The 63,838-nt window shown below is 45.3% G+C and overlaps 1 protein-coding gene across 1 annotated transcript; it reads left to right on the forward strand.

Moving 5' to 3' along the window:
* Positions 1-36,373: 36,373 nt before the first annotated feature.
* Positions 36,374-41,783, forward strand: LOC123074017 (wall-associated receptor kinase 4). The gene is made up of 3 exons (XM_044496975.1): positions 36,374-37,544; positions 37,673-37,839; positions 40,563-41,783. The coding sequence occupies exons 1-3, from the start codon at positions 36,436-36,438 to the stop codon at positions 41,543-41,545; spliced, it is 2,259 nt and encodes a 752-aa protein (XP_044352910.1). The 5' UTR covers positions 36,374-36,435; the 3' UTR covers positions 41,546-41,783.
* Positions 41,784-63,838: the final 22,055 nt, after the last annotated feature.

A 63,838-nucleotide genomic window follows, 5' to 3' on the forward strand; every position in this document is an offset into this window, starting at 1 on the left:
GTCTCATCATAATCATCATCCAATACAAAGTGGTATCTCGTCATCATCTGGAAAATAGCGATACATGCAAGTTCCGAATACTTGCAACTACAACGCCATCCATCTAAACAATGGTATATGCGAGAAGAGCTATCATTATGAGTGAGAGCGGAACTATGCAGTGCATGAGACGGCGGTTACTAGTCCTCTCTCGCGCTAGCGTGAACCTCAAGCAACTAGCTTCTCCTTCTTGTCTGCTTTTGAAGCCTTTATGGCTGGCGCCCGAGACCCCATTCACTTGCGCCTGACACTCAGGCCACTCGTTGTACACCCCCGGAACCTTCCCTTTGTACACGATATAGCACCGCCATCTCGCCATCAAGAAACTAGGTACCTGTTAGAGATGCATGTTCATCAAGAGGATGTACAATCATATGCAACAAAATATATTAGAGCAACACGAAAAAGAAAGGGTTAATTAGCAAATAGATGCAACATACAGTACGCAAACTAATTAACTAGAGGTACGCAGGTCATCGTACCCAAACAAACAAAGTAGCGTTACGCAAGTTCGGCAGGGACCGTGGACATCACAAAGTTTCATCGCTACAGAAAGTATACAAGTTCAACCGACACATATCATCATCATCGGCATCGTAAATCACTAGAAGTTCCATCCTTCCATATCATCGAGGATGGACCCTAGCTTCTTGAACGGCGTGAGGTCTTGACGTTGCATGCCTGTGCGAGTTCGGACGTCAGCTCGCGATATAGGGCCGTGGTGGAACATCCCCTTCTCATCGACGACTTCTTTCATGATGGTCGTCGCAATGTCCCTTTGGATGCGAAAGAAGTCATCTCTAAGTTTATAATCTGCTTCTCCATGAGAGTCTAGCCACTTGTGGATATGTTCATCATTTCTGCTTGTCATGCAAAGCTTTTGGTGATCCGTGTTGAACTCAATCATGAGATGGAGGATGTAGAATCCATCCTTCTTGCTTGGTTTTGGGACATGGATGCAACAGAAGTTAGTTTTATGCGCGAAACCCATCTTCTTGTTCCTTTGTTTCCTGATCTGCATGTGGCCACCTCTAATGCTGAAGCCTTGGAGAGCATCATCCAGAATATTCATTATGTGGGTGTAGTCCTTCTTCTCGTATTCTCTGGAAGGGTCGAAATACACGGCGTGGGAGACTCGCGGGTAAAGAACGATAAGGACCGCGCCCGTTGCTGCGGGGAAAAGATACATCAAATTTTTCTTCATATGAGCGAGAAGGAATGATTGAAATGTACGAAAGGGTTGTCCGGAACTGACTTACTTTGGATGATAAGGCAGGAGGACAATTTCCTGGTCCTTATTCTGTACCATGAAGTTTTGGAGGTAGTCCCTAGCAGTTTCACGCTCAAAGTCGCCGAGACTCAAGAAAGACTCGTGCATGTAGTACGGATCCGCCACACAGATTTGCGAGACTTCTTCTCTCTTCATGACGGAGCTCAGATGTAGCGCAAAAAGGCGGACGATTGTAAAATCGAGCCGCCTTGTCAGAAACATCTCAAAGATATGGTCAAACCGCAGGAAGAACACCTCCGCGGGCCGTGTGTCGACGTAGCACTTCCCCTCAGGCACATGAGCCGCGTATGTCGGATATCCTGGATCCTTCGAGGCTAGTAGGCTTTTCTCAGTCGACAGCACATGGTCGTGCAGTCTCCTGAGATCCCTTGATAGTGCCTCCAGCGGTTTCGATGGTAGCATCAGCTCGCCCGTGAGATGGAACATGGCCGCACCTTTCACGGGTACACGCTCTTCAGAATCCATCATCTGGCTGCTATGTGCTCTGGCTTGTTGGGAGGCAGCTATCTTCCCCGATCTCTTCCTCTCCTTTTTCTTGGGCACACCTTCCAGGCCCTTCCTTAACTCCTGCCCCAGTGGTCCCGGGCTAAGCACTGTACGACCCTCGGCTAGTTGAGCCTGTGTTGAGGCGGCATTTTCAGGCGTGTCCTGTGAGGATTTCATGAAGAGAGACTTTTTGCAATCCCTGCTACGACCTTCCTGCTCGGGCAGATCATCCATATCCTCATTAGCATGCTGATAGCCCGATTCGTCATATGGTTGACTCATCATATCTATGTCATAGTCATACGCGTTTGTATTAAGGAAACCCATTGGGTCAACCTCCGTCTCATCATCCATTATATGTTCTACAGGACCGATTACATTAGCCAGTACTATCGCACCCCCTTCATCACGTCGTCCGCCGCTCTCACCCGACAATACAGGAGCTGGTAATTGCGTAGGCGGGGAGGTGGTCTCCGCACATGGTTGTTGATGTGTGGTTATTGGTGTGCTCTCGGCCGACTCTAGACGAATAAGATTCTTCGGCCATAGCAGCACCCAACCCTTGCAGTTTCCAATCCGCGGCGGGGTCTCGTCGTCCTCTCCCACAGGATGTACTGGAGGAGGCAAATGCTCGTGCCCCAATTTCACACTAGACAAGTTAACTCTGATGTGCCCAGCGGGGATCGGGTGGTTGTGGAACGTGGGTTGCAAGGGGTTCATTATCATCCCCTTTCCCACGTCCACCTTCTGGCCTTTGATCAAGTAGAGTATGGTGCACGGGGTTTCTTTGGCCTGCAAACACATGTCTGTGGCGTAAAACATCCGAAAGGCAACGAAAATGGAATATTCTATGTTGGTGCGACATGTAATTACCATGATGGTGTCGAGCTCAGCCAAAGACGAAGGCCCACCTAGCACACCAGAGACTGAGGACGAGCTGCTATGAGCGGGAGCGACTGCGAGAGGAGGCCCGGTTGCGTGAGCAAGTGATGGTGCGGTGGTGTTGTTGTTCACGGAGTTGCTCCCGACGAAACTGGGCAACGGGAAATTATGCACTGTCTTGTCTGGATTTTCCTTCATCCAGTTGATGATAGCTGGAACCAAGTTAGTAGCAAAATCATTTCTGCAGGCAGTTACAGCTGCATTGACTGCTTGCAGTAGCAACTCATTTTTCTCCTCGGCTGTTTTTTTCGCGTCCTCAGCTGCTTTTTTCTCGACCGCAAGCTTCACCTTCTCGTCGATGTTCGCCTGACTAAACTTCTTTTTCTGCTTCTTGGCCTCCAGGCCCTCGTTGTAAAACACCTTCCACGTGGCGCCGTCTCCAGCGTCGTGCACACGACCATATTGCGGCCGCTGGCCCAAAGGGAGTCCCTTAAGTTCATTCAAGGCCCGGTTGAGAGGGGTGTCCCACTTGGGCCTCATCAGAGAAGTAGGGCTTTCGGCTGCAAGCTGGTGTTGCTTCTCCTGCAGAAGGAGCGTGAATCGTTTAGGAATGTGTAGTCGACTAGATCTGGAGCTAAATGTAAGGTGGTAAAAGAATAATTACCAGTAGTCTAATCAATTTCCTCGTGATCTGGTCCGTGTAAAAAACCTTCTTTTCCTTGTCCCACTTGTAGCGGGCCCTGATGAATTCACGCTCCAAGGGGTTAGTGAACTTCCCGAAGGGGTCTGGGAGACCTACGGCTTCACGTTCCGCGTCCTCCTTATCCCATTTGGGCCTTTTACGGAGGTAGCCACGGCTTCCGAGGCGATGCTTCCCCGTGTTCCTTTGCTGAAGGCTCTTGTATTTCGCAGCCTTAGACTTGGCTGCCTTGGTAGCGCAAGTGTCCTTGAACTTTTCGAACTCCTCTACCGTAAGTGTCGGATTTTCCTCCAGAATCTTGGACAGGGGTTCCTCAGCCTCAATAGCTCGTTTCACCCTCCCTTTCCAGGAGGCCAAATCATTGCTGAACATGCCCATGGCGTGATTGTTAATCTTTTTCATCTTCGGATCATCCCATGGTTCTTCTATGTTATCATCCCGATCGGGGAACTTGAATCTCTTGTGCAACTTCGTCAGGAGCAACTGCGTCAAATGTTCTTTACTCCTTAAGTCATCGTCGTTGATGCTCGCGCATTCCCGTAGGATGCATCCTACTTGGTTCCCATAGCACTTGCAAGGTTCTTCCGGCTCTAATGGCTCAAACTTGCCAGGTGCCATCTTTGCGATCACCAGTCGTCCAATGCCTAGTTTGTTAGGTTTTCGAATCCTTTGCTTCTTCTGCTTCTTCTTTTCGGTAGCGGCATCAGTACCTTCCCCGCCGGTATCTTCCTCGCCGGTACCTTCCCCGCCGGTCTCGGCGCTGCCATCGGTGCCGGCGCCGTCGGTGTCGATGTCGGCGTCAGTACCATCATCGAGGCCGACCTGCAAACCTTGACTTTGCATTTTCTTAGCAGTCAAATAGTCGAGGTACTCTTGTTCACCCTCATAATCCATCTTGTTGGGGATATAACTACTAGTGTAACCCGCCCAGGAGGGGCCGGGTTACACTATGGCGATTCATCATATGAAGCCCAATATCAAGCTTGAAGATGGCGCTTCAGTTAAGGGCCCGAAGCCCAAAGGCGACTTAAGGCCTGTAGTGATAAACCGCCATAAGAGCATAACTTTTATTGTAAGGCAAGATTAAGTAGTCACCGAGCCGGACACTGTTTATGAGCCGGCCGGGACTCTATGAGCTACTGGGCGTCGACCTCTGTATATAAAGTGACGACCCGGCGGCAGTTTAGGGCAAGTAACATCAAATAGAGAGCCGGGCATAGCGGATTTGCTCCCTTGTCATCGAAAACCCTAGTAATTCCACCTCAACTGGATTAGGCTTTTACCTTCACCGCAAGGGGCCGAACCAGTATAAACCCTCGTGTCCTTTGTCCCGTTTTAACCCCTTTAAGCTTCCTAGTTGCGATGGCTCCACGACTAAGTCCTTTCACGAGGACATCTACCGTGACAATTCCACGACAGTTGGCGCCCACCGTGGGGCCAGCGCACGATGGATTTGAGTTCTTGAAGGGCGGCTTCGAAGGGCTTAAGGGATACGCTATGGCCCGGATGACCAGGAGTCGTCGCGGCAAGCTCTACATCGACAACGCCGGCTCAATTGAGTACGGGTACCGGGTCCCCTTTGGTGGAATCCACGTCTTTATCAGCCGGATTGGCGAGCCGGGCCCTAAGCCGGACATCTGCACCGACATCATCGAGATGGCTCAGCGTGCGAGACCCGCCCGGGCTCAGCCTGCCATGAAGCGTGCCTTCGTGGGTTGCATCCATGGAGGAGAATTTTTTGAAGGATCCGTGGACGGTGGTGAGACGGCCGTCTATTCTGACGGTGAGTCGTCCACAGGTGAGACGGATTCATTATATCAACTACAAGACGGCGGGCTTGGGGGCTGTTCTGATGGCAGCAGTATTCCGGACCCCTTTGAGCCGCCGAGCAGGGTAGGGATCTTCATGGCTGGTACTCAACCCGGTCAAAACTCTAGGCTGCGGCAGCAATAACCTCCGGGTCAGGAGCGGTCGGGGAAGGTGGCCCTGTGCGCCCGCCGGCTCAGGTGCTGATTGATCTCATGGACAAATTGATGGCCCTGTTAACCGCCACAGTTATTCCGGCGGATCAAGCTGAGCATGATGCAGAGGTAGCACAGGCACGTGAGGAGATAGCCTGAGCCAAAGAAGCCCTAGCAGCTGAGGACACCAGATTGGCCACGGAACGGGCGGCTTTGGATGCTCGAGCTCAGTAGATCAAGTTAGAGGCTTTCCAGCTTACGATGAATCTGAACGCGTCTAATGAGGTGATGAGGAGGAGGCACCAGAAGGCTCAATCCCGTCTGCCTCCAGTTTATGATCCTCGGAATCTCTTCTGCACACCCGGAGCTGGCCCTAGTAACCCGTGGGAGGCAAACCGGTTTATAACACCCGGAGCGGGGGCGCCGGTTCAGCCCCGAGTGATGGAACCTCCTCACGTGAATACTGCCCCGCCTCGCTATGTACCAACTCCACTGGTCACTTTTCCAACCCTTTGGAGAACCTCATCGCTGCATCGGCGCGTCTGGCGGCTCTCCCAGTAGATGGTGACTCTCCAACAGCAGTTGAGACGCGAAGGGTCAGAGAGCTTCTTCAAACGGCTCTGGCGCAGCAGGAGGCTTATTCCTACAGTCGAGACAGGATTCATTCGACTCCTCGCCCAAGCCGGAGCCCGAGTTACAGCAGACATATGGATTCGGAAGCCTTGTCAAGCAATGCCCAGCACCGTAACCAACCAGGTGGGTATAATCCAATCCAGGACAGGATACGTCGAGAGAATGAGCGGGTGGCTCAGCAGGCGGTTCACCAAACCTTCCCGGATTATCCAATGACTTCTATTGAGGTAGGTGTGGCCACGAGAACCGGCGGTGTTCCTTGTTTGATACCGGCTCTGCGTAATGAGCGTCTGCCCAAGGATTTCAAGGGACCTCGAAAGGTGCCGAATTACGCAGCCGATTTACAGCCTGGGGTGTGGATTGAAAGCTATGAGATGGCCATGGAATTGTTGGAGGTCAGTGATGCCGCAATGGCTAAGTACTTCACCATGATGTTGGATGGAACGGCCCGCACTTGGCTGAAGGGGCTTCCGCCTAACTCCATTGGTTCATGGGGGGAGTTAAAAGCCCGGTTTATTCAGAATTTCAAGGACACATGCAAGCAGCCCATGTCGATTGTGGATTTAACTAATTGCAAGCAAGAAGAAGGTGAGTCCACGACCCATTGGGTGCGCCGGATCAAGGAGATAATATATTCATCTGATAAGATGGATGCCGGCTCCGCGGTCGTAATGTTGGAGAAAAATTGCCGATTTGAACCTCTGAAACAGAAGCTGGGGCGGCTCAAGCGTGATTGTAATGACATGGGCCAGCTGATGGCGGCTCTAGTTAAATACGCCGATTCTGATAGTACCAAGGATCCCGCGTTTGATGAAGAGAAGACAGGGAAGGGAAAGAAGAACGGCAATGGAAAGGGTCATCAACATAGCCCGGCGAGTCAGGGAGGCAATAAACGTAAGGCCGACGGTAACCCGGAGTTTGTGGCTAACACCAATTCATAGGGTAACAATCAACGACGCAAGGGGAGGCCGCCCCCTCGGTCTGGCGGGTCAGGTCCTACTCTTGAGCAACTGCTCAATGAACCATGTCCAAGGCACGGCACTCAGGAAAGGCCAGCCACTCACCTATGGAAAGATTGCGCGATCATGAAGGCTTTCAAAAATTCCAACATGTTCGACGACAACCATGGGCCTGGCGGCGGCTCAGGTGGAGGCGGTTTTCATGGCTCGGGCGGTGGCTCAAGTTCCGGCTTTCACGGAAATCAAGGTGGTTATAATCAACAGTTCGGCCAGGGAGGTCAGCAACAGCAGCAATCGGGTTATCAGAGCAATCCAAAGCAGCTGAATAGTGGACAGTATCATGTGTTCACCACTAGTCTGTGCAAACGAGACCAGAAGCTTCACAAAAGGGCTGTGAACGCTGTTGAGCCGGCAGTCCCTCGTTATTTGAGGTGGTCGGAGCAGCCCATTGTATGGAGCAGAGAAGATCACCCTCTAAGAGTTGACAATCCGGGTCAGTTGGCTTTGGTGGTGGCACCTCAAGTTGGTGGATATAAATTCACTAAGGTACTCATGGATGGAGGCAGCAGCATCAACATCCTCTATTATGAGACCTTTCGTCGTATGGGGTTGACTGATAAAAATCTTAAAACATCCAACACTGTTTTCCATGGAGTGGTGCCTGGTAAGTCGGCATACCCAGTTGGTAAGATTGAGCTGGAGGTAGCCTTCGGAGATGAGCATGATTCTAGGGCTGAGAAATTAACCTTTGAAGTGGTCAAGATCAAGAGCCCGTATCACGCTCTATTTGGACGGCCGGCTTATGCCAAGTTCATGGCGCGGCCGTGTTATGTTTACTTGCAGCTCAAGATGCCGGGTCACAAGAGCACCATCACGGTACATGGGAGTCGGAAGGTAGCCCTAGAATGTGAAGAAGGCGATGCTGCTTATACTGAATATGTCTGTGTAGTAGAGGATTTGAAATTTTATAAAGATAATGTTGACCCGGCAGACATGACGTCTCTGAAGAAGCCAACCACGGAACACGAGCCGGTGATGAAATTCAAGTCGGCCGATGAGACTAAGCTTGTTGATTTTGTTCCAGGCGACTCATCTAAGCAACTCAGCATCAGTGCCAATCTGGATCCCAAATAGGAAAGCGTGCTCATCGAGTTCATCCGTGAGAACCGGGACATCTTTGCATGGAAACCTTCTGACATGCCGGGTGTACCGAGAGAACTTGCTGAGCACACTATGAATATCGATCCAAAGTTTAAGCTGGTCAGACAGTTTCTTCGGCGGTTTAACGAGGAAAGGCGCAAAGCTATTGGTGAGGAGGTGGCTCGGCTCTTGGCGGCCGGGTTTATTGTTGAAGTTTTTCACCCGGAGTGGTTGGCTAACCCGGTCCTTGTACTTAAAAAGAATGGCACCTGGCGTATGTGTGTGGATTACACTGACTTAAACAAGGCTTGTCCGGTTGATCCTTTCGCTCTCCCCCGTATAGATCAGATCATTGATACTACGGTGGGTTGTGAGCGTTTGAGTTTCTTGGATGCTTATTCTGGTTATCATCATATCAAGATGGCAGTTAAGGACCAGGAGAAGACGACTTTCATCACTCCGTTTGGAGCCTTCTGTTATGTGTCTATGCCTCTTGGGCTTAAGAGTGCCCAGGCGACTTATCAACGATGTGTGCAGAACTGCCTCCATAATTAGATTGGACGAAATGTTCATGCTTATGTGGATGACATTGTGGTGAAGTCCAGAGAGAAGGAGACCTTGATAGATGATCTGAAGGAAACCTTTGATAATCTCCGGGTCTACAAAATGATGCTTAACCCGGCCAAATGTGTGTTTGGCGTGCCAGCATTCAAGCTGTTGGGTTTTCTGGTTTCTAACAGAGGCATTGAAGCTAACTCGGAGAAGATCAAGGCAATCACTTCTTTGGCTAAGCCGGCGTGCATCAATGATGTTCAGCGACTGGCGGGCCGTATCGCTGCTTTAAGCCGGTTCATAAGCCGGTTAGGTGAGAAGGCCATACCGCTGTATCAGATGATGAAGAAAATAGACAAGTTTGTCTGGAGTGATGCCGCTAACGCTGCCTTTGAAGATTTAAAGAGACAGTTATCTGAGTCGCCGGTCCTTGCAGCTCCCATTGATAAGGAGCCCTTAATATTGTATGTGGCTGCTAACTCACATGATGTCAGTGTTGCAATTGTGGTGGAGCGCAAGGAGGCTGGCAAGGAACATCCGGTTCAACGGCCGGTTTACTACATCAGTGAGGTGCTCATTGAGTCTAAGCAAAGATATCCACATCGGCAGAAGCTCGTTTATGGGATGTTCATGGCGAGCCGGAAGCTTAAGCAATATTTCCAGGGTCACCCATCACTGTGGTAAGTTCTGCTCCTTTGGGAGACATCATTCAGAATAGAGATGTCACAGGACGAGTCGCCAAGTGGGCCATTGAGCTTGGGCCTCATGGCTTAAAGTATATGCCACGTACTGCTATTAAGTCTCAGGCATTGGTGGACTTCATCAACGATTGGACAGAGCTGCAGACGCCTGAAGAAAAGCCGGACAACACATACTGGACTATTCACTTTGATGGGTCCAGGCAATTGGAGGGCTCGGGGGCTAGAGTTGTTTTAGCTTCCCCTCGAGGTGACAAATTTTGTTATGTGCTCCGGTTGATGTTTCCCTGTACTAACAATGCAGCTGAATATGAGGCCTTGCTCCATGGTCTTCGGATGGCTAAGGAGATGAACTTAAGCCGGGTAAGGTGCTTTGGCGACTCAGATTTAGTGGCTCAACAGGTGTCAGGCAAGTGGGATTCTAAGGATCCTCTTATGGCGGCTTATCGCCGTGAAGTTGATGCTATCGCTGGACACTTCAAAGGTTATCAAGTGGAGCACATTGATCGAAGAAAGAATGAGGCGGCTGATGCTTTAAGCCGGCTGGGATCTCAGCGTAAGCCGGTGCCGCCTAACACCTTCTTGGATGTTCTGCATAACCCTTCTGTTCAATTACCCACAGAGGAAGACTTAGTTGTTCCAGACCCAGAAGCACAATTGGTGGCGGCTCTTCACGTCATCCCAGATTGGACAGTGCCGTATTTGGCTTACATGACCCGGGGCGAGTTGCCTGAGGACGAGACCTTGGCTAGACAAATCGTTCGGCGGTCTAAGTCAATGACAATTGTTCATGGTGAGTTGCATCATCGAAGTGTTACTGGGGCGTTTCAACGTTGTGTGTCGCCTAAGGAAGGTCAAGAAATCCTTCGTGAGATCCATGAAGGTGATTGTGGTCATCATGCCGGCTCAAAATCTCTTGTGGCCAAAGCTTTCCGTCATGGTTTTTATTGGCTGACGGCTCATGCTGATGTGGAGGATCTGGTCAGTAAATGTGATGGTTGTCAAAAGTTCTCACGACGAGCTCATGTGCCGGCTCCAGAATTGAGGATGATTCCAATCACTTGGCCGTTTGCAGTCTGGGGGCTTGACATGGTTGGGCCTTTCAAAAGGTCCAAGGATAAAAAGACACACCTCCTGGTGGCAGTTGATAAATTCACGAAGTGGGCTGAGGCAGAGCCGGTTACTAAGTGTGATGCAACCACGGTGGTTCAATTCATGAAAAAGGTGATATTTCGTTTTGGTTTTCCACATAGCATCATAACTGACAATGGTACTAATCTATCCAAAGGTGCCATGGAAGAATTCTGTCAACGTGAGCATATTCGGCTCGATGTTTCCTCAGTAGCTCACCCTTGGTCCAATGGTCAAGCTGAAACAGCCAATCAGGAGATCTTGAAAGGTATTAAGCCCCGGCTCATGATCCCTTTACAACGGACGCCGGGTTTTTGGGTGGAGGAGTTGCCTTCTGTGATATGGAGCATCAATACTACACCTAATAGGTCTACAGGCTATACGCCTTTCTTCATGGTTTATGGAGCAGAGGCGGTTCTACCAAGTGACATCCGTCATGACTCGCCCCGTGTGGCGGCTTACTTTGAAGCTAATAACGAGCAAGCCCGTCAGGATGCACTTGATTTGTTGGATGAGAAGCGTGCCTTAGCAGCAGCCCGCTCGGCGATTTACCAACATGACCTGCGTCGCTATCGCAGCCGCCGGGTTAAGTCCAGAACCTTTCAAGAAGGCGACTTAGTGCTCCGGCTTATCCAGGATCAGTCTGATGCGCACAAGTTATCCCCACCTTGGGAAGGGCCCTTTGTGGTCAGTAAGAATTTACACAACGCGTCATATTACCTCATCGATGTTCGAGAGCGCAAAGACTCACATAAGTCGGAGGAAGAGACCCGCCGGCCATGGAATATCGCTCATCTTTGGCCTTACTATACTTGAGCCGCCGGCTCTCCTGGTGTACATATTTTGACGATGTATATATTATGAAAAATAATAAAGTAGGACCTCTATCATTTTTCATCCTCAAAGTTTATATGTCTTCATTATTATATCTTTGAAACAACCAACAGGGAGCTGATCATATTTGAATCCGATTTTCCCTTTGGTCCGGCTCATGATCGTATTCGAATCTAGCCGTTAGATGTCATGATCACTGGGGGGCTTCCTGTTCAAACATAGGTCGTATGCGAACCAAAGAGAACATAGCTGTCGATACCCTTTTGATTGGCACACTGCCAAACCTACTAGGGGGCTTCTTGATCGTATCCGAATAATAGCTTAACCCCTTTTTGGGTCTGACGTGGATCCTATTTGGGTCAGCGTCATTAAACAACTCTCAAGGTCATTTGGGGGCTTCCTGTTCAAACATAGGTCGTATTCGAACCAAAGAGAACATAGCTGTCGATACCCTCTTGATTGGCAACGCCAAAGCCACTGGGGGCTATATGATCGTATTCGAATATTAGCTTAACCCCTTTGGAACGGTTTCCTGATCGTATTCGAATCAGAAGCCTCAAAACTTTGTTTATTTCTTATAAAGTTCTTTGCAATCACAATTTTTTGATTTTGTCTTGCGACTTTTGATCATATTTGGAAGCATCCAATGAGTGGCTTCTATTTAACCCGGCTTGGCCTTGGTAAATAAATTGCCAGTATATAACAATAATCATATGAGTGGAAGTACCAGCTTATACAAGATTGGGTTGTCACCCTTACTGTTCGGATCACACAATCCGGCAGCATAAATCAAAGGATCACAGGTATGATGTTATGGTTATATTTCAAAGATATAATTCATAGCCGGTTTATCTATGATTCTTGTTCATATTCCGGGTTACATGTAAGATGTATGACCCGCCATGCGGTAAACCGCCAAGGGACTTGTGATTTGTTTCTCTATGCAGGGCAGTTAAAAAGCTCTTTTAAACATAAGGAAAACAGATGATCAGCACAACATGGAGGGATATAAGATGGCGGCTTAAACAGTGTTGAGCGTCAGACACGTGCACGATGGCACGACAAAACCAAGTGTTTTTTCTACCCTATTACATGACTCCCCGAGTCCAAATGATGAAACATTGTTTTTCAAGCAAAGCATAAATATTAGCCGCCTGATGGATCAATTGAGTTGTTGGCCTTAAGCTTCCGGATCATCCCTCTCCGCTCCTCCATCTTGTTCCCTGTCCTGGAAGGTTGACGATGACTAGTCAATGCCACTCAAAGCTTCAAATTCAGCTTCATCATCAATTAATCCGGCCGAGTCAACTTCAGGGGCGAAGGTATGCTTACGAATTGGAGGGATCAGGCTGGTCTCTTCATAATGTGGCGTTGGAATCCTCCGGTTTTCAGCGTCATAACCCGGATGATACTTGGTAAGATCCGTGTCATTAGCAATCATGGTGGCCACAGGGCGGATTTCCTTAACACAAGTGGTGAAGTCTTCCTGTCCAAACGATATGTCGTCCTCTTTTAAGCTTGGATACCCGATGGCGAGGTCAGCCGGGTCTAGCTCCGGTAGCCACGCCTTAGCCCGGCTTAATGCAGGTACGGCTCCGGATCTTGCAGAAGATCGCCTTAGTTCATTGAACCGCTGAGGTAACACAGCAAGCCGCTTTAATACGTCTGACAGGAGGGTGGGAACTTCATTTGACAGGGCCACTGCGGCTAAAGCACACTGAGACACGGTGTAAAGTTGTTCCACCAGTGTGTAAACCACCTTCAGTTTTATCAGCATGCTCTGGTTAAGGTTTGAGCTCCTGGGGCCTCTATTACAATGTTAGGTGAGTTGATGACAATTCCACGACACATCTCGTCTGCATCTTGGTCAGAAGGCCCAGTCTCTTCATTGTTCGACATGTTTCCTATGATCAAGTCTCCTCGTTTAATTCTAAAACTATGGAAATATGAGAAATGACATAAAAAAGAAATCTATGTTTGCCGGAATGTCGTTTCCGAGCACTCGATATGCCTACTATCTAGCACAAATCATGCCAAAATTCACGGAAATTTTTGGCATGTCCTTTGCTAAAAATGGACATATCGAGCACCTGAAATTCACCAGAACGGAAATGAATCAACATTCCGGCATAACATAGGCCACTCGGATCATTTACCCTGCACATAATCATCATGTCCAAATGACATGTCCAAATTTCAAAATATGACATGTCCAAAACATCACATGTCCACATATATAACCTAATTAACCATCTGCCCTACCTAAAACCTAACTAAATTAACCAAAAAACCTAGCTACCAGAGAGAGGAGGAGAGGTGGGGGGCTTACAGAGGGTGCAGGCCCGACGACGGCCGAGGTTGGGAGGGGTCGGGGTCGGGGTCGAGCGCCGGGGCCGGAGCCGGGGTCGGGGCCGGGGCCGTGGGCGAGAGCCGGGGTCGGGGCCGGGGCCGTGGGCGAGCGCCGGGGTCGGGGTCGGGGACCGGATCCGGCCCCGGGGTCGGTCGGCGTCGGGGTCGGGGGCGAGCGCAGAGGCGCGGCGAGGGCTCCGGTGGCGCGACGGGGGAAGAGAGAGTGTGGGGATTTGGGGGAAAAGAGGCGGGATGAAGAGAGGATTGGGGATTTTCGGGGTTAGGTGGGCATAGTAGTAGCGCGTTTAGGGAAAACGCGCTATAGCTACTCGAGGTAGCTATAGCGGTTTTCCGTAGAAACCGCTACTGCTACCTTGACTAGCTGTAGCTCTTTTCTGAAAAACGCGTTGCTGCTATAACCAGTACCTATATAACAGTTTTCCCGTTTGTTTCCTTCTATTTTCTTTTCCTTTATTTTCTCTCACTTTTTTTTTCTGAGAGCAGTTAACTAAGGGAATTGAAGGTGGTATATATGTATACAAAATAGGAAAATATATATTACACCATTGGACCCATGCATAATAATGGCTAAGTGTGTATACAAAATAGGAACATATGTATTACATCATTTGACCGATAACATACGCTTCCTCAGCGTTGACGTTTTCGTTTTTGAGTTAGCTTCTTTCCCTTCTTGTTCGTTGAAGGATAATTGAGCCCCTCATTGTGACTTTGCCTTTTCCATGGAGTACAATTTTTCTTAGGTAATGTAGTATTGATTCTTCTTTTGACATATACTTCATCATCATCATCATCTTCCCACATTGGGTTGCCGTACTGATCGTAGTCTTCCTCGTTGGCGACTCCATCCATTCCAATGATGTTCCTTTTGCCTCTCCTCACGACAACACGGCTGGGATTGCGCGGGTCGGTTATGAAGAAGCATTGTGTCACGTGCTTAGCGTGTACCCATGGCTCATTTTTTGCGATAGCGTTCACGGTAGCGCTCTTGGCGTCCCGTATAGTCATGGTAGTGAAATTCCGGTTTTCTCTTTCGACATTCTTAGCTCATCTGACACGGAACATCGTCGTGTTGTGCAGTCCAGAGTAGTCACGCTCCCAGATCTCCTCGACCCTTCCGTAAAATCTTTCAGTTGCGCCGTTGTCGCTGCCGGTCATGCATTCCATCGTCACCCCTGAGTTCTGATCATCACTGTCCATATCTTTGGCCTCCGTGTAGAACGTGTATCCGTTGATATCGTATGCCTAATAGGTTAGGAGGTTGGGTGAGGGGCCATGTGCTAAGGCGTATATGAGCAATCTGTCCTTAGAGCCCTCCGCCGGGGGATTAGCAATAATATGCTCATTGAACCAATGCAGGAAAGTGGAGTTGTGCTCTCTAGTAACTTCGGCGTCCGTCCTGCATACCCCTCGGTCACGATACTTCTTTGTGATAATTTCTTTGTGCAGTGCCACGAAAGGATCTACCTCGTCTAGGTGTTGTAGCACTACCAAGTTTGCTATGTCAAAGTCGCTGCGTCGATCTGAGTATGCCACGTGCAGTTCCCTGTGACCGTTGGAGTGACCTTCTCCTTCGATCCTCCCATCGTGCTTGTTAACGGGCAAACCAACACTAACATCAGGCGGCTGGTCTGCGCCATATAGAAAATTCTCGCAGAAAGAGATGCACTCTTGTGTCAGATAGCCCTGGACGATGCTTCCATCCGGACGGGACATGTTACGAACTAATCCTTTGATGATCCCATTCATCCTCTCAAACGACATCATGTTGTGCAGAAATGACGGCCCCAAGTCTATTATGTCGTCCACAATATGCACCATCACGTCAAAGAACACGGGCGGGAAGTACATCTCAAGCTCATTCAGTATCACAACAATCTCTTCCTGTAGCCTTCGGAGCTGCTTCAGACTGATCCACTTTCGAGAGATGACGTCAAAAAAGTTGCAGAGACCAATAAGCGTGTCACGGACGTGCTTGTCCATTATCCCTCTAAGGGCAATAGGTAGTATCTGCGTCATCATCACATGACAGTCATGGGACTTCATCCCACTGAACCTTTTCTTGTCTGTGTCTAGATATCTTTTTATCTTGCCACAGTAACCGGAACTAACTTTGACTCTGGTAAGGCACTTAAAGAATTGATCGATCTCAGCCTAACTTAAGGTGAAGCAAGAAGGGGGGCTATAATCCTCTTTCTTTATTTTCTTGCCCTTCTTCTCCCGCGCCTTTGTCTCCATCTCTGTCTCGTCTGACTGTTTACGGGGCGGCATGTGCAGATCTTCCCTGTTTTACAAATCTTGCAAGTCTTTTCTTGCCTTCGGCCCATCCTTGGTCTTATCCGGCATGTTCATCAGTGTCGCGAGCAAACTCTCAAGGACATTCTTACAGATGTGCATTTGATCAAGGCAATGAGGTGTATCGAGTTTGTGCCAGTACTCCAAGTCCCAGAACACAGACCTCGTCTTCCATACCTTCAGCATCGGCTCCGGCGCCTTTTTCATCGTCTTTCCCGGCGCGGGGCACTCCTTCCAGTTTTTCAACAACTCATCAATTTTGGCACCGCTCCGCTTACGTGGAGGTCCTCGATGCTCAGCGTGACCATTGAATAGATCTCCACGGTTTCTCCACGGGTCGTCCTGTTCGAGCCATCTTCGATGCCCCATGTACACGATTTTCCTAGACCCGCCATCTTTCCTTGACGCTAGCTGCTGAGACGTCGTATCATCCATACACCGCGTGCATCCGCAATATCCATGGCACACCTGGCCTGCGACATATCCGTAACCGAGATAATCGTGCACCGTAGTGATCAGCGCGGCTCTCATGTAGAAATATTCACCTTTGCTGGCGTCCCATGTCTTGGCCGGTGTTTTCCATAAAGTGTCTAACTCCTCTTGAAGTAGTCCCAGATACAAACTAATATCATTTCCTGGTTGTTTTGTCCCTTGAATAAGCATGCTCATGTGAATGTACTTCGACTTCATGCACAACCAGGGGGGAGGTTGTACATCCATACAAACACGGGCCATGTGCTATGGTTGGTGCTCTGGTTGCCAAACGGATTCATGCCATCGGTACACGCACCGAGCACGATGTTCCTAGCATCACATTCAAAATACCGATTGAAGCTGTTCAACGCTCTCCACTGGCTTCCATCCTTGACGTGTCTCAGCTTCGGATCATCTCCATCGTCGGGTTCTTCCTCTTCGCGTGCCAGCGCATTAGCTTTGCTTCCTTGGGATCTATGAAATACCGCTGGAGACGGGGAGTGATCGATAAGTACCATACAACTTTCTGGGGACATTTCTTCCCGGCCTTCTTGTATCGAGAAGCGTTGCACACCGGACAGCTTGTTTTTTTCGTGTGCTCCTTCCGATAAATTATGCAATCGTTGATGCATGCATGGTATCTAACATGCGGTAGATCAAGAGGGCACACCATCTTCTTGGCCTCATCAACACTAGTAGGACATAGATTCCCCGCGGGAAGAACATCCTTTAGGTACTTGAGATGCTCATCGAGGGTAGTGTCGGTCCATTTGTTTTTAGCCTTCGTCTTCAGGAGTTGGAGCGTGAAACTCAAGCGGGTCACCTCAGGATTGCAACCATCATACAATGGAGTGTTCGAGTCTACTATCAGTTGCTCCAGCTTAGCCTCCTCTCTAGAAGCAGCTCTCTCAGTACTCGTCTCCTTGCGAAGTAGTGCTTGAACATGAGGGTCCCGCATGATTGAACTTAGTACCGACGAGCTCTGCAACGTGGAGTCCACGTTCTCTCCACCGACATGTCCAGCCCCTTCTCCTCCGCCATGTCCGGCCCCTTCTCTGCCGCCATGTCCGGCCTCTTCCCCGCCGCCATTATCGATCATCTCTTCGTCTTGCCCAGTGTCGTCATTGGCTGCCCTGTCGGCGTCCTCAACATCATCATCCTCATCTTCAATTATCCACCGAGTATAGCCATCCATGAAACCAGTCATGAGCAGGTGCGCTTCGACATGACCTTCATCATAGGGGTCGAGCCAAACTATTCCTTTGCATCTTCGACACGGACATAAAACCTCTGTCAGGTTATTTTCTTTCATGTCCTGCACCGCCGACCGCAACCACCTGTCCACCATCGTTCCACTGACCATCATGAACACCTGCACGGTAGTAATAAACAAATTGATTATAAAAATGCGTGCATGCATGAAAGTCATACAAAAATTCGGCATGACCTTCCTTAAAAATAGGACATATATAGATCTAGAGTTTGCCCAGAATTCGTCGAAACGGAAATAAATCGACATTTCGGCAAAACATAGGCAACTCAAAAGCACAATATGGCGTCAACTCATGCCACACACACAATTTCCATCATATTTCCCAATTATCATATCACACATATTTCCATTTTGCAAAAGCATGAAATTTTAATCACCTCTAGCTATCTCGAGATCGAGCACACGGTGTGGATGATGATGTAGGGAGATCAAAAGTGCAAAAAGATCTTCTTGACAAAGAAAGATCTAGTTAGGGGGCAAATAGGTCACTTAACTAAATGCTACATCTACCTAGCTAGCTAATTTGGGAGGAGACAACTTCAACTAGTGGAGGGGGAAGGAAAAAAAAGAAAGGAGATGCATTAATGGAGGAGGTGTAGTTAGCTAGGAGTAATGAAGAGAGAGAAAGGTAGGTAGAAGAGGGAGAGTAATGGGGGGAGAAGTATTGAGGAAGAAGAAGAGTGAGAGAGGGAGGATGTGGGAGGTAGGGGAAAGGGAGGGGAGGAGATGGAAAAAGGTGGTGGGTGCTGCGTCTTAGCAGCAGCGCGGGAGCAAAAACGCGCTACTGCTAAGAGCGTAGCAGCAGCACGCTTTCCTATCACGCGCTACTGCTAAACGAGCCAAACGTGTGGACAATTTCAAAATTAGCAGCAGCGACGTGACTAAAAAGCGCGCTACTACTATGGCATTAGTAGTAGCGCGCTTCTTGACGCCGCGCTGCTGGTAAAGTTAGGTCGTTGTGTACTGTCGGTGGATTTTTGTAGCAGCGCGGTTTAAACATCACACGCTACTGCTAAATTTACATCAGTAGCGTGCTTTCCCAAACCGCGCTGCTACTAATTAGCAGCAGCGCCTCTTTTTGTGCCTCGCTGCTGCTAAGATTCTGTGTATAAGGTTTTCCCTAGTAGTGCTAGCTAGTTAGTATGTCCAATGTTTGTGCTATGCATCAGAGAGAGAGAGAGAGAGAGAGAGAGAGAGGAGGTGTGCTTACAGACGATGGCTCCGGTGGTGGCGAGGGAGGCAGTGGTGGTGAGGGAGGCAGGGGCGTCTCCGGTGACGGCGAGGGAGGCAGGGGCGTCGAGGGTGGCTCCGGTGGCACCGAGGGCGGCTCCAGTGGCGTTGGGGGCGGCTCTGGTGGCGTCGACGGCGCGCAGCTCCGGTGGCTCCGGGGGCGTCGACGTCGGCAGAAGACGGCGGCGAAGTGGGGCGACGGCGAATTGGGGACACAGCGGCGAAGTGGGGGCGAGGGATTTGGGGGAGAAGTGGTGGCCGGGTGGAGGGAAAACCGCTGGTTAAGTGAAACATAGCGGTAACGCGTTAAAGGAAACGCGCTATAGCTAAGTTAGCTATAGCGCGTTTCACAAAACGCGCTACTGCTAAGCCTGTCTCTTTTTTCCCTTTCTCATCTATTTTTCTTTACATTTTATTTTTTCCTTTTCCCTCTTTCTATTTCTTTCATTTTCATTTACTTTTCTATTTGTTGTTCAATTTATTTTCTTTTCGTTAGCAGTAGCGCCTTTCTACGTAAACGCACTGCTACAATAGACATAGCGGTAGTGCGGTTTAAATAAGAACGCTACTACTATGTGTAGCTTATCGGCTTAGTCGTGAGAATTTTAGTTGTAGCGTGTTTATAGTCAGGCGCGCTACTGCTACGTTTGTATCTCTAGCGCCCTTATCCTACACGCGCTACTGCTATTTAGCACTAGCGCGCTTTTTTAACAAGCGCTACTGCTAAAGTTCTGTGTATAAGGTTTTCCCTAGTAGTGTATGCTACCGTTATGATTGAGTTTTTGTGTTTTAATTAGTGTTTGTGCCAAGTAAAGCCTTTAGGATCTTCTTGGGTAATAGTTGTTTGATCTTGCTGAAAAAACAAAAACTTATGCGCTCACGAAAACAATTTTAGTAAATCACAGAAACGTGATTCTGTGAGTTTTTTTACAGAAGATCAATATACAAATTGCCTAGGACGTCCTAATTTTTCAGAATTTTTAGAGTTTTTCCAGAAGTTTTCGAACAATTCAAATTACTACATAATGTTTTGTTTTTGACAGATTCTGTTTTCTTTGTGTTGTGTGCTTGTTTTGATGGCTCTATGGTTTTCTTTGATGAGTTTTTGCCATAGAAAAGTTGGAATACAGTAGATATAATACAAAAACAAAATAAGAATCGGTTTGACACAATACTTATAGTAGTGGTTTGTTTTCTTACACTAACGGATCTCACGAAGATTTTGTTGTGTTTTGTGTGATTGAAGTTTTCAAGTTTTGGGTTATCTTACGATGGATGAAAGAAGGATAGAAGAGCCTAAGCTTGGGGATGCCCCGACATCCCAAGCTATTATCCAAGAATGAGCAACCAACTAAGCTTGGGGATGCCCCCGAGTGGCATCCCCTCTTTCTTCTAATGACCATCGGTATTTTACTCGAGGCTATATTTTTATTCGTCACATGATATGTGTTTTGCTTGGAGCGTGTTGTATGATATGAGTCTTTGCTTGTTTTATTTTGTGTTTTAAGTCATCAATCCTTGCTGGACATACCTATTTGAGAGAGCCAAAATTATATCATGACTTGTTAGAATTGCTCTCTATGCTTTACTTAAATCTTTTATGAGCTAGGACTTGCTCTAGTGCTTCACTTATATCTTTTTGAGCATGGTGTGCTTAGTTATTTTGAATAAATACTCTCTTGCTTCACTTAGATATATTTGAGAGTTAGTAAATTTTTGAAGAAATTCTCTCTTGCTTCACTTAAATTATTTTGAGAGAAAGAAAATTTGTTATGCTCATGATCTTCACTTATATTTGTTTGAGCTTATGAAAAGCAACACATGAAAACTAGTCCCAAAGTGATAGATATCCAAGAAGGATAAAGTAAAGAAAAAAAGTCATGAATATCATTGGACAAAATAAACTTGATTCTTAATAATAGTTTTGAGATATGATGATGCGATATGTGAGTTATGTTGATGAGTAATTGTGCTCTAGTAAGGATATTGGTGTTAAGGTTTGTGATTCCCTATGCATGCACGAAAGTCAACAATCATGCAATGAAAATTATGTCCTACTTGTGGTGCATTATTCGGTGTTAATTATGCTTAATGCTTGCTTATGAGATTATTCGTTTCTTGGTTGGTCGCTTCCCAGTCCTTTGCTAGCCTTCATTTTGCACTAAGTATGAGCTCTACTTGTGCATCCAAAATCCTTAAACCCAGTTTTTGCCACATGAGTCCACTATACCTACCTATATGCGGTATTTCCGTGCCGTTCTAAGAAAATTTGTATGTGCCATCTCTAATTTTCAAAATAAACTTCTCTTTTGTGTGTTCGTTTCGCTCGTGGAACGGTGAGGGGTGGCTAATATTTTCCATGATGGATGTGTTATTCTCACGATGAGTGTTTATTCACTTGTCATTGCACGAGAGTAAGGCAAAGGTTTTAGGGATGCCCAGTCCTGAATTGAAAAAGAAAAAAAATTACTTTATGTTGTCCAATAATAAATTCCTTGGAAAGTGTTGGTATAGAGGGCACCATGGATACGGTTAGCCATGGAAAGTGAAAGTATGGTGGAAAAGGAATAAACTTTATTTTCTGTTTGGGAACCGCCTATGATATATCTAGCATGAAAAGTGGTGGGAACTCTAAGTCGTTTTCGTTGGTGGGATGGATACACCTCCCAAAATGTTTTTTATCTCTAATTTTTCTTTGAGCTCTGGCACCTCTACAAATCCCTACTTCCCTCTGCGAAGGGCCTTTCTTTTACTTTATGCAATTTTTATTTTGAATTTGAGTCTCCATCCTCTCTTATAGAAAGCACCAACCAGGGGGCAATATGATCGTACTTAAATATTGGGTATAGCTAATATTCAAGTGTGTTTCATGAATGGATCAATGTTTGAGCATGATGGCTAGGGATAACTTATTTTAGCGTTGATATTCTGAAAAACATGGTTGCTTGTTGATATGCTTGAGTATCTAAATTATCATGTGAAAACTAGACTATTACTTTGAATCACATAAAAGTCCAAATGTCCATGCTATAAAGAAAAAAGAATATGATATGACATCATAGGCAGCATTCCACATAAAAAATTCTGTTTTTATCACTTACCTACTCGAGGACGAGCAGGAGTTAAGCTTGGGGATGCTGATACGTCTCCAACGTATCTATAGTTTTTGATTGTTCCATGCTGTTTTATTATCAATCTTGGATGTTTTATAATCATTTTATAGTCATTTTATATCATTTTTGGTACTAACCTATTGACATAGTGCCAAGTGCCAGTTGCTGTTTTTGCATGTTTTTTACATCGCAGGAAATCAATATCAGACGGAGTCCAAATGCCACGAAACTTTACGATGATTTTTATGGACCAGAAGGAAGAAGTTGGGCCCTGGTTGCACCTGGGGGGAGTCCTAAGGAGGGGACAACCCACCAGGGCGCGCCAGGAGGCCCAGGCACGCCCTGGTGGGTTGTGCCCACCTCGGGTGCCCCCGGACCGCCTCTTTGCTCTATAAATACCCCAAAAATCCAGAAACCCTAGGGGAGTCGACAAAATATTCATCCAGCCGCCGCAGAGTCCAGAACCACCAGATCCAATCTAGACACCATCACAGAGGGGTTCACCACTTCCATTAGTGCCTCTCCGATGATGCGTGAGTAGTTCTTTATAGACCTTCGGGTCCGTAGTTAGTAGCTAGATGGCTTCATCTCTCTCTCTCTCTCTCTTGATTCTCAATACAATGATCTCTCGGAGATCCATATGATGCAAGTCTTTTACGGTGTGTTTGTTGGGATCCAATGAACTTCGAGTTTATGATCAGTCATATCTTTTTATATCCATGAAAGTTATTTGAGTTTCTTTGATCTCTTATGTGCATGATCTCTTATAGCCTCGTATTTCTTCTCCGATATTTGGGTTTTGTTTGGCCAACTTGATCTATTTATCTTGCAATGGGAAGAGGTGCCCGGTAGTGGGTTTGATCTTACGGTGCTTGATCCCAGGGACAGAAAAGGAACTGACACGTATGTATCATTGCTACTAAGGATAAAAAGATGGGATCTATATCTACACAATAGATAAACGGATCTCATCTACATCATGTCATCGTTCTTATTGCATTACTTCGTTTTTCCATGAACTTAATACACTAGATGCATGTTGGATAGCGGTCGATGTGTGGAGTAATAGTAGTAGATGCAGGCAGGAGTCAGTCTACTAATCTTGGACGTCATGCCTATGTAATGATCATTGCCTGGATATCGTCATAATTATTTGAAGTTCTATCAATTGCCCAACAGTAATTTGTTTACCCACTGTTGCTATTTTTCTCGAGAGAAGCCACTAGCAAAACCTACGGCCCCTGGGTCTTCTTTCTCATATATTTGCCTTTGCAATCTATTTTTGCTTGCTTTTATTTCCAGATCTATTAAACCAAAAACCCAAAAAATACCTTGCTGCACTTTATTTTATTTGTGATCTATCTATTCAATCTATTACAACTTTTTCCTGTCCACATGCCGTTTCTGGCGCCGTTACCCGAAAGGGATTAACAACCCCTTTAACACGTCGGGTTGCGAGGTGTTGTTATTTGTGTGCAGGAGCTGTTTACGTTGTGTTGCTTGGTTCTCCTACTGGTTCGATAACCTTGGTTTCATATCTAAGGGAAATACCTACTGCCGCTATGCTGCATCATCCCTTCCTCTTTGGGGAAACACCGACGTAGCTTCAAGCGACATCAACGCCCGGGCACACCCGCCACGTCGGATCTGGCCCACGCTGGGCCACCCGTCCCCATATAAAATGGACCATGTCTGCACCTCCGACCGAAACCCTAGCCGCATTCTACCCCCTCCCTTCTAGTCCACTCACAAGCTCCTCTCCGGCTAACTCCGGGGTTCGCCTCCATGGCGGCGCATGGATCCGACTCCGACATGCCCGGATCCGAGGACTGGGAGCTCATCCCTTGCAGCTTCGAGGAGCAGATAGCCGTCTGCACTTCTCTTCGGCGCTCCCGGGAGGAGTGCACCCTCACACAGTCTTTAACGAGCCGGCGGGTGATACGTCTCCGTCATATCTACTTTTCCAAACACTTTTGCCCTTGTTTTGGACTCTAACTTGCATGATTTGAATGGAACTAACCCGGACTGACGCTGTTTTCAGCAGAATTGCCATGGTGTTATTTATGTGCAGAAACAAAAGTCCCGGGAATGACCTAAAACTCCATGGAGATTATTTTTGGAAATAATAAAAAATACTGGCGAAAGAATCAAGGCCAGGGGGCCCACACCCTTGCCACGAGGGTGGGGGGGCGTCCCCTGCCTCGTGGGCCCCCTGGTGCTCCACCGACCTCAACTCCAACTCCATATATTCGTGTTCGGGGGGAAAAAATCAGAGAGAAAGATTCATCGCGTTTTACGATCCGGAGCCGCCGTCAAGCCCTAAACTCTCTCGGGAGGGCTGATCTAGAGTCTGTTCGGGGCTCCGGAGAGGGGAATCCGTCGCCATCGTCATCATCAACCATCCTCCATCACCAATTTCATGATGCTCACCGCCGTGCGTGAGTAATTCCATCGTAGGCTTGCTGGACGGTGATGGGTTGGATGAGATTTATCATGTAATCGAGTTAGTTTTGTTAGGGTTTGATCCCTAGTATCCACTATGTTCTGAGATTGATGTTGCTATGACTTTGCTATGCTTAATGCTTGTCACTAGGGCCCGAGTGCCATGATTTCAGATCTGAACCTATTATGTTTTCATGAATATATGTGAGTTCTTGATCCTATCTTGCAAGTCTATAGTCACCTACTATGTGTTATGATCCGGCAACCCCGAAGTGACAATAATCGGGACCACTCCCGGTGATGACCGTAGTTTGAGGAGTTCATGTATTCACTATGTGTTAATGCTTTGGTCCGGTACTCTATTAAAAGGAGGCCTTAATATCCCTTAGTTTCCGTTAGGACCCCGCTGCCACGGGAGGGTAGGACAAAAGATGTCATGCAAGTTCTTTTCCATAAGCACGTATGACTATATTCGGAATACATGCCTACATTACATTGATGAATTGGAGCTAGTTCTGTGTCACCCTATGTTATGACTGTTACATGATGAACCGCATCCGGCATAATTCTCCATCACCGATCCAATGCCTACGAGCTTTTCACATATTGTTCTTCGCTTATTTACTTTTCCGTTGCTACTGTTACAATCACTACAAAACCCAAAAATATTACTTTTGCTACCGTTACCGTTACTTCCATACTACTTTGCTACTAAATACTTTGCTGCAGATACTAAGTTATCCAGGTGTGGTTGAATTGACAACTCAACTGCTAATACTTGAGAATATTCTTTGGCTCCCCTTGTGTCGAATCAATAAATTTGGGTTGAATACTCTACCCTCGAAAACTGTTGCGATCCCCTATACTTGTGGGTTATCAAGACTATTTTCTGGCGCCGTTGCCGGGGAGCATAGCTCTATTCTTTGAGTCACTTGGGATTTATATCTGCTGGTCACTATGAAGAACTTGAAAGACGAGAAAACAAAAATTTATCCCTCAACTACGAGGGGAGGTAAGGAACTGCCATCTAGCTCTGCACTTGATTCACCTTCTGTTTTGAGTAAGCTTGCGACACCTAAACCTGCTTCTGCTATTAATTCTGATATGTCGCATGTTATTGATGATGCCACTTCTGCTATGCATGATACTTATGATGAAACTACTTCTATGCTTGATACTACTGTGCCACTTGGTGAATTTCTTGATGAACAACTTGCTAGGGCTAGAGAGAATGAAATTATTGAAACTGATAATATTGATGAAAGTGATGATGAAGACTCTCCCCAATAAATATGAATTGCCTGTTGTGCCTGAGGGCTATGTTATGGATGAAGAAACTGCTAGAGACTTTCTTGCTTGCAATGATAGAAGTGATCTTAAGAAATTATTAGCTAAGCTTAAACAAAAAACTCTGAATGCTAGAATGAAATATGATCCTGCTTATGCTACTTCACCTATCTTTGTTACTGATAAGGATTATGAATTCTCTATTGATCCTGATATAATTACTTTGGTTGAATCTGATCCTTTTTATGGCTATGAATCTGAAACTGTTGTGGCACATCTTACTAAATTAAATGATATAGCCACCCTGTTCACTAATGATGAGAGAACTCGCTACTTTTATATCCTTAAAATATTTCCGTTCTCATTAAAGGGTGATGCTAAGATATGGTTTAATTCTCTTGATCCTGGTTGTGTGCGTAGTCCCCAGGATATGATTTATTACTTCTCTGCTAAATATTTCCCTGCTCATAAGAAACAAGCTGCTTTAAGAGAAATATATAATTTTGTGCAAATTGAAGAAGAGAGTCTCCCACAAGCTTGGGGGAGGCTTCTCCAATTACTTAATGCTTTGCCTGATCATCCTCTCAAGAAAAATGAAATACTTGATATCTTTTATAATGGACTAACCGATGCTTCCAGAGACCACCTGGATAGTTGTGCTGGTTCTGTTTTCAGGGAAAGAACACCAGATGAAGCTGAAATTCTATTGAATAATATGTTGACCAATGAAAATAATTGGACACTTCCTGAACCAACTCCTAAGCCAACTCCGAAGAAGAGGGGTGTTCTATTTCTCAGTCCTGAAGATATGCAAGAGGCAAAGAAATCTATGAAAGAAAAGGTATTAAAGCTGAAGATGTTAAGAATTTACCTCCTATTGAAGAAATACATGGTCTTAATTTACCGCCTGTTGAAGAAATATATGATCTTAATCCATCACCTATTGAAGAAACACATGGTCTTGATAACCCGACACAGGTAGTAAAGGTAAATTCTCTCTATAGATATGATAAAGCTGAAATCCCTCCTACTAAGTTTGCTAGCCAATGTTTGGATGAGTTTGATAACTTTATGGTTAAGCAAGAAGATTTTAATGCTTATTTTGGTAGACAATTAAAACAAAATGCTTATATGATTGAACACTTGGGTGATTATATGTCTAGAGTTAAAGGTGAACTTAAACTCATTAGTAAACATGCTTCTATGGTTACCACTCAAGTAGAACAAGTACTTAAAGCTCAGAATGATTTGCTCAATGAATTGAATAGTAAGAATAATGATTATGCTGTTAGAGTGGCTACTAGAACTGGTAAAATGACTCAGGAACCTTTGTATCCTGAAGGCCATCCTAAGAGAATTGAGCAAGATTCTCAGAGAAATAATATTAGATGCACCTAGTCCTTCTAAAAAGAAGAAAAAGAAAAATGATAGGACTTTGCATGCTTCTAGTGAACCTGTTGCTGAACCACCTGAGAATCCAAATGATATTTCTATTTCTGATGCTGAAACACAATCTGGTAATGAACATGAACCTAGTGATAATGTTAATGATGATGTTCATGTGATGCTCAACCTAGTAATGATAATGATGTAGAAATTGAACCTGCTGTTGATCTTGATAACCCACAATCAAAGAATCAACGTTATGATAAGAGAGACTTTGTTGCTAGGAAGCACGGTAAAGAAAGAGAACCATGGGTTCAGAAACCCATGCCTTTTCCTCCCAAACCATCCAAGAAAAAGGATGATGAGGATTTTGAGCGCTTTGCTGAAATGATTAGACCTATCTTTTTGCGTATGCGATTAACTGATATGCTCAAAATGAATCCTTATGCTAAGTATATGAAAGAAATTGTTACTAATAAAAGAAAGATACCGGAAGCTGAAATTTCCACCATGCTTGCTAATTATACTTTTAAGGGTGGAATACCTAAGAAACTTAGGAGATCCAGGAGTACCCACTATACCATGCTCCATTAAAAGAAACTATGTTAAAACTGCTTTATGTGATCTTGGAGCCGGTGTTAGTGTTATGCCTCTCTCTTTATATCGTAGACTTGATTTGAATAAGTTGACACCTACTGAAATATCTTTGCAAATGGCTGATAAATCAACTGCTATACCTGTCGGTATTTGTGAGGATGTGCCTGTTGTGGTTGCAAACGTTACTATTTTAACGGACTTTGTTATTCTTGATATTCCCGAGGACGATAGTATGTCTATTATTCTTGGAAGACCCTTTTTGAATACTGCAGGGGCTGTTATTGATTGCAACAAAGGCAATGTCACTTTTCATGTTAATGGTAATGAGCATACGGTACACTTTCCGAGGAAACAACCTCAAGTTCATAGTATCAATTCTATTGGAAAAATTCCATCGATTATTTTTGGAGGTTTTGAATTTCCTCTTCCTACTGTCAAGAAGAAATATGATATTCTTATTATTGGGGATGTGCATATCCCCGTTGAGGTAACATAGTGTTATTCGAAATTTCTCCAGTTCCATGTTATTCGGAATGAGTTTGTTAACAAGACCTGATCAACCTTGTTAGTGGATTCCTTTTGATGAGCATGAGATGGATGAAGTTAGAAGGCACAACCTTCTGTACCCTCTCTTTACTTTCTGTTATTTAGTTGAAATAAAGTAAAAATAGTATTTTCTGTCTGTTTTCTGAATTATCCGTGCAATATAAAAATACCCCGAAAATAAAAGTTCTCCAAATGCCCTGCAAATTGAAATATGATTTTTTCTGGAATATTTGAGAATATCTGGCACTGAGAACACAGCAGGGGGAGCAAGCACCTGGCCACGAGGGTCCAGGGCGCGCCCACCCCTGGGCGCGCCCCCTGCCTCGTGGGCCCATGGTGGCTCCCCTCCACTTATTCCTGCACCCACACACTCTTCTTCCTCCCAAAAAAATCACCATCCAGCTCAAGCACGAGTTCTAGCTCATTTTGCTGCGATTTTCGATCTCCTTGCTCAAAGCACCTCTCACAAAACTGCTTTGGGGGATTGTTCCTTGGTATGTGACTCCTCCATTGGTCCAATTAGTTTTTGTTCTAGTGCTTTATTCATTGCAAATTTGTGCTGCCTAGGTGACCATGTTCTTGAGCTTGCATGTCAAATTTATATGGTTCCAAGTAGTTCTAATGCATGATATAGGCTCTAGGCACTTGTAGGAGTAGTTGCTATCAATTTTGTTGAGCTTGGTTCACTTTTATTTGAAGTTACTAAAAATTTCAGAAATTTTTCAGAGGAAGAAATATGTTTAGGAAAATGTACCAAGGTGGTTCTTCAAGGAAGCAAGGACCCAGGCTTGCAATGCGTGATGCTGATGATGAACCACCAAGGGACGCTCCAGTGCGGGCTTGTGAATGGCCTTCAGAGGACTTCATGGATCAAGCAGGAATTAAGGAAGAATTTAACGCATATTTGCGTAACGCTGATCTTGTGAGCTTCGAGGCAGAAAAGTGTCGTCAGTACCACTGTCTCACTAGTTCCTTTGTGAGGAGGTTTGAATTTTCATCTTCACGCAATTCTCAAACTGTCCTGTTCGATCTTTATGAAAATTCTTATACTATGGACTTAGAGAATTTTACCACTGCTTGCAAACTTCCACAATGGGGTAGTACTAGTGAGCCTCGCAAATCTGAGTTTAGAGATTTTATTGCTAGTATAACTGTGGGTGAATCTAGAGACATAGCGCAAGCTACCATAGGGAGCATTCATTTTCCTGCTATACATTATTTTGCTCTCTTCATAGGTAGGTGCATAAATGGTAAGGATGAAGCATGTCACATGTGTGTCCCTGACCTCAGTGTTCTCAGGAGTGCTGTATTAGGAGATAAACATTATAATTTGGGAGCCATTGTTGCACGTAGGTTGCATAATAATAGATTTAATGGAGATTTCTTTGGTGGAATTTATGCAACCTGTTTAGCTATTTTTCTTGGTGTAACCATACGTGAGGATGATATTGAGTTGCCTCCTGCTTATTTGGATTATGAGGCTATGGTTCGTCATCATTTTGTTGAGAGGAACGATCAGTTCCTCCAGTACCGACTAATCTTTGACAGACGGCACACCTATCACGTCGCTCTCCCTGCTTCTACTTTCTTTGACTTTCAGGCAAAGGGAGATATTTTATAACAAGAGAGGAGGCAGATGAGTATAAGAGGAGGGCTGAGATAGCTCGCCTCCAAGCTGCAGCCCATGATGCAATGACTGCTGCATCTCAGTACGACCCCAACTACAACTATGGATATCCGCCAGGCCAGCCATGGCAATAGACCAACTTAGGCCAAAAGCCTAAGCTTGGGGGAGTACGTATCTCTCACCGACATTACATTCATGTTCACACACTCATTGCTAGATGTCGGTGCTCATACTTTTTCACTGTAATATCCATGCTAGTTTATTTTCCTTTTTATGCTTTCTTCTTGTGTGTTTGAAAAACCTTAAGAAAACAAAAAAATTTAGCAGTAGCTTTTAGCTAGCTTATTTTCTTGCTGTAGTAGTAATAATTAAAAAACCCAAAAAGATTTCCTGTTCTTCTTTTGCTTGTTGGGAGCTTTCCTGTGTAAATAGTTTTATTTCTTTTCTTTTCTTTGGGGGTCAATAGGAGAAGACCATAATGAAATTGTTAAAGTGGCTCTTATATGCATTATTGTTGATTTAACCAAGAGCCCGTATTACCTTGTCTTCTCCTGTTTATTGAATGCTCGCAGATTCCAGCTTAGTCCAATGCACGTGCACTATTATTATTATTCACATCGTTCGGTCATGCAAGTGAAAGGCAACTATGACGATATATGATGAATTGATTGAGATGAGAGAAGCTGGTATGAACTCGACCTCTCTTGTTTTTGTAAATATGATTAGTTCATCGTTCCTGATTCAGCCTATTATGAATAAACATGTTTGCAATGACAATTAGAGATTATAGTTGCTTATGCCATGCTTAATTAGCTAGGAGTTTATAATGGTTTACCTTGCGTGCCAACATGCTATTAAAATGGTTGTGATGTGGTATGATGGGGTGGTATCCTCCTTTGAATGATTCAAGTGACTTGACTTGGCACATGTTCACACATGTAGTTGAAACAAATCAACATAGCCTTCACGATATTTATGTTCATGGTGGATTATATCCTACTCATGCTTGCACTCAATGTTTATTAATTTTAATGCATGTTCATGACTGTTGTCGCTCTCTAGTTGGCCGCTTCCCAGTCTTTTGCTAGCCTTCACTTGTACTAAGCGGGAATACTGCTTGTGCATCCAATCCCTTAAACCCCAAAGTTATTCCATAAGAGTCCACCATACCTTCCTATATGCGGTATCTACCTGCCGTTCCAAGTAAATTTGTATGTGCCAAACTCTAAACCTTCAAATGAAATTCTGTTTTGTATGCTCGAATAGCTCATGTATCAACTAGGGCTGTCCGTATCTTCCATGCTAGGCGGGTTATTCTCAAGAGGAGTGGACTCCGCTCCTCACTCACGAGAAAATGGCTGGTCACCGGGATGCCCAGTCCCATGCTTTATGCAAATCAAATCAAAATAATTGCAAACAAAACTCCCCCGGGACTGTTGTTAGTTGGAGGCACTCGTTGTTTCGAGCAAGCCATGGATTGATGCTTGTTGGTGGAGGGGGAGTATAAACTTTACCATTCTGTTTGGGAACCGCCTATAATGTGTGTAGCATGGAAGATATCGCCATCTCTTGGTTGTTATGTTGACAATGAAAGTATGCCGCTCAAAATATTATTTATCTCTATTTCAAAATCGAGCTCTGGCACCTCTACAAATCCCTGCTTCCCTCTGCGAAGGGCCTATCTATTTACTTTTATGTTGAGTCATCACCCTCTTATTAAAAAGCACCAGCTGGAGAGCACCGCTGTCATTTGCATCCATTACTATTAATTTATATTGGGTATGACTATGACTGGATCTCTTTTACCATGAATTACAATGTTTAGTCAGTCCTTGATCTTTAAAGGTGCTCTGCATTTATGTTTTGCGGTCTCAGAAAGGGCTAGCGAGATACCATCTTGTTATATCATATCATGATTGTTTTGAGAAAGTGTTGTCATCCGAGATTTATTATTATTGCTCGCTAGTTGATTATGCCATTGATATGAGTAAACATGAGACCTAAGTGTTATTGTGAATATGGTTAGTTCATAATCTTTGCTGAAAACTTGAATGCTGGCTTTACATATTTACAACAACAAGAGCAAACAGAGTTTGTAAAAGTTTTTCTTTATCACTTTCAGTTTATCAACTGAATTGCTTGAGGACAAGCAAAGGTTTAAGCTTGGGGGAGTTGATACGTCTCCGTCGTATCTACTTTTCCAAACACTTTTGCCCTTGTTTTGGACTCTAACTTGCATGATTTGAATGGAACTAACCCGGACTGACGCTGTTTTCAGCAGAATTGCCATGGTGTTATTTATGTGCAGAAACAAAAGTTCTCGGAATGACCTGAAACTCCACGGAGATTATTTTTGGAAATAATAAAAAATACTGGCGAAAGAATCAAGGCCAGGGGGCCCACACCCTTGCCACGAGGGTGGGGGGCGCGCCCCCTGCCTCGTGGGCCCCCTGGAGCTCCACCGACCTCAACTCCAACTCCATATATTCGTGTTCGGGAAGAAAAAATCAGAGAGAAAGATTCATCGCGTTTTACGATACGGAGCCGCCGCCAAGCCCTAAACTCTCTCGGGAGGGCTGATCTGGAGTCCGTTCGGGGCTCCGGAGAGGGGAATCCGTCGCCATCGTCATCATCAACCATCCTCCATCACCAATTTCATGATGCTCACCGCCGTGCGTGAGTAATTCCATCGTAGGCTTGCTGGACGGTGATGGGTTGGATGAGATTTATCATGTAATCGAGTTAGTTTTGTTAGGGTTTGATCCCTAGTATCCACTATGTTCTGAGATTGATGTTGCTATGACTTTGCTATGCTTAATGCTTGTCACTAGGGCCCGAGTGCCATGATTTCAGATCTGAACCTATTATGTTTTCATGAATATATGTGAGTTCTTGATCCTATCTTGCAAGTCTATAGTCACCTACTATGTGTTATGATCCGGCAACCCCGAAGTGACAATAATCGGGACCACTCCCGGTGATGACCATAGTTTGAGGAGTTCATGTATTCACTATGTGTTAATGCTTTGGTCCGGTACTCTATTAAAAGGAGGCCTTAATATCCCTTAGTTTCCATTAGGACCCCGCTGCCACGGGAGGGTAGGACAAAAGATGTCATGCAAGTTCTTTTCCATAAGCACGTATGACTATATTCGGAATACATGCCTACATTACATTGATGAATTGGAGCTAGTTCTGTGTCACCCTATGTTATGACTGTTACATGATGAACCGCATCCGGCATAATTCTCCATCACCGATCCAATGCCTACGAGCTTTTCACATATTGTTCTTCGCTTATTTACTTTTCTGTTGCTACTATTACAATCATTAGAAAACCCAAAAATATTACTTTTGCTACCGTTACCGTTACTTTCATACTACTTTGCTACTAAATACTTTGCTGCAGATATTAAGTTATCCAGGTGTGGTTGAATTGACAACTCAACTGCTAATACTTGAGAATATTCTTTGGCTCCCCTTGTGTCGAATCAATAAATTTGGGTTGAATACTCTACCCTCGAAAACTGTTGCGATCCCCTATACTTGTGGGTTATCAGCGAGAATCCATTGCCCAACTGGCAGCCGGATCCGAGGCCAGAGGATCTTGTGGCGCGTCATCGGCAGTGGTCACCACGGCCGCATGGCGTAACCCCACCATGACGTTTGAACCTTTTAGGTGGCACCTCGTCCCGCCGTGTCGGGCCCAAAACGGAGGCCATTTGCGTCTCCATGACCCGACGCGAATCCGAAAAGGAGGTGCAGCGCCGCCATGTGAGGCGTTGGGCGCGGCTTCAAGCGGAGGCGACTACCGCAACCCTCCTGACGCAGGGTGCCACGGCAGCTGGATACATGGAGGAGGCTTCGATAGCCCGTGAGGCGGCATAGAAGTAAGCCCTTCATTCCCACATTGCCGAGAAGCGATGGAGGAGGGTGGTCAAGGCGATGGAAAAAGGGCAAACTGGGGCTATCCACGCCATGGCCAGACTTCCTCCCGAGGAGGAGAAAGACAAGGACATCGGTGGATCAGACATCTCCAGCCGTGAGCAGATCCGCCTCGATCCATTCCGCGTCTTTGACCGCTACTGCCGCAAGGACGATGGGAAGGGTGAAAGGATCGATGCGGTCGACTAGAGGGGCGTGAATAGGAGACTACAAATTTTAATCTTTTTTGTCAATTTTAAGGTTTAGAGGATAAATAGGGTTCACTATATATGCAACTAGGTGAACACAACCTATATGACAAGCAAGCTTAAAGCTAAATATGCTAGGCAACAATCTAATTAGCAAGCCACAAGCATACAAAGCAAAGTGTGGGGAATGATTAACCACAAGTGAGGCGAGGACGCGAATTTTATCCCGAAGTTCACTCTTCCTTGGGGAAGAGCTACTCTCCGTTTAGAGCGGTGCCGGAGCCAAAGCTTGCGGAACGCCACGAAGGCTCACCATAATCTCTTTCGAGTCACCCCAACGGATGAGCATCGAATCACTTGTGGCTGGTCTTGAAGGCGACCACCACACCTTTACAAACTTCTCCGGAGCACACCACAAGCAAGGAAGCTTCCGGAGGAACCTCTAACCGCCTAGGAGTCCAAGCTCCAAGAGTAACAAGTCAATGGTGAAGAAATATTGTGGGGAACGCGATTTGGTCTGGTCAAGATGTAGATCGGGTCTTGCTCTCCCAATCCCCAAAGTTTCAACAAGTTTGGGTGGAGGGATTGAGAGTATTGAGCAAAATGGGGTGTAGCAATGGTGGAGCTCAACAAGACATTAGGGTTGGAGATGGAGGAGGAAGAAGGCGGGCTTTTATAGTGTTCTTGGCCGGGTGGCCGTTTCTGCCCATTGGACCCCGTGCGCACGGGCTAAGTCAGCCCTGTGCGCACGGGGTACTCAGGAACAAACGCACCACCCCATGCACACGGGGTTCAAAAGACCCCGTGCGCATGGGGTACCCAGGGAATTCCGCAGTACCCCGTGCGCACGGGGATCAAAAGACCTCGTGCGTACGGGGTACCCAGGAAGTTACGCAGTGCCCCGTGCGCACGGGGGGTACCCAGAAACTTTCTGTTGTAAGCTCTCTGAGTACCACACGCAAGCACACTACTGATATAATGGTAGGAGTGGGTAGGCTGGTGTTTAGGTTTTGGCAATGGCATTCCCACACAACACAGATCCACACCGACCCCTCTTAATAGTGCGGTCTTTCCTACGACTCGAATTGAACCAAAAAGAAAACCTTCGAATCGCTGGTAGACCACGCCTTTGATCGTTTTGAATTGGGGGGGGGGGGGGGGTCGCACACCTCCATCAAGAACAACTTGGAACCAATATCCTGAGATAAACTTTAACATCCGATATTAGTTCCTCTAACCACAGTGTCATCACATCAAAATATACTTTAAGTGACACTTGCACTTTCAAAGGGCAAGGGCAAGGGCGGCTTTGGATGAACTTCTCCGGTCATCGTTCTCGTCGTAGTTAGTAGGGCATGCCAATTTTTGGTAGTCCGATGACATATGTTTAGCTACGTAGGACGTTACATGAGCTAATATGGATCTGATTATTCATTTAGATGCATCCGGTGGTGCAGGAGTAATTTTGTGTGCTACGCGATGACTATCCACGGGCCCGCAGGCGTGTCCGCAAGTGTTTTGGGACCAAAATTTAATTTGTGGTTGTAGATGCTCTAAGAGCCTCTTTGATTTGCAGGATCTGAAAACACGTGAAAAAGAAAAGTATAGGATTGAAGTGACATGCTCATTTGAATTCTATAGGATTAACAAGGAATGTTTGATGCTGCTGAATTATTATTTTTATAAAAAGAGCTTCAAGTGAATGTTAGATTTCCTATGAAATAGAGTATACTCCCTCCGTCCCATAATATAAGAGTGTTTTTGACACTACACTAGTGTAAAAAACGCTCTTATATTATGGGACGGAGGGAGTAAAAGATTTCATAGGAATTCTATGAGATCTAATCATATGAATCAAACGACCAACGTAGAAAAAAAATCCTAGGAATTTCTATAGAATTTTTAGAATTTCTTTTAATCAAAATCAAAGGAGCCCTAAATCATTTCCCTGTAGACAGGATCACCGTGTGAACGGACAAGACTTGACACGAATATATAGGCAACACCCACTTGGTTCAGCTCACGCTGCTACAAGTCCAGCGTTTGCTGACAAATAGGCATAAATTCTAACACTGTATGGTTCCTGACTCTCCATGTGACGAACTTCAACACTCCGGCTTGGACAACCTGCACGCGCAGTGAATTCAAGTCGCCCAGGCCGCCAAGTTCGTAGAGTTCATATTAGGTGGCCACCATGACGTACGTACTTGCAAGCAAGCAAAGCATGATACATAGCATTGCCGTGTATATATGCCTCATCACACCAACACTTCTTGCTCACATCCTATATGAACATTGCCACCCATGCTCTCCATTGAAGCCCACCATCCATAGTTCTTCCTTACTACTCTCCACCATGGCCACGCCTCTTTGGCAATTCCATTCCCAGCGGCGGCGGCTGAGGCTGCCGACGATCCTACTCATCGTTGCCGCGGCAACTGACCTCTTCGTCCTGGCTGCTTCTGCTGCTGCAGAACAACAGCAAATGCCCATCGCCCGCCCATATTGCCGCGACAAGTGCGGCAATATCAGCATCCCCTACCCGTTCGGCATTGGGCCGGGCTGCTTCATTGCTCGGCAATTCGAGGTTTACTGCAACGACTCCACCAGCCCCCCTCGCGTCTTCCTTGTTGTCGCACCACGTGAGACATACCAGCTAACGGGCGAGGCCGTCATATCGGCTCGTGTCCGGTTCCCTTATGTGTTCGACGAATTGGCGTTACCGCCGTTGCCGATCGAGCTGGTTGACATATCCGTCGACCGGAGTGAGGTCCGGGCATATGGCGCCGTCTCATCTTACTGCCGCCAATCCACCACCAAGCATGTGCTCAAGCTTCAGCTTACCTCTGTGGGGCCTGCCAAGACCATGTGGCCGCTCAACTTGTCGAAGCGCAACTCTCTCGTTGGCATCGGCAAGAATGTCGAAGCTAGGTTGGCAACCCGCATGTACATGGACTACCCGAGCTCGGATCCATGGCTAGAGTCAACCTGCACTTCAATCGTCGAATTTAGCGGCTTCAAGTCACCCACAAACGGGTCGTGCTCGGGGTATGGCTGCTGTCAGGTCCCCTTTGCGGCTGCAGTAGATGACACCCCGCCGGTAGAATTTGCGGTGTCGTTCAAGCCCGATAACTCCACTTGGGTGGATTGGGAAGAACACCCGTGCTCCTACGGAATGGTGGTGGAGAGTTCATGGTACAACTTCTCTTCGCTGGACCTCTACGGCTATGAGGTGCTATCCAAAAAATTCCCAAGGGGCGTCCCCATCGTCATCGATTTCGCCATCATAACCGAGCAGAACGGTTCATGTCCCGCGGAAGGCCAGCAGCCACCTCTGGGCTACGCGTGCGCCAGCGGCAACAGCTTTTGTACCAACGCAACAGCCTTTACAGACGTTGGCTATTTTTATGTCTGCAAGTGCAAGGAGCATTACGAAGGCAACCCCTACGTCAACAATGGATGCCAACGTACACGCTTTTTTTTTTAGATTCATACACACAAATTTTGTGCTGTATAAAACTTTACATGGATTTGCCAACTATATATGGGTACGTCTCCACCGGCCGAATATTTAATCATTATTTACTTCTTTCAAACATCGATGAGTGCAAGAACCGTGATTTGTATCCATGCTCAAGCGACGGGGTATGCAAGAACAGGCTTGGAGGCTATGACTGTCCATGCAAGCGCGGAATGAAGGGTGACGGCAAAGCAGGAACCTGCAAAGATATAGTCCCGTTAGTCGCTAAAGTGGTCATGGGTAAGTGTATCGTGTACTTAATTAATTACCTAAATTCATTTTTTGTTTGCTACTTGCATTTAGTTAGCTTTTGCATTCTACTAGACTAGGGTAGTTTAAATTTTATCGAGCGATGCAGATTGATATAAACAATACTCCACAAAGAATTGGTGTGCCTATTTTACCACCTGCTATTGTGACTTGCGAGTAATTATGCAGTAACATGTACCGTGAAGACAGCACAATGGCTTAAATAGGGGGTTAACCGTGTCATTTAGTATGCAACTAATTAAGGAGTAATTACTGCATATGAGGAGTAATTAGTAGCCACTCTAGTGCAAATATCCCACCAGGCAAATTAATAGCCGATACGAATCATTAATCTTTTGACATGGAGTATTCTCACCCAAATCGTTAATCTTAAAGTGAAGTCTGTTTTAAACCTTGAGATTGTAGAGCTCGTCGAGAATAAACCCTCACCTCAAAATCCCTGTAGTCTGTATCCTGTACTCATGATCCTGGTCTGATCCCGACCCTGAACCTGTTTGGGAAACCGGGAAAAGTTCCATCCCGCCCAGGATCAGAGTCTAATCTCACTTACATCCCTATCCACGTGTCATATCCATTGTCTATTCCTAGTGCCTTTCTCTTTCTCTATTGAAATCAACGTAGCCGTGCTTGTGCCGCGCTGCTCCGCTTTGCCAACGTTATGCACCCCAACGCTTTGCGACCACGGCTTCTGCTTCGTATGTGTTGAGACATTTTGTTCTGCATGCCAACGTTCAGGAACGTCTCCTAATCTCTCTCAGCTGATTAACTTGATTATAAGAGTTAGTTGAGCTAGTGTGTAGTGTACACCCCATGTATATGTAACCGGTTGATGTGAATACTGAATGAGTTGCATCCCAAAGCTTTTCAGCCTTCTACAGTATGCATCGAGCAGTTCAGAGTTGCCTGCCGCCACAAGGTCTACTGGCTTTGCCTCGATAACTAGACTGCATACATGGGTTGCAACCGATAGCGATACGCCGCTGGCGACACTAACGCCCTGGGTTGCGCATGATGATGAGTGCTTCATCTAGAGTCCTCCATAGAGCACTAGAGCACCATGGCATCGCGCGCAACGGCAACCAATTGGGAGTGCGCTCGCACGAGAGTTGCCCAATCCAGACAAAGACACTGGCGGCAAGCTGAGACCTGAGAGTCGCGTCACTGGGCGTGTGTGTGGCCGAGATGTCCGGCCAGGAGTTGCTCTCTGGGCCGCCGTTGTGCACGAGCATGGAGTGCATGTGAACAATGCAGGTCTTGCCAATGCGAGGAATGGAATTCACTGCAGCGTGCGCATGCTAGTCTTGCCGGTGCATGCAGCGCGCGAACGGCGTCGGTCGCCACAGTGGCCAGTACAACGAGAGACAAATAATACACGAGCCAAGTACCTTTCTGAGGTAATTCATGCACAAGTACGAACACATTTACACACATGTATGTACAACGCAGCACGTTGGGCCGATTCTGGCCGCCGGCTAGACGCGTACATGTACGCATGCACAGCATCGGGGCGCTTCTGATCCATTTCCGAGCGCGAAGATGTATACGATGATGCGTGGGCCCACTTAATTAGTAAGAGTAGAAAGTTTTTTCAGTGGGATTGTCTTTTTCCCGGTGTGTCAAATTGTTGTAAACTAAGTGAAAGGGTCGGGATGAGACCAGGATCATGAGTACAGGGTACAAACCCCAGGGATTTGGAGGTGAGGGTCTATTCCCGACTAGTTCTACAATCTCAAGGTTTAAAACAGACTTCACTCTTAATCTTATGACATGGAGTATTCTCACCCAAATCGTTAATCTTTTGACACGGAGTATTCTCACCCAAATCATTCTTCTTTTGACATATGGAGTATTTTTTTATCTAAAAATAACCAGGCAAAGTAATACTCCCTCCCTCCCAAAATAAGTGCCTCAACTTTTGTACAACAGCTTAGTACAAAGTTGAGACACTTATTTCGGGACGGAGGGAGTAGTTATCTACTCCATCCGTTCGGAATTACTCGTCCAAGAAATGAATGTATCTAGATGTATTTTAGTTGTAGATACATCCATTTTTGTGACAAGTAATTCCGAACGGAGGGAATACAAATTAACTAGGCAAATTAAAGGCCTTTTTTTACATGGGGTATTTAGTTTCTCACCCAATCATTAATCTTCAAGCAGTTTTGCTTTTATACTTGCTGGCATGCGCACCCTAATGCTGCTGTAGAAGGATCCTTATAACGCTGTTCTGTGTGTTACATTTTCAATGAAAATGGAACTAAGTCCAGAGAGCCATTCGATCGGAAAAAATTATGTCTTCAAATTCCATGTAAAAAAAAGTCATCAGGCAATAACTTGATTGTCGCTGATGTCCTCAGCCAATCCAAATCATCAAATGGTAATATAGAGATTTTTAGGTTGATTTCCTAACAGATACAAATGGGCATACATCACTATTTAGTTTTTCTTTAAGCTGTCTTGATTTTATAATTTATACTAGAGGTGCAGTGATTATCTTTGGCACACTTGTTTGGAAGTCTTAGTCCCTCATCAATCTTGATGCTTATTGTGTGCTACTTCAGTGTTATTTTACTGCAGACCCCAAATAGATTATTGAGAGGTCGTTTCCCTTTTTACGTACTATCTTTGTCTACTAATAAGTCGGTTAATGTAAATTGTAGTGGTATAAATTAGTTTGTGTCTTCTCCATGCAGGTGCAACAGGTTTTATTCTTGGCATGGTTATATTATTTCTTATTATTCTTCAAAAAGAGAGAACAAAGACAAGAGAGTTTTACAAAAAAAATGGCGGGCCTATATTAGAGAAGGCAAAGATAATAAAGCTTCTCAAAAAGGAAGAGCTCAAGCCTATTTTAAAGAGTGACAATTTTATCGGAAAAGGTGGCTTTGGTGAAGTTTACAAGGGTCTTCTTGCTAATGAACTAGTTGCAGTCAAGAAGCCGATCAGTGGGAGTGTACTAGAGACTGAACAATTTACAAACGAAGTCATCATCCAGTCTCAAGTCATACACAAGAATATTGTTAGGCTCATAGGTTGTTGTCTTGAAGTGGACCTTCCAATGCTAGTGTATGAGTTTCTCTCCAAAGGCAGTTTGGAAGACATTCTTCACAGTGACAACAAGGTGCCTGTCAACTTGGATCTACGTTTAAGAATTGCTGCAGAATCAGCAGATGGTCTAGCTTATATGCATTCAAAAACCACAACTAAAATCCTGCATGGTGATGTTAAACCAGCAAATATACTCTTGGATGACAATTTTGTGCCGAAGATCTCAGATTTTGGCATATCGAGGTTGATTCCGAGAGATAAACAACATACCCTATCAATCATTGGTGACAGAACTTATATGGATCCAGTATATCTACAAACGGGGCTACTAACCGAAAAAAGTGATGTCTACAGTTTTGGAGTAGTTATCTTGGAGCTTATTAGCAGGGAGAAGGCCACATATTCTGACAATAATAGCCTCGTACAGAAGTTTCTTGAAGCTCACAAGAAAGAGAGGAAAGCAACTGAGTATTTTGACAGGGAAATTGCAGTACCAAGAGATTTAGGGCTTCTTGATAGTCTAGCAGAGATGGCTGTGGAATGCCTTAGCCTTGATGTGGATCAAAGACCAACAATGACAGAGGTAGCAGAGCGCCTCCTCAATCTGTTTCGATCTCGTGAGTTGTAACTAGTAAGTTGTTTGTAAGGTAATGCATATTCTAGCTTGTGTAAACAATATTTATGTCCTGTGGTAATGTTTTTCTTATTTTGTTGTGGTGGAAAAATTCTAGGAGTAGAGGCAGGGGAGGTCTCCCTTGGTTCATTTGTACTCTACAGTGACTCATTGAGTAATTGTGTGTTTTATGTGAGCAAATGTTGTATGGCTTACTCAAATTTCTCTGTTGCTTTTTGCAATATAAAATCCATTTGCCCTTCAAGACTGATCATTGTTTCAGCTGCACAATGAAATGCATATACAATGTCGAATTGAATTTCTGAACATCCCTATTTTGCATATAGGCTGATACGCTGTCTTGTTTCGTTGTGTTGGTATTAGAGAATTGTCGACTTCATTACCTGAACTATGGCTATCTGGAAGATTAACAGGTGCAGTCGATGTCGATGGTTAAGTTGCTCTGCTCTCTCCATTGACGTTCTCTGTGGTAGCGTATCACATGCTGATTTCTGAGACGCGTCTCGAGCTCCAGTACGAGGGCTAACCCTCGTACCACTACTGGTGAACACGGCGTTCAAGGGTGCCGGTGGAAGCAAACGCGTGGCCACCTGACACGGGACGTGGTGGCGGTCCGTGGCATCGTTCGCAACATTGGCAACTACAATGAAGGTGCTGGCAATGTAAACCATGGCTACTGCAAGTACAACAACACTGGCCGTGGTAGCGACGGCAGCAGGCGGCAGCAACTACATGAACTATTCCAACCAAGACTCTGGTGACCGCCTAAACTGCCAGTTGTGCTGAAAGGATGGACACAAAGCAGCGGACTGGTGGAAGCACTTCGGACCCGGAGAGAGGGTCGTCGGATCTGCTCCACGTATGGGGTAGATACCAGCAGGTTCATGGACAATGGCGCCACAGAAAGATCACCGGGGAACTCGACAAGTTGACCGCCAGCAACACATATCAAGGGCATGATTGAACTTCATGTCATCAATGGTACCATGGGCATGATCATGTTCATGCATGTAACATGGTATAACGACAGTGAAAATGTTTAGCAAACATCCTTAGTTCCTTACTGAAATATTGGTTCATCATAGGAAAATAAATAATGAAGGAGCATCAAAGTCTCCAAACTACGGGAAAATGTATGACTGGCGGCGGCAAAATGCGACAGTGGATCATGATTGCAATTATTATCCGCTCATTACTGTAAATAATTAAAATTGCAGAAAAAAAGAACTATGAAATCATACTTACATGATGCTTGGATTGTATGGTTCTAGAACTAAACTTACTAATGTGCTCGTGCGTCTAGACATCTAAGAACACTAAAATCTGGTCGTCGCACCGTGAATAATTGTTCCAAATAATTCAATACCCAATAGAATTCAAATCCCTATCCCTAGTGCCCTAGGGTTAGGAAGGATTGGAACTTATAGGATTATAATAGTCATATCATATATTTGTATAGGTGGTTTGGTGTAGGCGTGCAGCATACCGACCTTTTTTGCGTGGATCTGGCGACGGTTGTCGAGCATGGTGAACTGATGAGTGGTCGCCGGGGGCACGAAGTGCCGCGCTGGTTTATTTTTCTCGTGGGGAGAAGCCGAATGAACACGTCTTGATCGATTGAACCACGTAATATATGTGTGTTGCCTTGATCGCCTATGGACCGGGCGTGCTTGTTCGCGTCTCGACCGGTCCTTTTTCGCAGGCGGCTTGCTGGGCTGAGTGGCTGACATGTGTCCTTGTACTGAAAGAAACATCGCCCCATGGAGTGATGATTTTGACCGTATCCTCTTCTCCATGAAGAAGAAAATTCTAACAAGGAGGCACACAATTTAGCTCCTAGTGCTCTTCGTGAGGAATTCAGATGTCGTGTGACTAAAGGGTACGCCTTCGCCTTGCCCAAGGTGACAGCCTGCATGTGAAGATGCTCTTCATATCTTCATCCTCTGTCCAGCACCGTTCAAATTTGGGTTGCGGTATCGCCGTTGGACCCGATCTCCATCGATGAAATTTGGGACGCCAACCCCCTTCTGCCCTGCATCCTCAGCAACGACATCTGGCCTTCTGCGGCGCTCTCCACTTCATGGAAAATTTGAGACTCCGCAACACTATTATCTCTTCCTCAACAAACGACACTCTGGTTATAACTATTAGGAACATAGTCTCATACTTTACCCTATGGTGTTTAGATTCAGGAATGTTATTCCAAAGGATGCCGCTATGTCTTGTAAACACCTACTAGTTGTCTACTCCTTAGCATTTTGAGTAATACATTCAATGGGGACCCTCTCTCTCCCTTCCCCTGTGGTAAGCGAGCATGCTCATTCATGGTAATTGAGAGTTGGCTCGATTTCTTACCTTCCTAGTTAGTAGCATGATGACTGACTGTACTAGGTGTGCTTTTGTTGAACTATTAATAAGCGTGCACGTGCAATGCACGCATGTAAAAATAATCACCATTCGTTCTAGGAAGAAAACATATCAATAGAATGAACAAAAATATAATAGTGTACTCCCATATTTGTTATCAGTCATGAATGAACCGACTATGTTCGAAAGATAATTTGAAAAACTCTATTCCTATTTTTCTTTCTGAATCCTTGCCGCCAATTATTGCGAAGTGGTATAGATGCAACCGTCACTGCCTTCCGTGTTAGCTGAGTTGCATGCGCGATCATGCATGTAGCCAACGGATCCGGCTTGCCTGCTCCCTCTCCATGCTCCCATCCGTGCTCCCACTTCATCCTACGGCTGTTCTTTTCCCTTTTTCTTTTCTAATCTAATCATCTCCCCCCCCCCCCTGATTTTCAGGGGGTGGGGCCGGGCCTTATTTTCTTCCAATCAAATCAAGCCACGTATGCGGGAGCACGGATGGGAGCATGGGAAGGGAGCAGGCAAGTCTCGTCCGTAGCCAACAGGATTTCGACCGTAGGATCAGGGGCGGAGCCAGCAGGTAGGCGACTTGCTAGCGCTAGCAACAAGGTTGATCGATCTATTTGATCTAGGTGAGAGCGGACGGGGATTTGGTGAAGTAAATCCCCTCAAAACAATATGGGTGGAGTAAAATGAAAATTGAGGTATTAGGCAACGCGAGTAAGTCATTACAGAGTGCAATGCATATTTAGATAGTTATAGATTATATTTGTAGGTGCAAAAAGTTTCATAATGAATGAACATTTTAACCAAGTTTAAATAACCTCTATAAGAACTTTCAGAAAAAGGCTGTCAAACGAATGCTGGAATTTTACCTATTTTGGGCCTAGCCCAATAGCAGTTTCAGAAATTCCTAATAAATCATAGAGGCCCACGCAGCCCATTCGTGCAAGGCAAGAGATGGAACTAAAGTTTAGTCCCACATTGCTAGTTTAGAGGGAGTTGGACCTCTTTATAAGGGAGACTCTTTCTCCACATGTATGAGGATGAGAACAAGAGGGACATCCACGCGCGCTCCTCCTCTGCCGCCCGCCTCGCCATGCCGCCCACCTCGCCACCGGTTCCAATCTCTGAGCTGCTACTGTCTTCCTCACCTCGGCTTGCGGCGTGCACCGCGAGTCGAGACAGTAGGCCTCCGAAACCGCACCTCTCTAAGTCATGTACGGAAGAAGGGTGATAAGGTTTTTGGGAGCGCAACTACTGACTACTTCGTCATGGACGCCCCGGACTCCGACGACTACTTCCCCGACGTCGACAACCTTCTCGACGACATGGCTGGCGAGGACAACCTTCTTTGCTCTAGTGTCTGTCCAACATATGTTAGGTTCTACTCCATATATGCAACCTGTTCTACTATCTGCTTTAGACATGTTTGGTTGCAGTTCATATATGCAGATGTTATTTACCTTCTCTCTGTCAGATCGCATGACTACTTTTATCCATGTTATATTAGTCATGCTTTATCTAATATTTCTATTAATAAAATCATTTGGTAATTGCTCATATTTCCAACAATCCAAAAACCTTACTATAGGCAATTTACACCAAGTGGTTTTGCTGCTTCCATGAGACCTTCTATGTTTGAGGGTATCCACTATAAGAGGTGGCGCGTGAGAGTAGTCTTATTGTTTCAAACCATGAGTTGCTATGACGCCACTCTTGGCAAACCTGAAGGGGAGCATGATGCCCAACAGGAACAAGCTTTTCAGAAAAATGGATTCTCTGTTTAAGGCAGCTCTCTTGAGTGTTCTTGGTGAGAACATAGTTGATGCTTATGCGTCAATTGACAATGGAAAAGATATGTGGGATGCACACGAGGCCAAGTTTGGGGTCTCGGATGCCGGCTCTGAGCTGTACATCATGGAACAATTCTATGACTACAGGATGTCTGAAGAGCGCTCCGTGGTTGGGCAAGGTCATGAGATACAGTCATTTGCTAGAGAACTTGAGCACTTCAATTGTATGCTACCGGACAAGTTTGTTGCCGGAGGCATCATCACTAAGCTTCCTCCTTCGTGGAGGAACTTTGCTACCTTACTGAAGCATAAGAGACAGGAGTTTTCCGTTCCGGATCTCATTGGTACTCTTGATGTGGAAGAAAAGGCAAGAGCAAAGGACACACGTGCTCGAGGTATTGATGGTGGATCTAGTGCCAATCTGGTACAGAAGAAGAACTTCTAGCCCCACAAGTTCAAGAACAAGGGCAAGTTTTATGGTAAAGGAAAGTTTGATGGGAAGAAAAAGTCTGTGCAACACACGAACTTCAAGAAAAAGAATGACAAGAAGAAAGGTGTTTGTCATGTGTGTGGGGATCCTAATCATTGGGCTCCTAGTTGCCCTAATCCCTATGACAAGCGTCATCCTGGGAAAGGCGGCAAGACCGCTAATGTTGTCATTGGAGACACTGACATGAAGGATGCTGGGTATGGTATATTTCCCACTATTCTTTCAGTATGTCATTCTCCTGATTGGTTGATTGACACGGGTGCTAATGTGCATGTATGCGGTGATATTTCCATGTTTTCGTCTTATCAGACCGCAGGGACTTCAACCGTGTTGATGGGAAACAGTTCAAGTGCGGCTGAAGAACGTGCATTATGTCACCTCCGTCAATAAAAATATTATTAGCGGATCTCTTCTGTGTAGAGATGGCTACAAGCTTGTCTTTGAGTCGAATAAATTTATAATATCCAAGTATGGAACCTTTGTTGGTAGAGGCTATGAGTCAGGAGGCCTGTTTCCTTTATCCTTATCAGACGTTTGCAATAAAGTTGTTAATCATGTTTGCAACAATAGTGAATCAAATGTGTGGCATTCACGTCTTTGTCATGTTAACTTCGGTTGCATTTCGCGACTAGCGAAGTTGAACTTAATCCCTAGTTTCACCACTGTCAAGGGATCTAAGTGTCAAGTTTGTGTGCAAGCTAAGCAACCTCGTAAGTCTCACACGACTGCGGAAACGAGAAATCTTGCACCACTAGAGCTCATACATTCAGATCTATGTGAAATGAATGGTGTTTTGACAAAAGGTGGAAAGAAATATTTTATGACGTTAATTGATGACTCCACTAGATACTGCCGTGTGTATCTTCTGAAATCTAAGGATGAGGCTTTGAACTTTTTCAAAATCTATAAAGCTGAAGTGGAAAACCAACTTGATCGGAAAATCAAGAGGCTTAGGTCCGACCGTGGTGGAGAGTATTTTTCCAATGAATTTGATGCTTTCTGTGCGAAACATGGTATAATCCATGAGAGGACGCCTCCCTATTCACCTCAGTCAAATGTGGTGGCTGAAAGAAAGGACCGTACTCTAACAGATTTGGTTAACGCCATGTTAGACACATCGGGTCTCTCCAAGGCATGGTGGGGGGAGGCGATATTGACTGCATGTCATGTCCTAAACCGAGTTCCCACAAAGAATAAAGAGATAACTCCATTCGAGGAATGGGAGAAGAAAAGATTAAAACTCTCTTATCTAAGAACCTGGGGTTGTTTGGCGAAAGTCAATGTGCCAATTCCAAAGAAATGCAAGCTTGGACCAAAGCCGTGGATTGTGTTTTCCTCGGATATGCTTTTCATAGCATTGGTTATAGATTCTTGGTTATAAAATCTGAGGTACCTGACATGCATGTCTGTACGATCATGGAGTCGAATGATGCGACTTTCTTTGAAGATATCTTTCCAACGAAGGATATGGCTACCTCATCTAATTAGGAGATGCCTAGTTCATCGAATCAGGAACCAGTTACAATTACAGAACCTGCCATTTTGATGGAACACTTGAAAGTCCTGTGGAGGAGAACAATGAAGTTCCTAATAGGAGCAAGAGACAGAGGACTGCAAAGTCGTTTGGTGATGATTTTCTTGTGTATCTCATAGATGACACTCCCAGTTCTATTTAAGAGGCCTATGCATCTGAAGATGCTGACTATTGGAAGGAAGCGGTTCGTAGCGAGATGGATTCCATCTTGGCGAATGAAACATGTGAGATAACTGATCGTCCTTATGGGTGCAAACCTATAGGATGCAAATGGGTATTCAAGAAGAAGCTTAGGCCTGATGGTACTATTGAAAAGTACAAGGCTCGGCTCATGGCTAAGGGTTATACCCAAAAGGAAGGTGAAGACTTCTTTGATACTTACTCACCTGTGGCTCGATTGACCACTATTCGAGTTCTACTTTCACTAGCTGCCTCACATGGTCTTCTCGTTCATCAAATGGATGTTAAGACTGTTTTCCTAAATGGAGAGTTGGACGAGGAAATTTATATGGAACAACCAGATTGGTTTGTACTAGATGGTCAGGAAGGTAAAGTGTGCAAGTTGCTGAAGTCTTTGTATGGACTCAAGCAAGCACCCAAATAGTGGCATGAGAAGTTTGAAAGAACTTTAACAGCTGCAGGCTTTGTTGTAAACGAAGCTGGCAAATGTGTGTACTATCGCCATGGTGGGGACGAGGGAGTTATCCTTTGCTTGTATGTTGATGACATACTGATTTTCGGAACAAACCTGAATGTTATTAAGGAGGTCAAGGATTTCCTATCTCGCTGTTTTGAAATGAAGGATTTAGGAGTGGCTGATGTCATTCTGAACATCAAGTTGTTGAGAGACGATGATGGAGGGATTACATTGCTTCAATCTCACTATGTGGAAAAGATCTTGAGTCGCTTTGGCTATAGTGACTGCAAGCCCTCTCCAACACCATATGATGCAAGTGTGTTACTTCGAAAGAATCGAAGAATTGCTAGAGATCAGTTGAAATATTCTTAGATTATTGGCTCGCTTATGTACTTAGCCAGTGCTACAAGACCTGACATCTCTTTTAACTGAGTCAGTTTGTCTCGAAACCAGGAGATGTGCATTGGAAAGCTTTAGAGAGAGTTTTGCGTTATTTGAAAGGCACTGCAAATTATTGAATTTACTACACCGGGCACCCAAAGGTGCTTGAAGGGTATAGTGACTCAAACTGGATCTCAGATGCTGATGAGATAAAGGCCACGAGCGGATATGTATTCACTCATGGAGGTGGCGTTGTTTCTTGGAAGTCTTGCAAGCAGACCATCTTAACGAGGTCAACAATGGAAGCAGAACTCACAGCACTAGATACAGCCATGGTGAAGCAGATTGGCTTCGTCGGCTGAATGACTTGCCGGTTGTTGAGAAACCTGTACCGGGTATCCTTATGAACTGCGACAATCAAACTGTGATCACGAAAGTGAGTAGCTCAAAGGATAACATGAAGTCATCAAGACACGTTCAGAGAAGGTTAAAGTCTGTCAGGAAAATGAGAAACTCCGGAGTTATTGCATTGGATTATAAACGTCTAAAAATCTGGGAGATCCTTTTACTAAGGGTCTATCACATAATGTGATAGATAATGCATCGAGGGAGAAGGGTATGAGACCCACAATATGAGTTGTTCACAGTGGTAACCTATTCTTTGTGATTGGAGATCCCATGAATTAGATGTGGAAGACAAGTTGTTGATCAATTGAGAGGAGAGTATCCTTACTATTAACAATACCACTCCATAAAGATGCAATACTCTCCTAATCTGCATGGCAGGTTGATGTATATCTTAATGTGTTCTAAGTGGCTCTTTTAAGCAGAGATGTTGTCCTGCAGAACATCTTTTGAAGAACGCACCTATATGAGTCTGATTGTTAAACGTCGCAATCTATGAGAGTAGGGTTCTCTCTAGTAAACTCGTGAAAGGTCGCGAAGTATGACGCATAAGCTCCACCAGCGGGGAAGACCCACTGTAGCCACGTATCGGTTAAGGCTTTATGTGAAGCTAGATTCGCAGAAAACTTGCTGCTCAAGGCCCAGTCCACTGTTCAAGTTGCTTACTAGTGTAGCGTAGAGTTCTAGGTGGAAGTTCAACTTAACAGTCTCCACTACAGTACCTGTATATAAAACAGTGTTTTGGAACCAAAGGCAAATTTTGTGTGCCTCTGGGATCTGGTGGGGGATTGCTGGAATTTTGTGTATTTTGGGCCTAGCCCAATAGCAGTTTCAGAAATTCCTAATAAATCCTAGAGGCCCACGCAGCCCATTCGTGCAAGGCAAGAGGTGGAACTAAAGTTTAGTCCCACATTGCTAGTTTAGAGGGAGTTGGACCTCTTTATAAGGGAGGCTCTTTCTCCACATGTATGAGGATGAGAACAAGAGGGACATCCGCGCGCGCTCCTCCTCCGGCGCCCGCCACGCCATGCCATGCCACGACGCGCCGCGCCGCACAGCGGGTTGCGGGAATGAGCCGAGCCGATGTCTAAATTTTTGCTGTAGTGGAGATTGAATACGAACGGCACACCTCTTCGCCTGCTGCCTGTTCGTTTCGTCTCCCTTGTTCCCTTCAGCTCCTGGCACAGCCTCTCGCCACCTTCTCTAGTGGCGCTCCTCTCAGAGAGACGCACCAAAACTTCTTCTTCCTCTCGCCACCGGTTCCAATCTCTGAGCTGCTGCTGTCTTCCTCATCCCGGCTTGCGGCGTGCACCGCGAGTCAGGACAGTAGGCCTCCGAAACCGCTCCTCTTTGAGTCATGTACGGGAGAAGGGTGATAAGGTTTTTGGGGAGCGCTCAGCGCGACTACTGACTACTTCATCACGGACGCCCCGGACTCCGACGGCTGCTTCCCCGACGACGACTTCTTCCCCGACGTCGACAACCTTCTCGACGACATGGCTGGCGAGGACACCGACCCCAAGTACAGTGCTACTGTTGCCGCTGTCCCGTACGTGTTCTTGCTCTTTCTGTTAGAGGTCCTCTCGCAGTTCTTTGCTCTAGTGTTTGTCCTACATATGTTAGGTTCTACGCCATATATGCAACCTGTTCTACTATCTGCTTTAGACATGTTTGGTTGCAGTTCATATATGCAGATGTTATTTACCTTCTCTCTGTCATATCGCATGACTACTTTTATCCATGTTATATTACTCATGCTTTATCTAATATTTCTATAAATAAAATCATTTGGTAAATTGCTTATATTTCCAACAATCCAAAAACCTTACTATAGGCAATTTACACCAAGTGGTTTTGCTGCTTCCATGAGACCTCCTATGTTTGAGGGTATCCACTATAAGAGGTGGCACGTGAGAGCAGTCTTATGTTTTCAAACCATGAGTTGCTATGACGCCACTCTTGGCAAACCTGAAGGGGAGCATGATGCCCAACAGGAACAAGCTTTTCAGAAAATGGATACTCTGTTTAAGGCTGCTCTCTTGAGTGTTCTTGGTGAGAACATAGTTGATGCTTATGCGTCAATTGACAATGGAAAAGATATGTGGGATGCACTCGAGGCCAAGTTTGGGGTCTCGGATGCTGGCACTGAGCTGTACATCATGGAACAGTTCTATGACTACAGGATGACTGAAGAGCGCTCCGTGGTTGAGCAAGGTCATGAGATACAGTCATTTGCTAGAGAACTTGAGCACTTCAATTGTATGCTACCGGACAAGTTTGTTGCCGGAGGCATCATCACTAAGCTTCCTCCTTCATGGAGTAACTTTGCTACCTTACTGAAGCATAAGAAACAGGAGTTTTCCGTTCCGGATCTCATTGGTACTCTTGATGTGGAAGAAAAGGCAAGGGCAAAGTACACACGTGCTCGAAGTATTGAGGTAGGATCTAGTGCCAATCTGGTACAGAAGATGAACTTCCAGCCCCACAAGTTCAAGAACAAGGGCAAGTTTTATGGTAAAAGCAAAGTTTGATGGGAAGAACAAGGTTGTGCAACACACGAGCTTCAGGAAGAAGAATGACAAGAAGAAAGGTGTTTGTCATGTGTGTGGGGATCCTGATCATTGGGCTCCTAGTTGCCCTAATCACTATGACAAGCGTCATCCTGGGAAAGGCGGCAAGACCACTAATGTTGTCTTTGGAGACACTGACATGAAGGATGTTGGGTATGGTATATTTCCCACTATTATTTCAGTATGTCATTCTCCTGATTGGTTGACTGACACGGGTGCTAATGTGCATGTATGCGGTGATATTTCCATGTTTTCGTCTTATCAGACCGCAGGGACTTCAACCGTGTTGATGGGAAACGGTTCAAGTGCTTCTGTTCGTGGTGTTGGCACAGTCGATCTGAAGTTTACTTCGGGGAAGGTCGTGCGGCTGAAGAACGTGCATTATGTCCCCTCCGTCAATAAAAATCTTGTTAGCGGATCTCTTCTGTGTAGAGATGGCTACAAGCTTGTCTTTGAGTCGAATAAATTTGTAATATCCAAGTATGGAGCCTTTGTTGGTAAAGGCTATGAGTTAGGAGGCCTTTTTTGTTTATCCTTATCAGACGTTTGCAATAAAGTTGTTAATCATGTTTGCAACAATAGTGAATCAAATTTGCGGCATTCACGTCTTTGTCATGTTAACTTTGGTTGCATGTCGCGACTAGCGAAGTTGAACTTAATCCCTAGTTTCACCACTATCAAGGGATCTAAGTGTCAAGTTTGTGTGCAAGCTAAGCAACCTCGTAAGTCTCACACGACTGCGAAAACGAGAAATCTTGCACCACTAGAGCACATACATTCAGATATATGTGAAATGAATGGTGTTTTGACAAAAGGTGGAAAGAAATATTTTATGACGTTAATTGATGACTCCACTAGATACTGGCGTGTAGGTATCTTCTAAAATCTAAGGATGGGGCTTTGAACTTTTCAAGATCTATAAAGCTGAAGTGGAAAACCAACTTGATCAGAAAATCAAGAGGCTTAGGTCCGACCGTGGTGGAGAGTATTTTTCTAATGAATTTGATGCTTTTTGTGCGGAACATGGTATAATCCATGAGAGGACGCCTCCCTATTCACCTCAGTCAAATGGGGTGGCCGAAACAAAGAACCGTACTCTAACAGATTTGGTTAACGCCATGTTAGACACATCGGGTCTCTCCAAGGCATGGTGGGGGGAGGCGATATTAACTGCATGTCATGTCCTAAACCGAGTTCCCACAAAGAATAAAGAGATAACTCCATTCGAGGAATGGGAGAAGAAAAGATTAAAACTCTCTTATCTATGAACCTAGGGTTGTTTGGCGAAAGTCAATGTGCCAATTCCAAAGAAACGCAAGCTAGGACCAAAGACCATGGATTGTGTTTTCCTGGGATATGTTTTTCATAGCATTGGTTATAGATTCTTGGTTGTAAAATCTGAGGTACCTGACATGCATGTCGGTACGATCATGGAGTCGAATGATGCGACTTTCTTTGAAGATATCTTTCCAATGAAGGATATGGCTACCTCATCTAATCAGGAGATGCCTAGTTCATCGAATCAGGAACCAGTTACAATTACAGAACCTGCCATTTTGATGGAACACTTGAAAGTCCTGTGGAGGAGAACAATGAAGTTCCTACTAGGAGCAAGAGACAGAGGACTACAAGTGCATTCGTCGACTTCTGCTTTTGGCACAGGATTTCCCACGGATGCTCCAATCTTCTTCTCCAGGTCGTCAATCTTTCCGACAAGTGCGTTGATTTCCTCCAAGTAATCTTCGCGTGTAGTCTTGAGTTCTTCTTGGAGTTCCTTGATCTTTGTGAATGCCTTCTTCAGTTCCTCCTGGTCCGTGCACATCTGGTTCTCCTGGCGACGAATATGTTGGTTCTGTTCCTGGATGAAAGCTGCAATTGATCCATCCTTCTTGGTCTTGATCATCTCCCATTGCGCGTCTCGACGTCCACAAATCTGATAAATTGTATCCTTAAGCTCCTGGTGGTAGACTTCTCCAATGCGTCCCATGGCGATATGTGCGGCCATGCTCTTCCCTAAACTCCAAGTTGGTGCTTCGAAAACCAATCTCATGGGTTCCGTAATTGGCGCGAACGTTCTTCCTGGAATGATAACTTGAATCTTCCAGCTCTCCTCTTCGGGTAATGTGGCGTTGTAGGTTCCGGTGACGCTTGGTATTCCTATGTTCAAGTACTTGGTGACTTCCTTCAAATGTCGTCCAAACGGCGTGTCTTCATCTGGTTGCATGAACTTGCTCCTTGCATTCGTCATTCCTAAAAGAGTAGAAAGTGGAGAGGAGTCAGAAATGAGAAGAGAGAAGCTTTCTAGGGCTTAAGCTTAGTGGTCGTGTCCTATAGTCAGCGTGTGCTCTGATACCAACTTTGTAGCGACCAGACCTCAAATGGCCTGTGCTGCTGTGCACCAGTGTCATCCCTGGATCAGTAATGCTGACACGCACAGTACAAATGGAGGATTTATAACAGAGTAGCAATCACACACTTATTACATCGAATATCTCCGAAGAGATTAAGTATGATAAACATGGCTTAAGGCCATCTAAAACGATAACAGCGGAAGACTTGGAAGATAAGTGAGTCCATCAACTCCAGCGGCATCACTGAGTATAAGACCACGACCTAAGGCACCTTACTCGTCGTCTGAAAAGTCTGCAACATGAAACGTTGCAGCCCGAAAACGGGTCAGCACATAGAATATGCTGGCAATGTAACACATAGAGAGCAATGAACAATAATAACGCTATACTACATGCATATTTGGCTGGTGGAAAGCTCTATGGTTACATTTTTGCGAAAAGCCAATTTTATCCTACTGCAAAGGAATAAATTTTATTTAACTATCATGGTGGTTGTGAAACATTGAGATGGTTGACAGCATCTCAATCCCAATTAAAAGATCATCAATAACCCAACAAAATTAATTAGAAGTAACATAGTGTTGAGATTCACATGATAATCCAAGTACTAGATACTCAAGTTGTCCATAACCGGGGACACGGCTAATCATGATCAGTTTGTACACTCTGCAGAGGTTTGTGCACTTTTCCCACAAGACTTGATCTCCTCCGTTGGATTACTCGCACTTCATGGTGTTTGAGTAACGGATGACCAAGACACAGTCTTTCAGAAGTGTTTGCACCTTACGTATGGGTAGACAGTTACACCTACTTTCCCCTACATCTGCTAGTCTACCACTGTAAGAGTTCACACAACTTAGTCAACTATGCTAGAGCCCATAATAGCTTGCGGCTGCACACGGAAGTTTCTAGCATGAAAAATCTCATGATCCCTTTGAACATGGGTGGCGGTCCAAAGAAAAACAGGCAATCCTGGAATACCCAGGTACCTCAATCCACCCAGATGTGAGTTTTAGTTGCCACCTTAAGTAAACCATTAATTAACAATCTCACATCTGTCATGAATTTCACTCAAACCCAAACCACGTCTACGAGCATAGCATGGCAATAATAAAAGCAACGTAGAAGTAACTCCCAAGGGTTTGATAGAAAACAGGTAATAGGTACTACCTCAACTACTTCCCAATACCCACAGTTTATTAGATATTTAATCATGCAATGTGTTTGAGGAAAACAGATCTAATGCAATAAAACTGGGTATGAACGGGGTATGATCAAAGTGTTACTTGCCTTGCTGATGATCCGCAAAACCTAGCGATTCAAAGTAACAAGCGGCACACTCCGGGTACTCTATCGCAAACAAACAAGCATACAATCAGTACTCAACTAATGCACAGGTAAAACTCGAATGAAAGATCCAACCAGAAAGTTCAACTTAAGAACTCCGGTTTGCAAAAAGAATCAACTCGAAAGAAGCAACGAAAGTCAAACGGCGGAAGAAAGAAACTTCGTTTGCTAATCTGGATCTAGGTCAAATTTTACTGTAGCAAAAACTTGTTTGAGTAGGTTAATCGGAAAGAGAATTTCGAGACGAAACTCTAGGCGCTTGAATCGCCTGATTCCGATAAACGAGCGAGAAGTTAAACAGAAACGAAGATTCGATCAGAAATCGAATCTGAGATAATCGCAGAAAAATCCGACGAAAAAGAAAAAACGGACGAACAGTTAAAGAACGGACGTTCGTTAACAGAGAAAAAACCGACGAACGCGTTCGTTAAAACGAACGGTTCGGTGAACGCTCGTAAAATAAGAAAACCAAAAAAAACCGATTTAGGGTTTTTTTTAAACGAAAGTTTTTTTTTCAGAAAACCGATCAACGCAAAAACGGCCGGCGGCAGCAGTACCTCGACGGGGCTCGCTCCGGCGAGGGGCTCCGGCGGGCGGGGTCAGCGGCGGGGTGCGGGGCTTGGGGGCGGTGGCTCCGGCGGGCGAGGGGGCTGGGCTCCGGCGCTCCCGGCGGCGAGGGGCGAGGCAAGCGGCGGGCGGCGGCGGTGGCTAGATGTGGCGGCGGCGCCGGCGGCTCCTCCGGCGGCGATGGTGGCGAAAACGGAGGGGGGGTATATATAGAGGGGGGGTGCGGGCGGCTTGGGGAAGGGGCAAAGCCCGAGGCGGCGGCGGCTTCGTGCTCCCGGCGGACTCCGGTGGCATCGTGGGGAGGAAGGAGAGCGCGGGCGGGGCGGGCCGTCGGCTGGGCTCGGCCCAGTCGGCGCGGCGCGTTTGTTTTTTGTTTTTTTAAATAAGTTTCGCGGAAAATAATACGTAGAAAAATAAATACAAATCATAAAAATATGAAATAAATTTTCCCCGTCTAGTTAGAAAATCTAGAATAGGGTGAACATTTTTAAAATCAAAAATAAATATTTTGAAAACATGCATATTTTTTTAAATGCAATAAAAATTGCCAATAAAATCCAATAAATTCCAAATAATGATTTTAACATTTTTCCTCCAGTATTTCAATATTTTTGGAGAAGTCATATTTTCTCCTCTCGTTTATTTAAAATGAAATATTTTTCTGGAGAGAAAAATAATTAAACCAACAATCCTCGTTTTTAAAACTTCGAGAAAATCCCCAACTCTCTCCGAGGGTCCTTGAGTTGCGTAGGATTATCGAGGATTTGTCAAAATGCAATAAAACATGATATGCAATGATGATCTATGTATAACATTCCAAATTGGAAATTTGGGATGTTACAAACCTACCCCCCTTAAGATGAATCTCGCCCTCGAGATTCGGGTTGGCTAGAAAACAGGTGGGAGTGGTTTTCCGTAGATCTTCCTCTCGCTCCCAGGTGGCTTCATCTTCTGTGTGGTGACTCCACTGGACTTTGCAAAACTTGATAACCTTGCTGCGGGTAACTCGGCTGGCATACTCGAGAATCTAAACTGGTTTCTCCTCATAGGTCAAATCACTTTCCAACTGAATCGCTTCCAGTGGCACAGTATCTCTCAGTGGTATCTCAGCCATCTCTGCGTGGCACTTCTTCAACTGTGAAACATGAAATACATCATGTACTCCAGACAATCCTTCGGGCAATTCCAGCTTGTAAGCAACTTCTCCCATACGTTCCAACACTCTGTATGGTCCGATAAAACGGGGCGCTAACTTTCCTTTAACTCCAAAGCGCTTCATTCCTCGAAGTGGTGATACTCGAAGATACACTCTGTCTCCGACTTCGTGAACGGTCTCCTTTCGTTTAGAATCAGCATAACTCTTCTGCCTGGACTGGGCTACCTTGAGCCTATCGCGAATCAACCTTACTTTCTGTTCAGACTCCTTAATCAAATCTGGTCCAAACAAATGACGGTCTCCAACTTCGTCCCATAACAACGGTGTTCTACACCTCCTTCCATACAAAGCTTCGAAAGGGGCCATCTTCAAACTGGTTTGATAACTATTGTTATATGAAAACTCCGCATATGGCAAATTGTCGTCCCAACTAGATCCATAATCTAGTGCACATGCTCTCAACATGTCCTCCAAAATCTGGTTGACTCTCTCGGTCTGTCCATCTGTCTGTGGGTGAAATGCTGTACTAAATTCCAGCCTGGTTCCCAATGTTTCATGTAGCTGCTTCCAAAACTTCGAGGTAAATTGGGTTCCTCTGTCTGATACAATGGTCCTCGGAACTCCATGCAAACATACTATCCTGGTCATGTATATCTTGGCCAACTTAGCACTGGTGTAAGTGGTCTTCACTGGAATAAAATGAGCTACTTTCGTCAATCGATCAACTACAACCCATATTGAGTCATAGCCTGAACGAGTCCGGGGTAATCCTGTGATAAAATCCATGCCTATTTTATCCCACTTCCATTCGGGTATCGGCAATGGTTGCAGCAATCCTGCTGGCTTCTGATGCTCTGGCTTCACTCTCTGACATACATCACAAACTGCTACATACTCCGCAATATCCTTCTTCATTCCGGTCCACCAGAAAGTATTCTTCAAATCCAAATACATCTTGGTATTCCCTGGGTGAATCGAGTACGGTGAATCATGGGCTTCTTGCAAAATCAACTTTCTGATCTCTGGATCATTTGGCACATATACGCGGTCCTCAAACCATAAGGTATCGTGCTCATCCTCCCGAAATCCCTTGGCTTTTCCTTTGCTCATCTTCTCCTTTATCTCTTCAATCTCCTTGTCTGACTTCTGGGCTTCTCTGATCCTTTCCATCAAGGTAGACTGAATCTCCAATGTCGCTAAATAGCCTCTTGGGACTATCTCCAAACATAGCTCGCGAAGGTCCTCGGCTAACTCCTGAGGTAACTCTCCTGTCATGAGGGCGTTGACATGACTCTTGCGGCTTAACGCGTCTGCTACTACGTTAGCCTTTCCAGGGTGATAATGCAATCTCATATCATAATCCTTGATGAGCTCCAACCATCTCCTCTGTCTGAGATTTAACTCCTTCTGCGTGAAAATATACTTCAAACTCTTGTGATCCGTGTACACCTCACAATTGTTTCCGATGAGAAAATGTCTCCATGTCTTCAATGCATGCACCACGGCTGCTAATTCCAAATCATGTGTAGCATAATTCTTCTCATGGGGTTTAAGTTGTCGTGAAGCATACGAAACAACTCTTCCTTCCTGCATAAGCACTGCTCCCAGTCCTCGACGAGAAGCGTCGCAATAAACTTCATAATCCTTGCGTTGATCTGGCAGAATCAACACTGGTGATGTAACCAATCGTTTCTTCAACTCTTGGAAACTAGCTTCACATTCCTCAGTCCAATTGAATTTGGTGTCCTTCTTCAATAGCTCAGTCATGGGTTTAGCAATCTTCGAGAAATTCTCGATAAATCTCCGGTAGTATCCTGCAAGTCCAAGAAAACTCCGGATTTCTCCAACTGTCGTGGGTGATTCCCAACTGGTCACTGTGTCAACCTTGGCAGGGTCTACTGCTATTCCTTCTCCAGAAATAACATGTCCAAGGAATCCAACTTCCTTCAGCCAAAACTCACACTTGCTGAACTTGGCATATAACTGATGTTCTCTGAGCTTCTCAAGTACCAATCGTAAATGCTCCTCATGCTCTTCTTCATCCTTGGAAAAGATTAAAATATCATCAATGAACACCATGACGAACTTATCCAAAAACTCCATAAAAACTTTGTTCATCAGGTTCATGAAATAGGCAGGCGCGTTAGTCAGTCCAAATGACATAACGGTATACTCATACAATCCATATCTGGTGGTAAAAGCTGTCTTTGGGATATCCTGCTCTCGAATCTTTAACTGATGGTAACCTGATCGTAGATCGATCTTGGAAAATACTTTAGCTCCCTATAGGCGGTCAAACAAATCATTTATCATAGGCAGTGGGTACTTGTTTTTGATGGTCACTTCATTCAATCCTCGGTAATCAACAACCATCCTTAGTGATCCATCTTTCTTCTCTACTAGAAGTACTGGTGATCCCCAAGGTGACGAACTTGGGCGAATATAGCCTTTATCCAGTAACTCCTTGATCTGCTTCTTAATTTCCTCCCAATCTTTAGCGGGCATCCTGTACGGTCTCTTAGATATTGGCCCGGTGCCTGGCAAAAGTTCAATCAAGAACTCAATGTCTCTATCCGGTGGCATGCCTGGCAACTCTTCTGGAAATACATCCGGATAGTATTTCACCACTGGTACTTCCTCCTGTACAACTCCTGATAAGGAATTCACTTGAGTCCTCTTCGGCATATGCCTGGATACATACTTGATCCTTTTTCCTTCTGGGGTGGTAAGCAAAATCGTCTTGCTGGCACAATCGATGTTTCCTCCATACAACGATAGCCAATCCATTCCCAGAATCACATCCAAACCTTGCGATTCCAAAACAATGAGGTCTGAGGGGAAAACATGCCTACCAATGGCCAATGGTATCTGAAAACATCCTTGGGTGGCCATATACTCTGCTCCTGGCGAGGTTACTAACATAGGGTTTCTGAGAACTTTGGTGGACATCTTAAACTTATTCACGAATCCCCTTGATATGTATGAATGCGATGCACCAGTATCGAAAAGAACAGTTGCAGTAAATGACTTAACCAAAAACTTACCTATTACTGCATCAGGCTGAGCTTCAACCTCCTCCACGCTCACGTGGTTCACATGTCCTTTGTTGAACGGGTTCGGCTTCTTCCCAGAGCTTCCATTGCCATTTCCATTTTGGGCTTCAGGACATTCGTTGGCATAATGTCCATTCTTCTGGCACTTAAAACAAGTGACTTGGCTCAGGTCCCTCTTGGCTGGGGTAGATGGGTTGGTGCGGTTCTGTCCGTTGCTTCCTCCATTCCCATTACCATTCTTGGAGCCATTATGGTTGTGCGAACTACCTCCTCCATGGGTATGCTGAAACTGTCCTCCCGGCTTCGGGGTAAATCGTGGCTTCTGCTGGGCTCCTGAGTTATACTTCCCTTGTCCATACTTCCTCTTACGGTTTTCAATCTGTTGTTGCTTCCCTTCAATCATGAGAGCTCTATCTACCAGTTCCTGGTAGTTGTTGAAAGTTGCTACCATCAACTGCATACTCAGCTCATCATTCAATCCTTCCAGAAATTTCTCCTGCTTGGCTGCATCCGTAGCAACGTCATCTAGTGCATAACGTGCTAACTTACTGAATTCCTCCACATACTGGCCTACGGTGCGTCCTCCTTGGCGTAGGTTGCGAAACTCACGCTTCTTCATAGCCATAGCTCCTGCTGAAACATGAGCTGTACGGAAAGCTTGCTGAAACTGGTCCCATGTGATAGTGTCAATAGGGTGCGTGGCTGTATAATTCTCCCACCATGATGCTGCGGGTCCATCAAGCTGATGTGCGGCAAAACACACTCTTTCCGCATCTGTGCATCCTGCAGTGGTCAACTCCCTTCCAACTTTGCGGAGCCAATCATCTGCAACAATCGGCTCGGTGCTACTGGAAAACACTGGCGGGTTTAACCTTAAGAAACGGGCTAAGTGATCAACAGGTGGTGGTGGCGGTGGGTTGTTGTTGTTGTTGTTGTTGCCTTGGTTCTGCACTAACACTTGCATCAGGGCATTCTGTTGCTGAATCAGCTGGGTGATCTCTGGCGGGAAAACAAATCCGGTGTCGCGTCTCGGAGGCATCTGATGGGTTTAGAAAAGGTGAGAATTAAGAATAGAATGAGGTCTAGAGAGAAAACACTACCCATATGCTCATGAGACAAAATTCAATCAATATCACTCGATCAATCCAAACAAGGCAAAACAATCGATCTAACTAGCTTTACAAAGTGCTTGAACTATACTACTGGATGGAGGTAAAACTACTACTGGTATGGTGGTCTACTAAAAATTCTGATCCGTTGAAGACTCCATGATGTCTGCTCCAGCTTCATCAATCCATTCGTCTTCACTTGGTTCCCACGGATTTCCCACGGATGCTCCAATCTTCTTCTCCAGGTCGTCAATCTTTCCGACAAGTGCGTTGATTTCCTCCAAGTAATCTTCGCGTGTAGTCTTGAGTTCTTCTTGGAGTTCCTTGATCTTTGTGAATGCCTTCTTCAGTTCCTCCTGGTCCGTGCACATCTGGTTCTCCTGGCGACGAATATGTTGGTTCTGTTCCTGGATGAAAGCTGCAATTGATCCATCCTTCTTGGTCTTGATCATCTCCCATTGCGCGTCTCGACGTCCACAAATCTGATAAATTGTATCCTTAAGCTCCTGGTGGTAGACTTCTCCAATGCGTCCCATGGCGATATGTGCGGCCATGCTCTTCCCTAAACTCCAAGTTGGTGCTTCGAAAACCAATCTCATGGGTTCCGTAATTGGCGCGAACGTTCTTCCTGGAATGATAACTTGAATCTTCCAGCTCTCCTCTTCGGGTAATGTGGCGTTGTAGGTTCCGGTGACGCTTGGTATTCCTATGTTCAAGTACTTGGTGACTTCCTTCAAATGTCGTCCAAACGGCGTGTCTTCATCTGGTTGCATGAACTTGCTCCTTGCATTCGCCATTCCTAAAAGAGTAGAAAGTGGAGAGGAGTCAGAAATGAGAAGAGAGAAGCTTTCTAGGGCTTAAGCTTAGTGGTCGTGTCCTATAGTCAGCGTGTGCTCTGATACCAACTTTGTAGCGACCAGACCTCAAATGGCCTGTGCTGCTGTGCACCAGTGTCATCCCTGGATCAGTAATGCTGACACGCACAGTACAAATGGAGGATTTATAACAGAGTAGCAATCACACACTTATTACATCGAATATCTCCGAAGAGATTAAGTATGATAAACATGGCTTAAGGCCATCTAAAACGATAACAGCGGAAGACTTGGAAGATAAGTGAGTCCATCAACTCCAGCGGCATCACTGAGTATAAGACCACGACCTAAGGCACCTTACTCGTCGTCTGAAAAGTCTGCAACATGAAACGTTGCAGCCCGAAAACGGGTCAGCACATAGAATATGCTGGCAATGTAACACATAGAGAGAAATGAACAATAATAACGCTATACTACATGCATATTTGGCTGGTGGAAAGCTCTATGGTTACATTTTTGCGAAAAGCCAATTTTATCCTACTGCAAAGGAATAAATTTTATTTAACTATCATGGTGGTTGTGAAACATTGAGATGGTTGACAGCATCTCAATCCCAATTAAAAGATCATCAATAACCCAACAAAATTAATTAGAAGTAACATAGTGTTGAGATTCACATGATAATCCAAGTACTAGATACTCAAGTTGTCCATAACCGGGGACACGGCTAATCATGATCAGTTTGTACACTCTGCAGAGGTTTGTGCACTTTTCCCACAAGACTTGATCTCCTCCGTTGGATTACTCGCACTTCATGGTGTTTGAGTAACGGATGACCAAGACACAGTCTTTCAGAAGTGTTTGCACCTTACGTATGGGTAGAAAGTTACACCTACTTTCCCCTACATCTGCTAGTCTACCACTGTAAGAGTTCACACAACTTAGTCAACTATGCTAGAGCCCATAATAGCTTGCGGCTGCACACGGAAGTTTCTAGCATGAAAAATCTCATGATCCCTTTGAACCTGGGTGGCGGTCCAAAGAAAAACAGGCAATCCTGGAATACCCAGGTACCTCAATCCACCCAGATGTGAGTTTTAGTTGCCACCTTAAGTAAACCATTAATTAACAATCTCACATCTGTCATGAATTTCACTCAAACCCAAACCACGTCTACGAGCATAGCATGGCAATAATAAAAGCAACGTAGAAGTAACTCCCAAGGGTTTGATAGAAAACAGGTAATAGGTACTACCTCAACTACTTCCCAATACCCACAGTTTATTAGATATTTAATCATGCAATGTGTTTGAGGAAAACAGATCTAATGCAATAAAACTGGGTATGAACGGGGTATGATCAAAGTGTTACTTGCCTTGCTGATGATCCGCAAAACCTAGCGATTCGAAGTAACAAGCGGCACACTCCGGGTACTCTATCGCAAACAAACAAGCATACAATCAGTACTCAACTAATGCACAGGTAAAACTCGAATGAAAGATCCAACCAGAAAGTTCAACTTAAGAACTCCGGTTTGCAAAAAGAATCAACTCGAAAGAAGCAACGAAAGTCAAACGGCGGAAGAAAGAAACTTCGTTTGCTAATCTGGATCTAGGTCAAATTTTACTATAGCAAAAACTTGTTTGAGTAGGTTAATCGGAAAGAGAATTTCGAGACGAAACTCTAGGCGCTTGAATCGCCTGATT

This window comes from Triticum aestivum, chromosome 3D (assembly GCF_018294505.1).
Source record: "Triticum aestivum cultivar Chinese Spring chromosome 3D, IWGSC CS RefSeq v2.1, whole genome shotgun sequence".
NCBI classification, from domain to species: Eukaryota; Viridiplantae; Streptophyta; class Magnoliopsida; order Poales; family Poaceae; genus Triticum; species Triticum aestivum.

What these genes read in the sequence shown, in the direction of transcription:
- LOC123074017 (XM_044496975.1), top strand. Translation starts at nt 36,436, where the DNA reads ATGGCCACGCCTCTTTGGCAATTCCATTCCCAGCGGCGGCGGCTGAGG. An exon ending in TACGTCAACAATGGATGCCA is followed by an intron (nt 37,545 to 37,672) that starts ACGTACACGCTT and finishes TTTACTTCTTTC; the next exon opens with AAACATCGATGAGTGCAAGA. An exon ending in AGTCGCTAAAGTGGTCATGG is followed by an intron (nt 37,840 to 40,562) that starts GTAAGTGTATCG and finishes TTCTCCATGCAG; the next exon opens with GTGCAACAGGTTTTATTCTT.